Here is a 71710-nt window from a genome sequence, read left to right as displayed (position 1 = left end):
CTATTCACGCGGCGCCACTGTTCATGAGGCGGCCAACTTCTCCGATGGTCACCAAATTTTGGCAGCAGCTTCATCTCAACCTTCCTAGCATTTTTCTCAACTACACCAAGCTCAGAAAACAACTAGAACTACCTCAACAATTAAGAAAACAGTAAACCCCAAATTGTGAATAGTGCCGGATTTGCAATCTCTAAAATCCTCCAATATATATGGAAAATTATACTCAAAAGAAAGATCATGAGGTAAAGAAAAACTTTATACCTTGAGGTTTCTCCAAAATGTCGACGGTTTGGACGGATCTCCCTTTCTTTCTTTCCTTCTTTCTTTATCTCTCTTCCTTCCTTCTCTCTCTCTCTTTTTTTCTTTCTGGTTTCTGTCGTAAAGGACGGGGGAAATGGGGCTGATCAGCCCCTTATAATTAATGTGTGCTGAAATGACCAAAATACCCCTCACACGAAAATACTCATAACTTTGGCATACGAACTCCGATTTTTACGTACCACATATGCACGCGCTCGATTTAACGTCTCCTACAACTTTCATGAAGGAAATTTTCTCAAATTTTGACCCGAACAAAAAATCAACTTTTAGGGCCACTAAAAGTATCGAAACCATAGTAAAAGTGAAAATAGTTGTCGTTTACCGTCCAAATGACTAGTAAACGGATAAATTAAGATACGGGACGTTACATGTAAAGTCCTCATTCTCATGTGAGATTCACTTTTTAACACTTGTGTGGACAATTTATATTGGGTAATGTTGGGCCTGTGTGGCCTCGTTTTGGTTGTGAAGCCCAAATCTCTTTAAACACAATTGCAAGGTTCTCATTTTCTTCTGCGAGATTCAAATTCTCAACATGCATGAACAACTTATATATGGTAACATAGAGCCCATGTGACAGCAAGACGTTCACACGTGGGTTAACCCGCTATGAAATCATGATAAAGTAATCAGGACTTCACAATCAAAACCAAATAGCAATGGTAGGACATGCCCAAATCCTTATGAACACAATTGCAAAATCCTCATTTTCTCATGTGGCGGGAAAAGAAGAAGATTTGAGGCAGATGATCCTACATTTCCTAAACAATTACATGTATGCATCCTTCAACCACTTAGTGTATTGCATGTTTTGGTGGTGTTTGATAAGCTCATAAATGTGTATGATTTTGTATTGATTTCTTCATGTTTTCTTAGCTAGTTTTCTATCTATTTGAGTCATTTACTTTATTTTTATGTTTTGTAGGTGCTATGGAGCAAAGTAAAAGAAAGGAAGCTAAATCAGTAAATTTGTTTGTGCAGATCAATCAACTTTGACATGAAGCTGAGAGCAACTCAGCATGAACCAGACAGTACATGCTTGGAAAACCTTGGATGTCTAGTTTCTTGGACTTTTAACGGTTTGTTCATATCATTTTTCTAAAAGAAGTTATGACCAATTTAGTACAGCAGGTTGGGCAGTCCGAGAATCTGACACTTTGACGGAAATCCATGATTTGAGGCCTGAATTCCTTTTAGAAGCCCAACGACGAGTATTAACTGAATATCTCTATTTATTAGAGATATATGACATATTTTTATGGGTGAAAATTATTAGGAATCTTAGAGGAGAAGCTACTTGATTCCTAAAAGGAAAAGAAGTGAAAATCTCCTAACCTAAGCAATAAAAGAGGGACGTTAGTTTAGACGTAGGAGAGCCGCAGAAGAGAAGATGTTGTTCTTTCTTTTTGCCATCATCTAGCCATGATCTCACCTCCTTTCATCTCTATTTTTCTTTTCAATTCTCTTGATGTATGCTTTCAGTGAATTCATGACTATGACTAGCTATATATATATATATATATATATATATATATATATATATAGACACACACACACACACACTCTTGTAGCTAGGGGCGATTTCAAAGCCCCAAACATGTTCCATTCATATTGATGACAATTCAGTTTTTGGTTTAATATAGTATCAATTAAGTGTTTGTTTCACCGTGTCTACAAGATGAATCTTTACTTGTTTGGTTAGGTGCGAAACTAAATGAATAGGTTAGGGTTCTAATGCTAGGAGTAACACTAGATTCGTATATGTCACGTGTTCATTCCAATTGAGTAGCAAAATATTTTCTTGAATTACATGCGACTCAAACCCTAGGTTTAGCAAGACTACAATGTACTTGTGACCTTAGATTTATCCAAACCCTTTTATTGCTTAATGATTTTGATATGTTAAACTTAGCGAGCTTGTGTCTAGGTTGCAAAATCGGAAATAGATTAAGTGTTGAGCTTGTATTCACTTAACGAGGAACTGAGAAAGGGTAATAGGTTAATTCGAGCTTGTGAGTTAACTTCGGGTAAATTCAATTGAGAATTGGATTTCATAACTGAGCTTTGATATGATTGAGTGTCGTTGGTGGTGGAGAATGAGAAGGAGCTTTGTTTCTATCAATAGTTTTAAAGTTATAAAATCTGTTTCTGCTTTGTTAACTTTCTGTGTTCATTATTTCGTGAATTATTTCATATAACAAATAAACTCCGATTCCTATGAAATTTTGTGTAAATGTTAGTAAATGTGTCTTTTATGCTCTGTAAACGTTTCAGAAAATTCCATCATCGAGTCTAGGTTAGTTAATTAATTTATTTTCTTTAACTGTTCAGTAACATAGTTTTGAGTAGTTTGTGACATTTGATTAGTAGTTTAGGAACAATCTTCAGTAGGTAATGACTCTTGCTTGATCACTATATTACCAATGATGATATTTGAGTGCAAGGTTTAAGTTGTGCATCTTTAGACGCACCAGTGTTCACATTAAGTTTTCCTGTTAGCAGCCATAGCCGGCTAATCATAGCTCCAGCTATGATCAAGATCTCCTTCTTAGCAACTGTAATCATTCATTTAATTAATTGATATATTTAAGTTTCTTTTAAGAAAAAAAAACAAAAAAAAAATCATTGATATGAGACTCATAATTTATTTTTTGTTTTAGAGGAATGGGGATTGAGAGAAAATCATTGTGTATTCTCATTGATAATAGGGGTCTCTTTATATAGAGGATTACAATGCATAGAATCCGAATCATACAAGGAAAGGTAATCATACATTGAATAGGAATATCTAGATCCTTCTAATTAAACCCTATTACCACTAGGTCAAGTAACCTAAGGTTTGGGCCAGACACACAAATAAGGATTTACTTAAACATTCCCCCTTGTGTCGCCTAAACGCGGTGCTTCTCTCGTTGCCTCGCTAAAAACCTTGCCAAGTAACAAAAATCCAGTAGGACAAAAATAACCTCGGTCGAAGGGGAAAACACTACTACAAAAACTGCATCACACAACGGTGGAAATCTGTTGTGTGATGTGGACCATGTTTGTCGTCTATCTCGATGTTGTGTGATGAGCACACTCACACAACGGTGAAACACCGTTATCTGAATATCATAGACACAACGCATTGCTTATAACCGTTGCACCAATTCTGCACATGCCAATGCCAGAAATTGGATGCGGTGCATTTTCGATGGTGATCAGACAACAGAAGTAAGCACATGCTGTTGTTGGTTAACTTCTCACACAACAGAAAAATAACACTCAGACAACAGAAGTAAGTACACGCTGTTGTTGGTTAACTTATCATACAACAGAAATATATGGCGACTGTTGTTGGTTGTTCCTTCACACAACAGGTATCATAAGTAACTGTTGTATGTGTGAGGCTCAGTGTTGAATTCTTCACAAGTCATACAACACATTGTTTCTATACCGTTGTGTGATTTAACATTGGACAACTGATACCCATTTATTCTGTTGTGTGAGTACTAATGTGACGACATAATTTTATAGATACTATTGTGTGATTATAAGTGGTTTGTTGTGTGACTGACGACATGCGTATTCATACAACGTAATTTAATTTACTATTGTTCGTTCATTATCGATTATTTACCTAGAATATTTGCACAAAAATAATGCTCTATATATTAAGTACTGAAGTACTCTAATTCAAGCATGTACCAAAAGAGCTACTATTTATCAATCATCCATACATTCATCTAAGTTAGTATACTGTGAATGTTGCTTTCAAGTTTGGAGAAACAGAAAACCATATTTATAGATACAAAACACCCAATACTCTGTCAAGAATTTGCAACAACAGAAAAACCAATATGTATAATTTAACAATAGCCATCCAACTGCTTCTATTCTAGGTACAAACAGAGAATCAAGCTTGTTGTCCATATTATCCTCACCAGTTGTGAGTTCGCTTTGTAACGCCAAGAGTGATAGCTAGCACTGCAATAATTGACTGAAAATGAAGTATATAGTTCCATGTTAGGGCACAAAATGTATAAAAACCTCACTTTAGAGAAACCAAGAAAGATGAATACACTCAACTTTCACAAACGAAAACATTTAAGTACTGGATAAGGGATGAATACAGGATAAGCTAAAGAAAAACGGGTTGCATGCCTCCAACCGCATTTTCTACTTTCACAAACAGACATGAGGAGAACAGGAAACCTCAGACATGCACCTAGAATTACCCTTACGACTAACAAGGCTCATAAGTAGCAAGATGTGCACATTGCGTGATAGGTTTAAACCGTCCTATTATATGAATATGGTGCCATGAACTAATTAAACAAATCCCTAAAATGGTATGTAGCTTCAAACAAGCAGAACAAATACAGCTGCAATATATATTGCAAGCACACAAATTTTAAAGGACTACCAGAAGTTCAGGCAAATTGCACGCTACAACAAACTTGACTGGAACACAAACTTTCCAAACAATCATAATCAACACTATGTTCTAATCCAAAATGCCAGTTTCTATAATATATGCAAAATTCCCTTATATCATTAAGCTTATCCTGAGTTTCAATAGAATATCAACAAAAACTAGATACGCATACAACCACTCTGTAACCTTGGTGGCAAAATTCAAGAACGTGAAGATCAAAGCTATTTGCCAATTCATGAACATGGAACTGTACTTATGAGGAAACGCAAACAACAAAGAAAACTGCTTCTGGAAATCCATCATTACAAAATAATCACAGTTATAAATATACAGGGATATATTTGATTAGAAAACATTACTTAGCAGTTAGCACGTAAAATGAAATGAAGGAAAACTTACTGCTAATGTGCATGCAACATATCCAGGTTTTTCTCTGTAGTCCACCCTCACACAAAGTAAAATAAAAGTTCCAATATACCAAGGGATGCCACCAAGAAAGAACCCCATTATAAACCTTTAGAGACAGTGAAATTGTATTCTGTCAGTTACAGAACCAAATACCTTGTGAGCCCACGAATATCAGTTTAATTCCTATCTTCTTCGTCTGTTCTTTATGGTATCAGAGCTGTGCATCCATCTAAGGTAAGAAGCTTGATTTACATAATATTGGAATTGAAAGACAACATACTAATTACAATAAATGGATGAAAGTAATGAATCAATCCTCTTAACTTTGTGATCAGATAATGATATGCAGATTAATTGATTAGTCGACTTTCACAGTATGAAATATGAAAAAAAGAACCTGAGTTAGTGTTCCTTGTTAAGAGTAGGATCACTTTGCGTTCTCCATTGCATATAAAATAGGCAGTAGTTTCCAAGTTTCCTCACTCACAAACAGAACCATGCACCTTGTGAAACCTTGTTTACCTGCAAAAGGCCTAGGCATCTTCTCACACAGTTCCAGCCAAAACCTCTCAACTAACCAACAAAGTTAAGATGGCAGATGAGGAATACAGTACTGCAGAAAAATAAAAAGAATTGTATGCTTTTGATGACCTGAAAATTGGTGTCAAAGGGCTTTCAGACTCTGAGGTATCCAAGATTCCCAGAATTTTCATCCACCCACCAGAGACTGTAAAGAACAAAGCACCAGAAAATGGTGTCAAACTTCAAATCCCAGTTATTGATCTAAAGACATCGGGAATGAACACAGTCGAGAGGAAACGGTCAATGCAATTAAAGATGCATGTGAAACATGGAGGGATTCATAAGTACGCAGCTCCGAAATATATAGTGGCAAAAAGTAAGATAGTTCTTGTCAAACTAGATACCATTACTAAAACTTCTAACCAAGTTTCAAAATCTGAAAAGCAATAAAAGAACTCCATGACTTCGAATTGCTCAAGTAAGGAAACAAAAGATATTCACATCGTATATACAAAGAAAGTTACTGCCACTTCAAAGATGAGGTAAATAGAAAAATGATATTGGAATCATGGACCAGCAGAAATAGCTCTTACCACTCGAGAATTTTCTCCCCAATGATTGCTTGTCTGAGTTGAGAGAATATCAAACATGGAAGCAAAAGCGAAATAACAAGCTGCAAGAAACAAATAGGTAAGCAACCTTTGGCACACCATAATACCAGAACGCAATTTTAAACACAAAACAGAAGTGTAATTTTGCCTTACCCCATTCAAGAGCTTCCTTCCATATGCCAGTGAAGCCATAAGAAGACCCAAAGAACGTACTGTAAAAACTTTTTCTATGAGCAGTATTGCAATCTTGATGGTACTGAGATGACAAAGATCGATGATAAAGAAGCTAGCATACCTTCGTTGAACAGAAAATGAGATGATGAGCAGCCAAGACGAATGCCTAAAAGCAACAAGCATTACCAAAACGCAGTGCCAAGATGAACAACCACAAACACTGATTCACAAAATCCAAAGATTGAAGAAGCCCTAAAATTCAAGAATCAATAAATCCCTAAATTCCAATGCTTCAAAGAAGTAATTAAACCCAATTTAGAAAAGACCCACACCAAATTCATGAAGAAACGAAAGAATCTGAGGTCTACCTCATTGATGGACTCGGCGCCGGTGAAAAGAAAGAATCTGAGGTCTACCTCATTGATGGACTCCACGTCCTCCTTCCCCACAACGTCGACAACCTCGTCGTCCCTCACCGTCGCCGCCACGTCCCGGCCTTTATCCGCCATGAACTCCTCAATCTTCCCCAAATCGGAGCTCCAAGGCAAAACCATGTCCTTACAGCTAACCATGTAATCGTAAATCTTGACCTCCTTGTTCGCCAGCTTCACCCAATCACGGCTCGCCATGTAGCCCAAAAGCTTGGAGCTGGGGGCGCCGGACTCGGTGATGAGGACGTAGGGATTGGCGCCGTGGTCGAAAACGTCGTTGTTGTGGATGCGGTCTCCGCGGGACATGAAGACGGGGGCGGAGAGGAGGGGGACGCGGCGGGCCTTGACGGATCTGACCATGGCGGCCTGGTCGGAGGAGGCGGCGTTGGAGTGGAGGATGACGATGCCGCCGAGGGCGGCCATGGAGACTGCCATGTGGGACTCGGTGACTGTGTCCATGGGGGAGGAGACGCAGGGGATGGAGAGGCTATTATGAGGGTTGATAGTTTGTATGTCGAGAGAGGGGGTCGAGAGAGGGTTGATAGTTTGTATTTTGAGGCTATTCTGAGATTTTGTTTTGTTTTCTTCTTTCTTTTGGACACGATGCGGCATGACAATTAAACTTAAAAAAAATCTCAAAGTCACTCCCACAACAGAAAGCTCACCATCCGTTGTATGAGTGCTGTACATAAAATCAAAATTTGGAAACACGGAGGGAAACATGCCGCCTACAACATTTTGGCTCAAAATGTTACCGCCTATGTTCCTTCTTCACACAACAGAATGGCTTAAATCTGTTGTCTAATTTCTACAGCTTGCGACATTCAAGTAAGCTTCCTCAAAATTTGGCACCTGGTTTTCAATCACACAACGAAAATCTTAAGCACCGTTGTGCCTAGTAGCCCAAATTTCAGATTTCAAGAGGCAACCAAGACTCCAGAGTGGAGGGAAATCTGCCGCTAAATTTTCTAAGACTCAGACAACGGAAAATACTTAATTCCGTTGTGCAATGTAGTTATGATAAAAAAGTTATCATTTTGTTGACATTCACACAACATAACATCACTAATACCGTTGTACAATAGACTTTACTTAAACACACAACAGATGATTTCTGTTCCGTTGTGTGATTGGTGTTGTGTGATGCAGTTTTTGTAGTAGTGAAAAGAGCACAACACACCATTCACAATTCGAGACCATACATGTAGACACCTCCCCCTGATGTCTGCATCTCCCCTTGATGACTACAGTCATTGGAGTTCGGATAACTTCCTCAAATGATGCTACCAACATGTTTCTCGAAAATGGAATTTAGGGAATGACTTAGTGAGCAAGTCTTCCATACTGTCCTCAGATTGAACCTAGTTTACTTTGATCTTGAGGAGAGTCTGTTGTCGCTTTTGATGTAGCCTTGCTTCATTTGTTTAAAATGAAAAGCATTATCCTAAATGCTCGTAGGCTCATCTGTGGTAGACTTCAAACCACAATTGTTTGAACATGAGTAATTATAGATCCAATCCATAAACATTCAAGAACCATTTTGTGAAGAGCAATAATCTCTGCATGGTTCGAAGATATAGCGACTAAGGTCTGTTCTGTAGACCTCCAAGATATCACGGTCTTTTCCTATGGTGAACACTTAACCAGTTTGGGAATGACCTTTGTATGGGTCAGAGAGATACCCAATATCAGCAAAACCTTCCAAAACACATGTAGTTTTGGGATAAGGATATTGGACGCAAGCCAGTGTTGGCGGTGATTCTGGTGTGTGATGGGTCTGAATCCATCATATCTCTATAGGAATAGAACAAGCTCATATCAATCGTACATCTCAAGTACCGAAGGATATCTTTTACACTAATCTAATGACGTCGCTTTAGCGCAGAGCTATATCTAGCTAACAAGTTCACAACATATGAGATGTCTGGTCTTGTGCATTGGAGTAAGTACAATAATGCGTCTATTGTACTCATGTAAGACATTTCTGCCTCTAGTACATCTTCGTCATCATCCTTCAGACGAAGATGATCATTTTCAGGATCAAGACTACGAACGATCATGGGGGTGCTTGAAGGCTTGACCTTGTCAAAATTCCTAAGCATTTATCAACACGATGCTCAAGTTCCAAACTGAGATATAATCGTGTTCTTCCAAAATCCTTCATCTCAAACTCAGATTTCAAGTGTTCAGCGGTTTTTCTTAACTCTGTAAGGGCTTCCAATGAAGATGTCCAACATGAACCGCGATAAAATCCGAAACTTGTTATAGAAACACATGGGCACATCCCTTCCCAATCAAGTAGTCACTTTAGTGAGCATTTCAACCTCTTTGTAAATGCGCTCCGTGGTCTAGAGCCACTTGACTTGGGTAAATGAAGTTCACCATCTTCATGTATATTCTGTATCTAGATCCCTATAGAGATACGTAGTGACCATATTTGTAAGCTGCATAGTTAGTTATTCAGAAACTACCAAATTGACAGGGTAGTGGAGTGCAATGACATACGAGAGAATATGTCTCATCGTAGTCGATTCCAGGGCGTTTTTGAGAAGCTTTGCACCATAAGGCGAGATTGCCATCTCTTTTTCCCACTACGCTTTCTAACGAAGACCCATTAGTCAATAGGTTTTATGTTTGGAGGTGTTGGCATCACTGGCTCAAAAACTTCCTCTTCGTTAGAGAATCCAACTTAAATTGGATCGCATCTTTCCATTTAGGCCAAATTTCTCTACGTTTGGCATTCATTCATCAACGGAGCGTGGTTTGATATCATGTGACTCAACAAACTCATGCGCAACGAAATGCTCAACTACATCATCAATTATGATGGAGTTTTTATCCCACGTCTCATGTATACTAGTGTAATTTTCATAGAGCTCTATATTCTCAGGAATAGGTTCTGACGTTGAGGCGTCCCCCAACGATAACCATAATCCAGAAGATACTCATGAGATGGATTTTGAGTCTTGATGCCAAAGGATTGGAATGTGCCTAAGTATCATTCGAACCCACGAGCCTCCCATGCATCTTAGCTAGGGCCATGGCCTGTAACGCTAGAGTGCCACTCTCTTTGGAGTTGGTGCCATGCCTACCTCCGTGTAGGGTGGCGCTACGTCTTCTCGTAGGGACGTCCTTCCTTGCAGGCATGTTTGCAGCATATTTGTGTGATCTAGTCACTGTAGCAGGGATCGAAATGAGACATAATGGGGACAGACCACGACAAGTCCTGTCGTTCCTGCTGAACATCTGTTTTCTTATCTCCCCCTAACGACTGGAAAACTGTCTCATCAAAGTGACAACTTGCAAATCTAGCGGTAAAGAGATCGCCTAACAAGGGTATTAAGTGGCAGACGATTGTTGGAATCTCAAATCCAACATAGTTGCCCATTCGTCTGTAAGGACCCATCATAGAGCGTTGTGGCGGCGCAATTGGCACATAAATGGCATACTCAAAGATGCGTAAGTACAATACTTGTAGCCAGTCACTAGCTGTAACGCAGGGGTAGATTGAGTAGCGGTTGGTCGTAGACGAATTAGCATGGCTGCATGCGATATTGCATCACCCTAAGCGGATATAAGGAGATTGGTGTGCATTACCAATGTCCTGACTACCATTGTAGTCGTTTCCATGAGACCATTTAGGTGTGTACATGGGAATATGATGTCCAACATCAGTCCCAATGCAATAACCATCGAAACTCTTCGATGTAAACTCTCTAGCAATGTCAAATCCAATTGACTGAATAGGATGATCTGGGGAGTGAGCCCATTGTTATATGGTATGTGCTAGGAGTGTAGTATAAGCAGTTTTTACAAGTGGACAATGACACAACACGTGACCAGCGTATTTGTGTGTCAATCAACACCATGAGATATTTAAACTTCTACAGGTTGGTTGAAACAGTCCACAGAATCCCCATAGATTCTATGTAAGAACAGAATGATTATTTTCATATCCTTTGCATAGGACGATCTCAGTCCTAATTTCCCTAAGGAACAGGCTTTGTAAAACAAGCGAGAGGCTTTAGAAGCAACCAATGAGGATTTTGGTTAGGCCTGAGCGTCTGAAACGCTATTTGAAGCAAGTTGGTGATTACAGCATCACCCGGGGCGCCATCACCATGATGGACGCCATCCCTGGCATCAGGGATAGGGACTGTGCCAGCCCTAGGCTGGTGGTGGATGACGGTGGGTGCCCTAGGCAGCGATGGTCATACTCAGTCTAGGAATCAGCCTTTGATTCGTGCTTCGTTTCACTTGAAAGAATGGATGCCCGTGTGAAGTATTTAGTAGATGGATCATCATGAATAGGATGACTTATCCTGTCATGACAGAGCCATTATGTGTCTAAATCCAATAGATCTTCTCTCATAACTTTTATTGGATTTAATAGCTCGAATAGTGATATAGAGTCTACTAGAGAGACACATAAACTTCTCCAAGAGGTATTGGATTAGATCAAAACAATGACGTAAGTGGTCGATCATAAATTCTCTACAAACTCTAAGTTTGGAGATCTCAACAAGCTCCAAGCTTAGAGTGAGCACGAACCCCCATAGTTCGGCTTTTGGTCTCCCCTATGAACAAGAAAGGGGGGTAGAAGAAGGGATGTTGCAAGTCCCCGAGAAAAAGAAGAGAAATTGAATAAAAACTAAAAAAATGGGAACTTTTAATAAAAAATACCTCGAAATAGGTTGCAGGAAAATTTAGTCGCCGGAGGTGGCTGGAAATTGTTGCTGGAAGTGGTTAACTAGAAATCGTTGCTGAAAGTGGTCACCGGAAAAGCTTGGCTTGGTGGGCTGCCCTTTCCTCTTTTTCTTCTTCCCCTTTTTTTTCTTTCTTTCTTTCTTTTGGTTTGGCCCTGGCCTGCCTTTCCCCTTTTTTTTTCTTTTCTTTTCTGACTCTGCCCAAGCCCACACCTCCACTCCTTTTTTTTCTAGCACGTGGGCCGCAGGCCCTGGGCTGCCCTTTTTGGTTTTTTTTTTAAATTCTTTTCCTTATTTATTTCTTTTCTTCTCTACCTTCTGGGCACGCCTCCTATCTTTTTTTTTTTTTCTTTTTTTTTGTGCCGCGTCGATTCTGGCACTGGGCTTGTCTGGACGAGGTTTGTGCCGAACTGATGCTCGCAGGCTGGAATAGAGGATAGCAGCTTCGGCAGTTCAAGGAGGGCCGACAATTCTGCAGGCTGGTCCGGCCACTTTTCGGCTGGTTCTGGAAGTGTCCTTTCCGGTGGAGGATTCTGAAGTCAGGGAGCCGATGCCGGCAAAATATGAAGGTCGAAGGTGGTCTGGAAGAATACGAACCGGGAAGAGGTTGTTGTTATCTTTTGGAGGCCGGTTCAGCACTTTTTCGGCCGGTTCTGATAATGCTGCCAGTGGTTATGAGCTCCTGGGATCGAGAACTTCAAGATGTGCTGCGGGGACCAAAAGAGTTTCAAGGTTTTGTATTCGGATTTAGAGTTTTAGCTATTTGTTTCAGGGTTAGGGTTTCGTGCTGATAACGTGTTTTAGAGAAACGGGGATTGAGAGAAAATCACTGTGTATTCTCATTGATAATAGGGGCATCTTTATATAGAGGATTACAATGCATAGAATCAGAATCATACAAGGAAAGGTAATCATACATTGAATAGGAATATCTAGATCCTTCTAATTAAACCCTATTACCACTAGGTCAAGTACCCTAGGGTTTGGGCCAGACACACAAATAAGGATTTACTTGAACATTTTTTTTCTTTTTCAAATTTAGGCCAAGCTACCATTCTACCTTCTACCTGAGTCTTGACTCTATGCCAGGAATTCAGTCATTGACCAAATCAAATCTTGACATTGGTTAGTGGCCATGAAATACGCCATTACTCTGTCAATGCCAAAATGGCGAAACCTCGTCAACTACCTTAAGAAAATTATTTAGCCAATGGCCTAGAAAAGAATAGGGCAATTAGGCCGGCCAAAACCTAGCTAGCCGATCATGATCTGCCTCAAATCTTCTTCTTCTTTTGGTCGAATCGAGTGTACAATTTGTGGTATGGTCTTGATTCTTGACCTTTAATTGGCACCTTTACATACCAAATCCACAGGAGTACTCTTACTTTTGAACAGTAAATGTTGGAGAAGAACCAAAAGATTTCGATATAAAACTAAGTAATGTTAAAACAAAGGGGAAATCTTTGTGAGGAACAGTTTATAATTTCGTAAGACTTTGTACACTACAATATAAAATAAAAATACAAAACGACATCAACAAATCATAAAGGATGAGTACGTGACCGTGTATACAAAGCTCAACTCGGAAAGTGCCGTTAAATTAAAGTCTTAACCTTCCGCCATTAAAATATTATTGTCTACATAGACAAGTTATGATACTGTGATGTTTATCATACACTAATTTTACATCTATTTGAAAAAAAAATACAATTTATATGAATCAAAATCACAATATTGAGAGCAAGATTACCACATTTGTTTGCCCTATTTACATGTAGTTAAACTAAAATTACAACATCGACAACAAAATTGTTCAAAAATTCGTAACAAAGTCGTAGGTTGTGTAACTACCATTAATAAAACTAAGATTAAACAAAATAGGACTTACGTTACCACAATGACAAACAAATTTGTTGTCACATATCATTTGTAATTGTGAGTATAACATACTGATATATACTAGGGTAAAGCTATGATATGTTAACATTTCTCATACATCAACTATTTTTACCCCTCTAAGGACTCATGTTATCATTTTGAGGACTAATATTACTATTTTCAGGACTCATATGGTAAACTAAGAAAATTTACCACTTTAAGGACTTATGTAGTTACCACTTTGAGGACAAATATTACTATTTTGAGCACTCATATGGTAACTAAGAAAATTTCCCACTTTAAGGACTCTACACAAACAAGAACCTGATTACAAGTGTTTGACACAAAAATCCTGTGTGGTACAAACTGTCTCTTTTGAATACACGAGAGTGCCAGCACCATGGGGTGCAGTTGTCGGGGCGTCCCTTGACTTGACTTCTTAATCAAGCGTTGTGGACGAGGAGAGCACCAACCTCGTCACAAGGCTCTTTTCTTGCCTTCCGAGAAAGGACTTCTTGCCTTACGGGTAAGGGCTTTGGTTGTGATCACTTCGCATCACCGAATCAATACTCAACATTGTAGGTTGAGCAGAGCAATCACTGGGAAGTTCTGAGAAAGCATAGGGTTTGCTAAAGCGTATCTTTAGCTTCGCGGGGTTGCGAGGGCGTTACCCTTGCTTCACTAGTAGTATCGGTGGCAGTAGCACTAATAGTTGGCTCTTGGAGAGATTAGGACTGGAAGTACGGTTGCCGGGTTTCAACGAGGTTGAAGGTTTGCTCCGGGGAGGCTTGATAATCCGAGGGATTGGTTGATTTGAGAGTTCTTCTTTACTTGTCCTTGAAACCTGGTATTTATACCTAGGGTTTCGACCGTTCCTTACCATAGGAGGATTATTGATTGTAGTTTCCTATTCAACCTCTGCTACCTGACTCCAATAATGGCTCGTTTTCCTTATGGGTTTCGGAATGGGCGAAGCTGTAACCCAATTCCAAGTAGACTTATTTTTGGGCCGCAGGTATTGGCCTGCTACGCTAAATCCACTAAAAAATCTTGCCAAAATTACTTTTGGGCTCAAACATTGCCCCCCAGGCCCCGAAATCAGGCTCATGAGAATGTAACTGATTGAAGGGGACTAAAACGACACGTCTAATGACTGAAACGATACCATTAATGAGGCGTCTATTCGCTTGGCAAAACGTCTTTTCGTCGCATCGTTTCCTTCACAAAATCTTTTATTTAAATCCCGCAGCCACTCCAAACCTGTCACATCAAAAACTCTTCAGTCTCTTAAAACCCAGAACCTCTTCTGCCCCAAACATCCTACAGAAACCGAGAAATGACTCATTCAAAGAAAATAGTTATAGATCAGCAGGAAGAACTCAACGAAAAAGCTGCTCGCACTTGGGGAACCAGAATCGGTGCCCGTTGTCATCTCCACGCCAATATCCAAAGACCACTGCTTCTCAGGCTCCCAAATCACCACGTCGGACTAGGCCCGGCACCGCGAGATTCCATCCCAGACGACGCTCTCGCCCTCTGCGGCCTACCCATCTGTCGACCCATTCCTGTCCTCTGAAGGACCTCTGGAGATTTCAGCAGTTGGGGTGCGCAAAAACATCCAGCGAAAATAGGGTACTGGCCATCCTTGATCAGCGCGGCAGAGCTTTCTTGGTATCACGAAGAGCGAGTGCGAGATCTGTCTCACTGGAATCCAGCAGGTATCACCCAAACCATTTATTTATGTTTCCGCCTTCCTCGCGGTGGCAATCGCTCGCCACTCGCTGCCTTCCTTTGCTTTTGGAATACTGCCACCAACACCTTTGACTTCCGTTTTGGCCAAATGAGTATTACATTATTGGATATCCTTACCATTACTGGATTGCCCATTAATGGTGAGCCCTATCTGCACGGCGAATTCGATTCTGACAATTTCTCATCGACCATGGCCCAAACTGGTCGCAGCGTTCATAGCAGCTCTTATCCGCGGTGGCTGGCCTATTACCACAAAGAACATAACGCGACTGGTGGCATTACTTTTCTGGAGTATTGGCTCTGCAAGTTAATCTTCTATATCTCCGCCAATAAGCCCATTGGTCCTTGGACTTTTTTTGGCCACAGCCCTCTATAACGGCCGCCGCGTTAGGTTAGGACAACCGGTGTTGGGCGCCCTTTACCGCACTTTATATCAGGCCACCATGCATCCGTTCGAGACTAGCATCTCTGGCCCTTTTTGGATCCTTGATTTCTGGATTCAAACTTACTTTCCATTCTTCCGCCTCGACGGCATTTCGCTGCTACCACCGGCTGACGCCCTTCTTGGTCAATGACTTTGTCGTGAAGAAAGGTACATATCCCCACCCTATTCTGAATGCTTCTCATATCTGTACCTTCTGCATGAGATGCCCTACTGCGATTTAGTACTCAATAGGAGATTCCCCGCTCCTCTTGAAAATGGGTTCCTTCCTGGGGCTCTTGATTATAGTGATCGCGCGTGCCTGGTTTTTCGCCGCGCGATCTCTTGCTTCGACATTAGGCTTGCATCTGATGACCTCAGTTATGAGCTTTACGCTCCCAACCACTTTGCTCACCAGTTTGGTCTTATCCAACTAGTGTCGTTCCCCCTCTATGATGCTTGGAACTACAACACCTCTTGGCGAAGAATTGGCCCCTTGACTGGGCCTCCGCCAGCACAGAGCATGCTCGTACTGGTTGATCTTCCTGACTGGGCGAATAACATCGACCCCGTGGACGGGACTGCTGAAGATTATGATCAATGGTGGTCAGAAGTTTCCGTCAACTGCTGGGGACAGAGGGATGACGAACTCTTCGCGACCATTTTTGAAGAGTTGAGATGTCCTTATGATGCTGATACCGAACTACTTGCTCGCTTTCCTGAAGCTGAGGCGCGACCTCCTCTACCTAAACTGGCTCCGTGACCCGCACAAGCCCCTCTCCCGGTCCAAGCCGGGATTGTTATTCGTGAGCCTCCTCAAGAGGTAATTGATATATATATATATATATATATATACTTTTATTATCTTCTGTCTACTTTTCCCCTTTTACTCACGCTTTGTTGCATTAGGGAAGTGTGCCACCTTCTGGCGGTCGTGTAGTTGGCACTTCTCCGGCCACTGGTCAGGCCGCGAAGAAGAAAGCTATAGTGACAGAGCCTGAAGTTGAAAACTCTTCCTCTGACGATGATGACCCGCAAACAGTAATACTCTTGTCTTAGAATCTCATAATCATGTCACCTTCTTTGAAGCTTATTTTGAAGCTACTTTTAATCCTGACAGATTGCTGCCGGTTTAGCCAGCAAGCGCAGTCGCGCTGATCCCTGGACTGATCCATGGGCAGAAGATGAACCCATCGCTGACCGACTGGTAATACTCTTCTAAAATGAGCCATGACGTTATGTTTTGTTATGTATGATTCTATAACGCTCTTCATCTGTAGGTTCGTCGTAGGTCATCAAGGCAAGTTGGAGAAGGATCCTCTGCTGCTGGCGAAGGTGTGTCTGGTTTGCAAATCCAAGAGGCAAATGGTTCTAACAATCCTCCCTCTCCAGTTAATGCTGCCAACAATATGCAGTTGGTTCTGGTCCCCATACAGGTTATAGATGACAGCTCGCCTGAGGTTGAAGAAAGAATGCCGCTCCCAGACACCTCCCATGAGCAACCAACTGTATCCCTCCTTTTGGGACAAGCAGCGCCTGATTCAATTCCAGTGTCCGTGAGGTTGCCCAAGAACTTGTGCTTACAGCAACTCTTCGCGAACCACCTGCTGAAGAGGTACTTCTCTTAACAAAATGTTTTATCATTACCCCTGGCTTGGTTATTCTGACAATGTCCCCTTCTAGGACCCAAATGCCCTTCCAATCGAGGAAGCGGCTGTCATAGCCGGAGAGATAGTGGCCGAGAATCCTGCTGAACTTGTCCTTGATGTAGTTGGTCATGAGCCTACCCCCCAGGCCCCTCAAGCCATTGAAGCCAGGGAGGTAGGAGAAAACCCTGAACCATTGCCAGAGGAAGTACCCATTGCAGAGCCTCTCGAGGCCCATCCCGTCGCTGAGCAACCACCTCCGTCCACTTTAGAACGGCTAGCTCTTGTGCTCGAAGTGACCCCTCCTGGGGTCGTAGATGATGCCCAAGAAGGTCTTCGTCGCCTCCTGGGTCCTGATATTATGATTCCTGGCGCGCCCGCAAGAGTTTGGGAGTATCTGAGGGTACTTCTTCGCGAGGGGGCTATCACTGAAGACCAATTTCAAGAGGTTGACCAACTGTTGCAGGATCTTCCCTAAGGGTTCAATGAAAGGGCGGTCGCGACTGCCCAGGCCAAGCAGACCGAAACACACTACCAGACTCTTGCTCAACAGACGGATGCTGCGCGTGATTTCTTGGGTGATCGGGCTAGTCTCATTAGGGATCTAACTCTCTGCGGACCCAGATCCAAGATCTTCAAGCCCGATTAACTGATGTGACGGCTAGGCTTGCCCAAGCAGAACCTCAATTGGAACAGCCCCTTACCGCTTTCAAGATGTTGACCCATGACCTGGCCCAAGCTCGTGCAGCAGCCCAGCAGGCCGCACAAGCTGCTGCTAATGCTAGCTTTCGCCTGGATGAACTTTTCCTCCGCTTAGCTCATGCAGGCCGGGGATTTTTAGGCCTCTGATATTAGGCCCATTAACTTGTATGAACAATATTACTACCAATTAATTATTTAGCCCACTTTGTTGGCCCAAATTTCTTTTATCTCGTAAGTAATTGTTTTATTCAACGCTTTAACTGCACGAAAACAGTTTCAAAAGACAATCTTGAAAAGGAACGGTTACCTCCTTGGAGACCGCTCTCTCGTCCACGCGTATTCAATTCCGTTTAGTTTCGAGATCTCAGCATTGAATTGTATTGATATTCCCATTAATGGCGTTGAAATGTCTTCAACTGCCCATATCCAAAGGTTGAGGCCACTAAGGCAGGCCTCTATAAACATCAATACCCTGGATAGATGAAAACTTACACCAACATGGCTCACCCAGAAATGACCTTGCAAGCCCTTCTCCTCTTCCTTCTATCTCTCAAATCTTCTCTATACGATCTCACCCTTAATGTGAGCCCCCGAAAAATTTTGTTTAATTTTTAGAAGGTAATTTTCGCCAATAAGATTTTTGCAAGGTGTTTTACGTGAAGAAATCGATTTCGGATATTGTTTTGGTGTCGAGCCTCCCATTGGGCCTTATAATTTAAGGTTGGGCCAAGATTCTTTCATTTGGGCCTAGAAGGTTACTAATGTTCATTGAAACAAAAAGATCGTCGAAGCAAATTTGAAAGGAAGACAAATTGAGTTGTAGACTTGTAGTGACGATTTTAATTTTTAATTTTTACGAAATCGAGTTTTTGGCCTAGGACGAAGCCGAGAAAATAATTTAGGAAGTTTCCGATGAAGAACGAATGAAAGAAAAAGCTACGAGCCCCAAAACCCGGAAGTGATCAACTTGGAGAATTCCGTAATTTGTTGCAGGGGTAAAATCGTCGTTTCACACTCTTTAGTATAAATACAAAAGGGGAACCATTGAGAAAACCCTAAACTCTCTCTTCTCTCCCTCTCGGCCGCATCCCTTCTCTCTCCACGATCTCTCTCTCTCTCTCGTCCTCCCACTGACAACCCCGGAAAACCCCCATCTCCGGCCACCACCTCGCAAAACTGCCACCACCCATCAATGCTGCACCAAGCTGCGACCCAAACCCACGGTAAATCGAAACCATGCATTGACCCCGACCTCTCTCTTCCGCTTTCCTTCTCTTTGCCACCACCAGAGACTTCAGCTCCGGCCACCATCTCCTCACACCGCCTCCACCAGTTGACGCAACACCCAAACCCGAGCCTTACCATCCACATGCATCGCCTCCAGCCTCTGCACAGTTTACTCAAAGCTGCAACGCCACTGCTCGTTGGCTTTCCTTGGTTTCCGGCCATCAGCTCGCCACATCGCCATCACTTCTCGACTCAGAACTCGCCAGACGTCTAAACCTTGAATCCCTGTTGACTGCGGATGCCGGAAAGCGTCGTACACGTCTTGTGCCGGAGTCTTAGCTTTTGCTAAGATCGATTTGTCTCCTCCAATCAAAATTGAGCTACGACGCCTCCAAGGATGGAATCAAGGCTTCACGATCTATCAAAGCCCTAGGACCCCGACCTCTAGTTCCGACTAGAGCCACCGCACGTGCTTCAAGCGCCGCCGCAGGTGCGTGGGCCACCGTAGCTAGACCACTCACGGTCGCCGGATCTTCAGGACTTCTTATTTAGGTAATTTCATGATTCTCTTTAGCTGCAGCTTCTAGTTTCAGTAGGGTGAGCCCTAATAACCTATTTTTTGATTTTGGGGTATGAGGTTAGTGGAATCTGCGTTTTGGAGTTTCAGAGAAGGAGGAGAATGCTGGGTCTGTTTCAATTGAAACTGGAAGAGGTAAGGACCATGTGCAGATTCTGTGTGGGATGAGAAATTGGTTGAAGATTAATTTTGATCCTATTTTGTGTACTAGGGAATCTGGAGGATTAGTGGAGGTAAGGTGCAGCTTCGACAATTTGGCTTCTAAGTTGGAAAAGAATGATGGTAAGGGTCTTGGGTATCTTGAACATATATTGTCATGATCTGATTGTATATGTTGAAGTTGTGGTTTCATTGAATACACGAACTGAACTTTGGTTTGCAATGCTGGAATGATTAGTGTTTCTGAGAGTTGTTAGTTTTGTTGGGAAGTTGACATAGTAATGATTTGAGTATGAAATTGCTTGTGTATTGAGAAGCTTGGCTGTATTAATTAAAGTGGTGAATCTGTTATCTGGAAATATCATATTGTAAGGTGGGCATAGGATGATTGATTTGGTTTAGTTATGTAGAGAAGTTGATAATTGAAATAAGTCAAAATCTCGGTTAACGTACTCTAAAGCTATCATATCCCGAAATGAAATTAAGAAACGAAATTGTTCGGGAATGATAACCACTATTTGTTTGCTTAAGTTTTAAAGATTAAGTAAAAATGTCAACTCGGTTGACCCGAATTACATTAAGGAAAGAAGTACGGTCACCATATCCCGAATGAGCTTACTATGTTAAGTGAATTGTTTGGGAATGGAAATTGTGATTTGTTTTTCTAAAGTAAAAGGGTAAAGAAGTGAAGTCAATGTGCTAAGTATAGTCACCGTATCCCAAATGGTTCAAATGCAATACCATTCGGATTATTTGGGAATGGATAGTAGATTTTTATATTAAAAGATAATTCAATGGACTTTAAGGAAATTAAGTGAATGCCTTGGTGCTCGATTGATTAAGTGAATAACGTCAAGTTACTTATTGGTTTAATTTTATTATAAAGGACTCGAGCGTGTACACATGTAATTGGAAGAAGTATCGAGGGTCGGAAGCGAAGCTAAGTTTGGGTGAGCACTCCAATTCCAGGTAGGGTGAGCTGTCCCTTCCTTGTTAGAGGCTTTTCAATATATGTGGAATGCTATACTAAGATAGTATGTTGCCTGCAAGTACGATTTTGGCTGTTCATTAGTCGATGCCTTGTGATACATGTGTTTTCAGAACTGATAATTGCTAATTGCGAAAACCGAGGCTAGACTTGCATGTTGAGATACTGTACCTTTGTATGTTTGTACTTGTGACCTAAAAGTGAATGAGACCTAGACGTGTAGATTCCTAGGGATCCCACGGTGTTGATAACCGTGAACCTCCAGAGGGGGCTCCTATGTATGTCGAGGAAGAGTGAGTACAGACAGTGAACCAGTCATAGGAGACTCAGGGCCAGGAAATGGACACTTTCGCTACTTGTAGTTACAAGGACTACAGAGTAGTTGGCCGGTTCTTGAAGAATGACGAACCAGGTCGGTTACCGATTTATTTGAATTTAGCCGGAAGGTAAGTATCTCTGAGCTCCAAATTGTGTGAAGCATACTGCATATGCTTTATAAAAGAAATAAATGTTTGTGGTTGCCTCTTTATAAAGTATTTTCGATAAACGTGCAAAATATTATGTAGTAAATATTTTCGATTATTATTATTATTTTTCAAACCTAGCATGGTTGGGTCGGCCCCTACTGGGCATGCGAGGACGAAAGCTCACCCCTACAACAGTGTGCAGGTTTCGAGGATGTGGTCGGGGAGCATATAGAGGAGGCACATGCCTGGCTTGGCATATTCTTCTTGGACTTTATCCAGAAATGGTTTTGGTCATTTATTGGATTTTGAAGTAACTTGTTTATTTACCTTCTCACTAATTTATTTGTTTATTTATTTCCTACTCGTTTACAAAAATTTCGGGAGACCTGTAACCCTGGGGTGCGTCTCTCATGCTTGTAGTTACTTAGTATTTTGTTTTATTTTCCAAATTGGGCTCCGATTGCAAGCCCAAAACTCATAACCCATTTCAAATTCCGCTTTTGAAAATGTATTATTTGGTTGCTAGAACGACTTGTCCAAGAAAGTGTTTTGTAAACCAACAGTCTGAACCCAAAAGGCCTTGCGATTTCGGTTTGATGAGTTATCGGGATGTCATTCGTGACATGTCGGTTTCTCATTGGCTCAGGTTGCGGCGCTGTGGGACCCCTCTCTCGGGTCACCACACTTAGCCTCTAGATCTTAGGCTTTATGGCTTAATCTCACTGCCTGTGTAGGCCTTATGGCCTAATCTTAGGCAACTTCGTGTCTTTGGTCTATGAAAGCCTGGATGGAACATCCTAGGTTTTGGATAGGTTGAAGAACACGAAGAGCTCCTAACGCAAGGCACCATAATCTGGGTAGTCCCTCTCCTCAGATTTCCTTGCGCGGAGCAAAGCGAAGAAGGGCGGAAGGCCACTTTGAGGTCAACTGTTCTTCTTCCGCGGCCTACCTCCGGGGTCTGATGAGCCAACTTCTGTTTTCCTTTGGAGGTAGGTGAGGCAACTGGGTCGCACTCCAGCGCTGATTCTATCTCCATCCCTAAGGATAACTAACTGGAAGGGTTGCGATGGATTATTTCCTCCCCTCTCCTTCCAGTACAAATCATAGCAGCTGCGACTCAGATCAGAGGAGGGTGAAGAGAGGAAGAGTAAGAGTGAATATCTCATCAACCCTTCCTGCCGCAAGATCCGGAAGCCCATAGAAGACATGAATCCTTATTAGTTGTTTCAGCCACTTTCTGGCTTTGCATATTGTTATTGTAACTTCCTGAATACATTGTCTTGCTTTTGGCCGCAAAGCCACTTATGAATGAAAGATTCGAAATTTTCTTATTTGCTGAAGACAATAATGATATGATAATAAGGCCTCTGGTATAGGCCCATACACACATTCCTGACACATATTGTCAAGGATATTGATCGAAAATGTACAAAATTTACAAAAGTTTTGCCAGAAATGGCTAATGCAAAAAACAACATAATGGCCACTATAAAGGCTTGTATGCATAGAGTGAAAAAACAACATAATGCCCACTATAAAGGCCTGTATGCATAGAGTGTTGCCCCCCTAGTGCTCGTAGGTTGAGCGAAGACAGGTGAACGAGGCCACAATGAAAAGGCCTAAGTACAAGGAGTGAAGCGAGCCAATGGACACTATGTTTGCCCCCCTGTCTTTGCCACGGAATCAGTCTTCAAATTCCCAAACGCTGGGGTATATTTCTTTAAGAACTGGTCGTTGATAGGGTTGCAGTGGAGGTCTCCATCCAAATCTCTGAGGTGAAAAGCCCCACGTTCCAGAATCCTATGAATCACAAAGGGCCCTTCCCAGTGTGGGGTCCATTTACCACGACCGGTCAACTTCTCACCAAATGGAAGGATTGCCTTCCAAACGAGCTCGCCCTCTCTGTAATTGCGGCCGCGAGTTCTTTTATCATAGGTGCGAGCGATATGTTGCTTCTCAATTACTAAGTTGTCCAGAGCCTCTAAGCGTTGTCCGCTAAGGTCTTCGTGCTCCTACCACATGGCCTGGACGTAGTCATCACCAATCAAATGATGTTGATCTTGGACGCGTAGGGAGTGAACATTGATCTTCAAAGGCAAAACCGCGTTGTGACCAAACATGAGTGCATAGGGCGTGGTGGCGGTAGGAGTCCGCTTTGAAGTGCGATAGGCCCTCAACGTTTCATACAATGTCTCGTGTCAACAAGCATCTTTTTCAGTAGGGTAATTATAATCTTGCTACTGGCCTCTGCTTAACCATTAGACTGAGCGTAATATTGTGTGCTGTGAAGAAATTGGATGTCGAAGTCGTTAACGAGCTGCTCCACATCACCACCCATAAATGCTGCCCCCTGTCTGATACTAACACCTCTGGAACGCCGAACCTGCATATAATATTTGGAAGATGAATCGGCGAATGGTCGCTCCAGAGGCTTCCTTCAAAGGTTCAGCTTCGACCCATTTAGTGAAGAAATCTGTAGCGACGATGATGAACTTGTGTTGGAGTGACCAATGGGGATGAATCATGCCAATCAAGTCCAATGCCCAGTCTCGCGCAGGCCAAGGTTTAATAATAGGCTGCATGGGAATATTGGGAATATGCTGAACTGGTCCATGAGCCTGGCAATCCTGGCAACCTTTCGCGAATGTGATGCAGTCTTTCAAAATGCTGGGCCAGTAATACCCATGTCGCCGGATGAGCCATCGCATCTTTGGACCCGCTTGATGGGCTCCACATATGCCAGCATGTGCTTTTCTCATTAAACGTTTCGCATCGCGGCCAAACACACATCGAAAGTCTATGCCATCTTCGCCGTGTCGCCGTAACTCATCACCTCTGAGGAAGTAATTTAAGGCAAGAAAACGAGTCTTCCTATCTGCAGTGGGGCCTGGTTGCTTTAGGTAAGCAATCAAAGGGATGCGCTAATCTATAGGTTCGAGGACTACGATGACTGGATCGTCTGGTGGGTCAGGTCGCGCGAGCCAAGAAGGTAGCGTGCGTCGAAGCCCATATTTCAAAGTACTGCATGTAGACAGTTGAGCAAGTTTGTTGGCCGCAAAGTTGCGTTTGCGAGGAATATATTCCAAATCCACGTCAGTGAATTGATCCAGAAGTTCAATGGCGCGGTTCAAATATGGTACGAGCAAGCAGCTCACACATCTGTACTTCGCTTGAAGTCGATTGATGACAAGCAAAGAATCACCACGTACTTGGACATCTCTTACCCCGAGCTCCAGTAACACTCCTAGGCGAATAATGAGGGCCTCATATTCTGCTTGATTATTGGTGCACTTAAACTCCAATTAGAAGGAATAAGAAAAACGATCGCCCGTTGGGTTTTCCAGAACAATCCCCGCCCCTGCTAGTGTTTATGTTCTTGAACCATCAAAAATAATATCCAGGGGTGAAGGGAGATTGTGGCCTGATGCCAAATAGCATATTCTGGAACGCGCGCCAAATCTGGCTGAGTTGTTGTCGTGGTCGCTATCTCTAACTCTTTCACTGTGGGGACATCCAACATAGGGTGATGTGCTAGAAAGTCTACGATGGCTTATCCCTTCACCGCTTTCTGTGAAACACATTGTAGCGAGAATTCGGATAATGCCAGTACCCATTTACCAATACGACCTCGCAGAATAGGTCGCAACAGTGTGTACTTAACCAAGTCGGTTTGAGCTATAATGCAAGTGGTGAAGGATAACATGTAGTGTCGCAACTTGCATGCGGAAAAGTACAACGTAGGACACAATTTTTCCATGGCAGTATACCTGGTTTCACAATCCGTCAGCGTCCTACTGAGGTAGAAAATGGCATGCTCGATACTTTCCTCATCATCCTGGGTGAGTACGCTGCCAATGGATGCCTCGGCTGCCGAAATATATAGCTTTAATGGAGACCCAGCTCTAGGTGGAACGAGTACTGGTGGGCTCGCCAGGTAGGCCTTAATTTTGTCAAAAGCCTATTGGTGTTGAGATTCCCACACAAACTCGTTCTGTCCTTGTAATCTCAATATTGGGGAAAAAGGCTGGATTTTACCTACAGAGTTAGAGATGAAATGTCTCAGGAAGTTGATCTTACCCAGTAATCGTTGCAACTCTTTCTTTATGCATGGGTAAGAGGCGTTGATGACTGCACTTGCCATATCCTCAGGGACCTCGATACCCCTTTGATGGACAATGAAGCCCAGAAAATCTTCTGCTTGAACTCTGAAAAAGCATTTGGCGGGGTTCATCTTGAGCTAGTGCAGCCGCATTCGCTCGAAGACTCTCCTGAAATCTGTGATGTGATCCCCGCGCTGCTTGGACTTGACAACCACGTCATCAATGTAAACCTCTAAAATTTTCCCTAGGATGTCGTGGAAAATCAGGTTCATGGCTCTCTGATACGTCGCCCCCGCATTCTTCAGTCCGAAAGGCATAACCACATATTCAAACATGCTTGCGAACCCTGGGCAACGGAACGCGGTTTTGTGCCTGTCTTCCTCCACAACCGGAATCTGGTGATACCCCGCATTTCCATCCATGAAGGATAACAATTCATGTCCTGCCACTGCATCTACCAACATATCAGCGACCGGCATGGGGTAGACATCTTTAGGCATAGCGACATTAAATTCTCTGTAGTCCATGCAGACCCTGATCTTACCATTCTTCTTACGGACTGGCACGATATTGGACAGCCACTGATTGTATTTGGCCACTCGAATGATGCCTGATCTATGCATCTTTTCAACTTCTTCTTTGACCAGAACCTGGGTTTTGGAGTTCATTCTTCGCGGCTCTTGCTTCACAGGCCTCTTGTCAGGGAGTATTGGTAGTTGACGGCAAACCAAGTCCGGTGACAGGCCGGGCATGTCTTCATATTTCTCCGCGAAGCAGTCTTTGAACTCTAGTAATAACTCAATGAGCCTATGTTTCTCGCTAGGCTCTAAGTAAGTGCTGATAGCCACTTCCATAGGTTCAGCTGCTGTTCCGAGATTGACTTTCTCTGTAGGATCTCTGACCTTCGGAGGGGTGTCATCCAGCGCAGCTGAATTTCTTCTGCGTCTTCTGTTTCTTGGTCAGAGAGCTCCTTGTTGACAATTTCCAAGGTCGCGACATGATCGTAGGCCTCTTTTTACACCAAGTACGAGGATAGTCTTTCGTACAAAAAGTGGAAGGCCTCTATCCCTTCCTCTGGAAGGTCGTAATCCATTAATCGTTTAAGGGTTTGGGCACAGCATGGCCAGGCCTTTCCAAGCCCTCTTTTGTGAGCGTAAGCCCCCACTGTGCCAATTCAGAGGCCGTCACCCCTGTGGGGCGGCCTTTGTCATCGATGTCACTGACCTGCAATGGTGTAATTGGCTCCAAGTAGTACATGGCATCTACATAGTTTGCGGAAACTGGTTATGGGCGAGGATCTGCTTTAATCACCTCCGCTTGATCTGTTACCCTATTCCACATTACCAGCTCCTAATGGAGAGTTCAAGGAACACAATAGCTCCGGTGAATCCAATCGCGCCCCAGGATGGCGCTATAGGTTGCGTAACAATCTGTCACGAAGAGAGCGTAGACCCCCTCTGCTGGTCCTACCTTGATACGTAGAAACAATAAGCCCAAAGTCTTTGTAACTATCCGTGCGAAGTTCTTCAACGTGAGGACGTAGACTGGATTTTCTCTTTCTTGATCCCAAGTAAGTGCATGGTTCTTGTGGTGGTAACGTTGACAACGGCCCCTGTGTCGACCATGACCTTGCTGACTTTGGTACCAGCAATCTCCACTGTTATATATAAAGGTCGCATGTGTTGAACCATCGCGGGTGTTGGTCTTGTGAAGCTCATAAAGAAACGATTACCCTCGGCGTCTTCAGTTTCTTGAACCACTGCCTCTGCCAAAGGTGTTGTTGCAGCCGACGTGATTTGCAGAGGCTGATTGGTACCTTCTTCATTCTCCACACACTCCTGCGTGGCAATTGGCAAAGCATATCTCACGGGAAGTAAGTAGACCATATTGCAGGAAGTATCAATCGCCTCAGTTTCGTCTATGTTGTCCTCCAGGTTGACCTTTAGTTCTCCAGCCAGGATGTCAGTGTTGAACTGCTTCGCCAGCCGATCTACCAATGACTCTTCTGTAAGGCACTTTACCTCGCACTGTTCCTATTCCCGCAGCTCGGCCATGAACAATGGCGAGTTTGATTTCTGTTCCCCTACAAGTATCTCCTTTGGGGGTGCGACCACCAAACTTTGGACTTTTTTAGGTCTCCACTATAAAGCTTCTGCAGTACTGCTGCTCTTGCTCTCCAATCTTTCAAAAACCGAGGGTTTGACTTCTGGTTCCTCTCGAAACAACCTGCGCCTAACATGTGGTCGCCTAGTTGGCGAGTTGTCTTTCCTAGCTAGGGGAGGTGTCCTCTCTGTCGTGATCCTGCAGAAAACACTAGGCTTAAAGGCTTCTGATTTCAAGCACGTCTGTTTTTGAAAGCTGCGGGGAGCCACCAATGACTTAGCAGTTAACGCCTCCATCTCCTTCTGATATTGCTCAGGAGATTTAACCAGTTGCGAAGGCTTGATCAGGCCCTGATCCAGAGCCTCCAAGGCAAGCTTAGCTTCTCCGAACCTGTGCTGCACTTTCCTTTTTCTGGAAGGGCTGATCTCCACTGCTTTCCCCTTCTCTCTAGTATACCATTTGCCTTCTTTGATGGTGGACGTCGAAGCAGGAGGAATGTAAGGTTTGGTCACGACATCTTTGTGCTCATGCCCAGCCCGTCCGTCTTGCTTCTGATCGTTTGCGACCGCTTTCAATTTCTTGAACAAGTTGGAATCCTTTGGGGATGGAGGTGACCTTACCTCATCTCTCGCCTTTGGGCTAGAAGGCTGGTAATTTCATAATGGTGAAGCCCATTTGATTGGTGGGAGGGAACCAAAACTGAAAGTCTGCTCGACTTCTGCGTGCGACACTTGGATGCTGCATTCTTCTTTACATCGCGAGCAAAGGACTACTGGTGAGGCTTCGCTGATGGGCGTAGTTTTCTTCTTCACAGGGGTTTCCTCTCCTTCCTCCCCCTCTTCTTTCCCTTTTGTAGTCAAATCCAGGGTTGGTTTCCTTTAGTTCTTCTTGGGCCAGTTCACATCCACCATACCAACTCTGGTATCCGGGAAAAGGTTCAAGTCTACTAGTGCTACCGCGGCCGCCAAAGCTTCTACCTGCAAACTGCCGTTATTGAGCCATACCTAAATTTGGTCCTTTAGCTTCACACAATCAGTTGTGTTATGGTTCCACAAGTTGTGGAATTTGCAGTACTTTTTTCCTTTCAGCTGATCAGGTCGAGGGAAAGGACCAAAGTCTGTTTTCACCATCTTCGCGGCAATCATCTCATCCAGAATTTCATGTGCCTTATTGGCATCATATGTATATGTCGCAAACTCAGGCTTGGTAAAAGCCATAGACTTGAGCTTGATAGGCTCCTTAGATATCTTTAACTGCTTGAGGGTTGAATTCTTCCTACCTGTCAACTCTAGTGCGGAGACATCGTTCTCCTCTTCTTCAACTTCATCTTCACTCTGGAAAACCTCTTCCCCTTGATGGTGATAGTAAGGATCATAGGTTGGCTGTAGGTATCCAAGAGCGGCCATTGTGCTATGTTTCCCGGGCACATATGTTCCTTTGGACGCATTTTTCCTAGCGTCAGTCTCTCTGAGGATATGCTCGAAGCTACCTACCTCTGTGATCAGTTCTCCCATTGACTGGATCATGCTGCCATGTTGCTTCTTTCGTTGGCGTGGTTCCAAACCCTTGATCGCTAGCTTGACCAATTCTTTTTCAAGGAGGATCACACTCAGTTTGGCTTTCTGGATCTGAAAGCATTGAAGATAGGCAACAGCAGATTCGGTGGGTTGTTGGGACATCTGAGTAAGAGAGGCCAAATCGACCACGGGCTCAATGGCTCCAAAAGTTTCTCGGAAGAGCTTTTCCATCACGAGCCAATCTGCCACTGTTCCTCGTCGGAGTTTGGAAAACCATCGTAATGCGGCTCCAGAAAGAGAAGTGCCGAAGATCCTGCACTTGAGGATGTCATCATTCTGGTATTGACCGCATTGCACCCTGAACCTGGCCAAATACGTTACCGCGTTCTCAGTGTCCTCTCCTAAAAAAGTAGAAAATATGATATTCTTATAACCTCTTGGAAAGGGTGCGAGCATTATCTGTGGTGGGAAAGGTCCCTCATAGACCCCATCCATGTGGGCCCTAGGGTTGGCCAACCTGATCATCTCCTCTACCTCTTCACGTCTCACATACTCTGGACCAGGAGGAGGAGGGTTCGCCATAGTCTGGCGAGTAAACTGCAAGGGTACGGTTTGGCCGACAGTCGCTGTTCTTTCCCTTATGCGAATAGTCTGGGGATTAGCAGACTGTTGAAGAGTTACCGCTGGTACGGGCGCATCTTTGACCAATGCTGTTATCTTGATGGGGTTGCCTGCCTGGTCAATGCCATAGTAATTATCTGGGAGTTCACCGTCGCTGTCGTACTGAGTAAACCTTACGGGATCAGCTGGAGTACCTTCAACGGTCTTCTGGGTCTTATCCTTTTGTGTGGCTGATGGCATGTTCTTGCCACCGCCAATCACCAAGGCTCTTTCCTTGGTTTTTGTTGATGTGGCAGTAGCCGTTGCAAGAGGTGTGGTCATACTGCTGCTAGCCTTCTCTCGAGCATTTGGTGGTATATACTTACCAGAACCAGAGGGCTGACCAAGGGAGCCGAGGATGGCATTAGGATCACCTAGTGCTTTGTTCAATACTTCTTTAGCCTGGTTCAACTCGGCTCTATGCATGGCGACCTCTGTTGCCAGATTAGAACCATCCTTGCGAAGACTCTCCAAATCTGACGCAGTTTGCTTAGTTTGGCTCGCGATGGCTTTCATAACTTCTTTTTGATGTTGACTCTGCTCATCAGCGATACCTCTGGCATGGGCCCTTACCGCATTCTCCGATCATGCGATTTGTTGCTTAGTATCCTCAGCAAGTTGGGCAATGCGCTGGTCTAGTTCGCGTATAAGCTAATCCGTTTTCGCAGTTTCCCTGTCAAAGTCAGCAGCTACCTTCACAAGATGGTTCTCAATATTTTCCATGATGATCGCGAGTTTTTCCTTGAAGGTCGCTTCCTCTGGAATAGGCTTGGGAACGAAGACCTCTCTTTCTACACTTTCCGCGGCATCAGAAACCACGGTAGTGTTGATAGGCTTACTTGCCTGGTGAGTAGTGACACTTTGACCCTCAGTAGCGGTCGAGTGATTCTCTCCCTATCCAGTTGACATATTGGTTAATTGGGGATAACGAGAAAATCTTTTAGTCACTTGTTCTTCTGAAAGACCACGACAGTCTGCGTGAATGTGCGGTCTGTAACTGGAGGTCTTATGCTTTGAGCAGTTAGCGTAAACCTTTTGATAAGGGTTTTCGCTTGACTTCCCAATGGTTACGTTCGCGAAAATCTAAAAGTCCCACTGGGCGTGCCAAAATGTTTGACACAAAAATCATGTGTGGTACAAACTGTCTCTTTTGAATACGCGATCGTGCCAGCACCGTGGGGTGCAGTCGTCGGGGCATCCCTTGATCAGACTTCTTAATCAAGCATTATGGACGAGGAGAGCACCAACCTCGTCACAAGGCTCTTTTTTTGCCTTCCGAGAAAGGACTTATTGCCTTACGGGTAAGGGCTTTGGTTGTGATCTCTTAGTGTCACCAAATAGATACTCAACGTTGTAGGTTGAGCAAAGCAACCACTGGGAAGTTCTGAGCAAGCACAGGGTTTGCTAAAGCGTATGTTTAGATTTGCGGGGTTGCGAGGGCGTTACCCTTGCTTCGCTGGTAGTATCAGTGGCAGTAGCACTAACAATCGGCTCTTGGAGAGACTAGGACTGGAAGTACGGTCGCCGGGTTTCAACGAGGTTGAAGGTTTGCTCCGGGGAGGCTTGATAATCCGAGGGATTGATTGATTTGAGAGTTCTTCTTTACTCGTCCTTGAAACCTGGTATTTATACCTAGGGTTTCGACAGTTCCTTGCCATAGAAGGATTATTGATTGCAGTTTCCTATTCAACCTCCGCTACCTAACTCCAATAAGGGCTCTTTTTCCTTATGGGTTTCGGAATGGGCGAAGCTGTAACCCAATTCCAAGTAGACTTATTTTTGGGCCGCAGGTATCGGCCTGCTACGCTAAATCCACTAAAGGATCTTGCCAAAATTACTTTTGGGCTCAAACAACAAGAATACGGACTTAAGAAATTTTAGGTCTAATATAATCATTTACCAGATCAACAATACATTTGTTGTCACGTAGGTAAAATGAAAGTTTTTTTGGTAAATGGAATCATATTTCAAGTAAGTATCATAAATACGACCATAATTACTACTTTACACTTTATTGGTTGTAATTTATAGTAAAATGTATTGTCGAATGAGTAATTATCTCATGGATGATGAGATTTATACGAGAAAAGTATTAGTTACAAAATAGAGAACTTTAATACACAACTAAGGATTCGAGCCTCAATGCAAAAAAAAAATTTCCTTTGCCAAGTCCGCCTAGGCGGTCGCCTGGAGACCTAACGCCTAATGACTTCGCTCAGACCAAAATCGGAACGGTACACTGATGCCCAACTCCTAGGATGCCGCCAGGGCCCCTTTTTTTTTCGTTTTTTTTTTATAACATTGAGATTAGTAGTTACAATATAGACAACCTCATTACACTATAATTGACTCCTGCCAATTTATTATTATTATTATTTTTTTTTTTGAAACGCCGCCTATATATAAGGTTTTGCCAATATAAAAACACATTCGTTGTTTTATTGGCAAAGCGGTTCTAACAACTTGTAATAGTAAATTTTAACAATTATAACAACTAAATTACCATCTTTTATGACAACTCGTTGTTTTATTGGTAAAATGGTTCTCAAACTTGTAATAATGAAGTGTTAACACTAATAATAATTTGATTACCACTTTTTACCATAATTCACGATCTTATGGTTTAGACTTGAAATATTGAAACATTTTCACAAATATAACCTCGGGTTTATTTTTTACCTCAATTATCGTAAAATAAAGATAGAATGTCGCTAAATAAGTAATTAACTCATGACCACAATAGTTACAAAATAGAGAACCTTATTACACCATTAAGGACTTGCCCACAATTTTTAGTACACATTTCAATTGTGCGTACCATTTTGGGGTCTTGACCATTTATCTAATTTGAGCCCAACAAATGCCCACTTACTCCACTAAGAGATCCCACTTACCCCGTTTAAATGTAAAAAGACAAGTATGCTCTCCAAATAATTAAAAAGTCATTAGAAACTTTGCCGGAATCAGGTCACCGGTCACCGGATGTTAGCCAAATAGTCACCCTCAAGTATGAGGGGTACGAGTAATACTATAAGGACTTAAAAAAAAAGTTGTCAAACCCACAAGGATTGGATTCTTTTCACTAGCTAAGGTGTTAACCTAAGGAGAGCTAGAATATGTAAATGTATAATCACAAACCTAAATTCATAAGGAAATCTATGGTCATGGTGAGTATGTGCATTGTGGTAGTAGTGAAATTGTTTGTTGGATAGAGTGGTGAATCAAATTAAAATAAATGCTCAAATATAAACAAAACTATCTAAACTAAGCTAGTAATATAATTGATGAAGTTAGGGGTTGGATTGCCTACCACTAACCTCCCTTGCAAGTATTGAAGTTCAAATACAAGTGATGCTATTCTAATTTTTCAATTACCCTCTTTGCATCCAGAAAAGACTACAAAGGCTTAAACTCCTTTAATGTTATCAATTCCAACTAGATAAATTTAGAATTAACCACCTAAGAACACAGCTTATTACCAATTAAGTCTCAATTCATTGTTCCTAGATCATAAAGCTTTGAGTTTAGATAATCATGCAAGCAAACCAATCCTAGATCTAGGTGATTTTAACTCACAACCTTCACATGCACATAGAGGATGCTATCATGCTATCAATGCTCAAGGTTAACTACTTTCTAAATATTTTTTCATGAGATGACAAACACAACACATTCAAAGTAGTTAAATTACCATATGAAGATGAAAATCACAAATAACATCAAATGTAAATTAAAACTTCATACAAGTCTGGCTAAAGCATTCAACCCTAGCCCAACAAAGTAAGTACGCACTCATAATCACAAATTAGCATCAAATCTAAAAAGTACATCAAGATAAATTTAAAGAGTTACGGAAAGAATGCACTAGTTGAAACTTGACAAATGAATGGGTAGCTTCTCCTCCGTTTTCCTCCTTCAATGCTCCTTGAATCCTCCTTGATGGTGAAATGGATGGATGATGAATTTCTTGATGGTGGTGGATAAACGGAATAGTGATAAAGATATGATGCTCTTCTTTGGCTAACTTTGAGTGGTAGTGATGGAGTTTATGGTGGTGGAAGATGGTAATTGTGGTGATGATGATGGAGGAGATGGAGTAGTAAAGGGAGTAAGGGTTTGGATTTTGGGAGGTGAAGATGAAAGTTTTGTGGTGGAGATAGAGAGAAAGAAGATGTAATGGGGTGATATGGGTGATTTCTTTAAGAGTGTAATGAAGGGATGCTTATATAGTGAAGAGAGAGAGATGAGTAAAATGATGAATCGAAGTAAAAAAGAGCAGCTCATGCATTGTAAAAAGCATGGATGTAAGTATAAGAGCGGTAATAGATCCTAAAAATAAGGGAAAATTGTATGGAAGAGATGGAGTAAAAAGAGGGAAGTAATGATGAGGTATGAGAGTGTAGAGTAGAAAAGATGACTTAGGAGAAGTGAGGAGCAGCTGCTCTCTTTATTGTGCATGAGAAACATGAAAATGAAGAGTGTTGGGTAACCAAAGTCAATGTGGCAACTAAAGGAGAGAATGTGCATAGAGATGCCTGCTATTATCCAAAGAATAATATGATGGACTAATCTTGCCATAATCTTGTAGGATTCTTCTAGGGAATTCCTTGATAACTTCAGCATCATAGACTTTCCAAAAATGCACAAGAAATCCTCCCAAAGAAGGTTCTAGGCCAAACCGCCATGTTTTAACTAGGATACGTTTTCTTTCTCTAAAGCTTTCTTCAGTTGAATCTCCACCGAGACTTCAGAATTGGCTATTGACTTCTTCATACCAAATGTTCCTCAATAAGTGTAGACAATCTTGGTAAAATTTAACAGCTTATTTTACAGTGTTTTGGCTGGAAATTCTGCCGGAATTCTTACAGGTCTTGTTTTACTGTTTTCATCTTTTAGTTAGACAAACTACCTCTTGCACTATTCACAAGAAATGATACTTAGGATGTCTAGAATGGATCTAAAAAGTTTAAACTCATTTGGAGTTCGTTTGATCAGGCTTCCGCCCTCCTTCCTTGTCTAACTCGCTTTCTCCCAGCCGGAGTAGGAAAATATGCTGAGGTTGACTTGTTAGTGTATTTCCATGCTTCTATGCTTTTCCATCATTTCCTAGCATGATAAGGAAAATATATATAAATAAAAAAAAAGGTTAAACAAAAGTACAAGATTAGGGGAATAATATAATGAATTAGTCAACATTAAATTGGACTTTAGGACAAGTAATTTCCATGTTTTAGGACACAAATATGGATATGAATTAAGATCTAACATTGGACACCGGTCACTGGCCGGAGATTCCCAAAGAGGTCGCCGGAGATTTTCACTACCTCCCCCAAAAAAAATAAAACCCAATAAATTTTTATTGAGGGCAATAAAGTTTATTGAGAGGCAATAAAAAGTTTATTGGAGGGCAGTAAAAAGTTTATTGGGTATTATTGGGTAAGGGCAATCACTACAACAAAAATGCTTTTTCATAGCATTTAAAGATAGCATTTTTTCACGAAGTGCTATTAATTCAACATATAATAACTATTTCACTTATGAACGCTATGACAGAAATAAAAAATAAGTCAATAACGGAAGAGCGGGCTTCTAAAATAAGGAGTGCGCTTTTAAAAAGGGAAAGTGGGCAAGTGCACTGTGTCACCTTAGGGCTTACAACATAACCGAAAAGAGATGAGTTCAACAACAACAATAAAACAAAGGCTGAGGCGCGCTCTCAGGTAGGTGGACCTCACAGAGTTCAACATGGAAAGAAAAGCGAGTAAATCAACAGAGTACCAAAAGGGAAGAACTTCAAGCGACAAGGACAGCAACACACCGACTCAGCCAATGACCCACTTCTAGTTCAGATCTTCCGGAGTGACCGCGTTGTAACCTGAAATGTAGGGGTGAGCATTTCGTCTTCGCTAAACCAATAGGGGCTGACCCAACCTTAGTTAGGTTTGAAAAATAATAGGTAAAACATAGCTACTAGAATATAGATTGCGTGAATTTGTAAAGTCGAGTAAAACAAATGCAAACAAAAACAATCATAGTTGTCCTTTTTCAGGAAATCATATGCAGCATGCTTCACACAACTTGGAGCTCCGAGATATTTACCTGCTGGCTAAACTAAAACAAATCGATGACCGACCCAGTTCGTCATCCTTTGAGAACCGGCTAACTACTCTGTAGTCTTTGTGACTACAAGTAGCGAAAGTGTCCATTTCCTGGCCCTGAGTCTCCTATGACTGGTTCACTGTCGGTACTCACCCTTGCTCGACAAACATAGGAGCACAACCCCCCTCCGGAGGTTCACGGTTATCGACATCGTGGGATCCTTAGGAATCAACGCATCCAGGTCCCATTCACTTTCAGGTCACAATTACAAACATACAATGGGTACAGTATCTCAACATGCAAGTCTAGCCTCGGTTTTCGCAATCAGCAATTATCAATTGTGAAAACACAGGTGTCACGAGGCATCGACTAATGAACAACCAAAAACGTACTTGCAGGCAACATACTATTATACTATAGCATTCCACGTATATCGAAAAACCTCTAACAAGGAAAGGACAACTCACCCTACCTGGAAATGCAAGCGTATTCCACACTCTGGTGCTTTCCGCTTAAGCTTCCTTAACGATCGTGTTTCCTGAACCATTACTTAGTTTGTAAGTAATTATCCAGGTAAACATCATGATCAACTCTAAGTAATCGCGCATGCTAAATCTTTTTTATTTCAATGAGACCATTTATTACTTCTTTCAACTTTTACCAATTTGAGAAACTAACTTCTTGCTTAAAAAGAAAGAACATCCTTATCGCTCCACTAAACTATCGCCAACCCGAGCGACCAAAGTCAAGTCGATCCTCTCGTTTTGCTAGGTCGGTCAACCTTGGTCAACTCTTGGAGTTGACTTCTGACCTTCGACTTTGATTTCTGACCAAATATTCCTTTATTTACCATTATTTCTTATTTATTAAAAAAAAATAAGTATTATAAATAAAATGTTACTTGTACTTTTACCCATTATTCCTCCTTTTTCACCTTTTTACTTTTACCGTAATTTTCACCTCCACACTTTCACTTTTACCTTTTTACCTCTTTTTTTACTGAATTTACTTTTACTTTCACCTTCTTCACTTTTTACCACTTTACCACGGTAAAAGCTCATTTAACTCAACTTTTACACATTTTCTTTATTTTCTTTTTCTTCCAAAAACGAAGACATTTCTTTTCTTCTTCCTTTTCTTTTTCTTTTGGCCAAAACTACTCAACAACCATCACCAAACTCCTCAACACAAAATTTCAACACTTTGAAAACTAGGCTAGTAAAATCCTACTAATTAAACCCTCCTCAAATATCTAATTTTCACAATTTTTCCAACAACAACAATAGCTCAACAAAATCAAAATCAACCAAACAAATTCCAAAAATTCTAGGCTTTGTCCAAAACTCATTCCTTACCCTTTCGTCTTCAAAACTCACGGCCTATTCCTCCTCCTTGGCCTTCTTCACCTACAAATCCGTCCAACATCAATATCACAACCAAAAACTCGAAACAAGGTTGCATGGATAGATCCTTACCACAAATCCTTGCCAAACCCGTAGCCTAGCCTCTTGATTTAGGGAAAATTGGGTTCATGCACCAAAATCACAAATCAAAATCAAAAACTCAGATTTAGGAAGAAATAGGTATAGATCGGATGACCAGAGGCTAGATTAGGAGGAAGATTACCTTGATTTGAACTTGGAATGAAGAAATCACAAAAACACCCAAATTGGCTTCGGGTTCTAGGGTTTTTGGAGGATTGAATGGCCAGATTTTATGATTTTGCTTGGAGAAATGGGAAGAGGGAATGAAGAGGAGAAAATCTAGAAATTTTGGTGAAGATTGGGGTTTCGACGACGGCGGCTGCCGGCGGTGTCCGGAGAGAGAGGGAGTAGGATGAGAAAGAGGGAAAGCTGAAGAGAGAGATTGAGGAAAGTGAGAAAATGATGTTTGAGGCTAGGGGTTGAGAGAGTGTGTTGCTTAAATATCTCTCCCCTTTAATGAGTGCGAAAAGTCTAATCTGCCCCTCCTTTTGGGCCAAATGGGCTTGAGCTGCTCTAATTTGCTTTTTCTCTTAATTTCCCTCAAGTCCACTCCGAAAATACATCTTCAAACATCTTTTTTTCTCCGACACTTCACCGAATCCTTTCGAGAAAATTTTCCAAGCTTGTCCTAAGCCTCAATACTTTAAAAATAGTATTCTAGATCCAAATTAGATTTTCTCTGAATTCTTAATCCTTTAAAATGGCCTCAAAGTCTTAACCTAAGCCCGAATACTTTTGTACCTTACGAATACGTAGTTTCACAATTTATAATAAACAAGAAAAAGTACGGGGGTCTACATATTTATAGTGATCAATGTTGGTTTTCATAGTATAATGCCTTTATTAAATTATTTTCCACCCTTTTTGTTTCCTATTCTAATTGGCCCCTTTGGATTTCTTGAAATGTTTACACCTCCAAAGAGCACCAGTTTATTGTCAATAGAAGAGAAGAACTTATTGCGAAAATAAGACTTTATTAATAATTTTTGTATTGTACAGTTTTGTTCATATTGGTTGATCATTAGATTGCTGGAAAATTTAAGGACAATTACAATTTGGAGCTCTGATTTTGCCTTCATTTGATAGTTGGTAACATTTTCATTCCCTTCAACATGTGTAGTCTTGTTTTTACTCTTTAGATATCTTAAGTGTTGTATATATTATATGGGTGTTGTTTACTTTTTGAGATTGGAAAAGTTAACGCAACTTTCTTTCTTATTCACTACGCATTATGAGTCACCATTTGATAATCATGATACAATCAACTTCAATTATGATGTCTAACACTTGATTAAAATTTTGTCCTACTTTCAAATCTGGAATACTATTCTTTGAGTTGCTAGAGAGGAAAGAGAAACTACACTATCGCTGGACTCTCATGTTCTGCATCTATTGTTTAGCTTAATCTTATCTGGCAATGTGTTGCTTGTGCTTCTTTTCTTTGGTTTAATTTCTTTGAGCTTTGTTTGTTTTCTTCTCTTGCATTGTGCTTGTTGCCTATTGGCTTTAATGAAGTTTATTCATTAATCCCGGAAAAAAAAAATACACTATTGCTAATGAGGAACCATTTGCTAGCTCCAAAGTTATCTGCACTTGACAAGAAAAAGGGACTTCATGTTTTCAATGCTGCATCTGCAACCATGTCTACATGCTCATGTTCTTGGTCATTCTCACAAAAACATGCTACTGTTAGTAACCAAAGCTACAAACATAGGCAGCTTTGTGAAGAAAGTATTTCATATTCGCTTTCGTTTTTCTGTGCTATTGCTTTTACCAAATTTTACAATAATAAAGACTTATTTTCTTATGCACATTTTTCGGTATTGGTGATTAATGAGTTAAATGACATGCCAGAATAAGAGGTAGAGCTAACTTCTATAACGATGTATGCATTTTCTATCTCATACACCTTGGCATACCCCATTTCTTTATTCACAAATGGCAGGTAATATGTCACACATACATTTAAAATCTGCATGTCATAATTCCCATTGATTATGTATTCCCTTTGCCATGGCTTTGGAAGGATCATACATTTTGCAGCATTTTGTTCGCCGGACAATAAAATAACTTGTTTGTAAGCTTGCCATGATAAACTTTTCTCTTGCAGGATAAACAGACTTAATACTTAATAGGACATGCTAAGTTGGAAGATATAGACAAGCTCTTGAAGTACACTAGCATAGCTGTGGTTTGCAAATGAGTCAAGAGACTTATGAATGAGAAAATTTATCTCCTTCAAATTGTGACTAAAATATGTAAGTTTCATCAACTTGTGCTCCTGTAGACTGCTTGAGCTTTGAAATGGTTGTTCAGAGATAATGCAAGTGTTGATGCTGCTTTGGAGGAGTAATAGATATAGTTTCTGGATGTTTCGGAGAAGTAATAGGTTTGTAGGGTTTGTATTACTAGTACGCAAGTACATAACCTTGTTAGTTGAGACAATGTATTACTTGTGCAATTTTGCAATATATTACAAACATTACTTGTATTTATGCTTTAATTGTCTTGTTCTTGTACTACTTTTGCGAGCAGTTAAAAGATGAAGGAACGTTACATTCCTGAAATGCTGTAAGAAAATGTATACTAGCAGTATGAAATGCTATTAAATGGTATATAACAACATTCAAGAAATGCTATATTCTATAGAATCAGCAATTTATAAACGCTACTAAATGAGTAAAGACAGCATTTCATATATGCTATTGAAGCATAAACAATAGCATTTTGTAAATGCTATTGAATCATAGACGATAGCGCTTCATAAATGCTATGGATGTGATTTTTTAACAGCGTTTTCTAAAGTGCTATGAAAAGCCCTGAACCTATTATAGCTGGGGCAGACATAACGTTTACTAAAACACTATGATATCCTATCATAGCGTTTTTTGAATGCTATGAATGAAAGTTTATGGTGTAGTGAATAAAAAGTTTATTAGGTATTATTGTGGGGTAATAAAACCGGACGCCAAAATCCGGCGCCGGTCACTGAATTCCTGCAGCCGATGACCGGATTCCAGCGACCATGAAGTCTCTTTCTCTAAGTGACAAATGGAGAGAGGGAAAAATTGTCCAAAAAATAAATATAAAAATATAAAAAAATAACTTAATTGGGTATTAGGACAAAAAATATGTAATTTGTTGGATAAGTGGGTAATCCTATAGGATGTTTGGGTAAACGGGGTTAGTATAGCTTAAATTTGGAATAATGGACATTTTCCCTACAATTTTTAAAAATCCTTCACAAAAACAGAAGAAAAAGAAGCCTTGACTAAAAATAAAATAAAATAAAATAAAAAGTCACTCGGGTCATCCTCTGGATCGGCTCCTAGGTCATCATATGCCTCGGCTATACCAACCATGCCACCGGCTCTACTCAGCTACCGACGTCAGGCTCTGGCTCATCCATTAACCCAATAAATCTCTCGTTGTTTCTTGGGTTACTGAGGAGGAATCGCAATCGCCTCTCCAATCGTCATCTACAGGTTTTGGGTAATATAGCTCTGTCTTCTTCTCCCATTTACTTTGTTTCTCTTAAATTTGTTGATTTCTATCATAGTATTAAGAGCTACGTTTGACCGAAAATCAATATCGGAGCCATAGCTGCTTTTGTTTCATGAAGCCTCTCTATCTCCTTACTTTTTTTTTTCATATCAGAGTTTGAACAATCCCGATTACCATCTCCTATCATTCTTTGAACAATTCTCCTTTTATCCCTCTAACAAGACCTTTGAGTTCATCAATCTTTTCCTTTACATATGTAATGACACTCTTCATAAATTCAACATCAGTTCGGAGAGCAATAACGTCTTCTATTCATATTCCTATCCACTTAAATTATAAATTTTGGAAACCAAAATGTTTTGACTTTCATAACCCCCTTTCCGCGAATTCCATTTAATTAATTTTGTTCACTGTTCCTCCTCCCAAGCAGCGGCAATTGTAGGCTTTGAACAATCAGCAAGTGACCTTCTATAGCCCAAAATTTTCTCAAACCCTAAATTTTTCAAAATTTTCCAGTTAATTGTGTTGACCAAACTTATTAATAATCTGCATTAAATTTTCCTAAACCATAAACCCTAACCCCTAAAATTTAATTTTATATATTTTTTACCAAGATTCTCCTCGACGAGATAATCCCACCTAGACAAGATATATGCTTCCCGACAAGATATCTCCTCTCTGATGATATATCTCCTCCTTTGATAAGATATCTACTTCTCGACAAGATACTTCTTCCTTGACAAGATATTTGCTCATCGACAAGATCCTCAACAAAAAAAAAAGGATCATTCACTAGAATGACCTTTTTTTTTTTTTTTTTTTTTTGCCATTTTCAGAGATAGCTCATTAGACCACACTTTCTGATCACATATTCACATCTCAACCGTTCAGTTTATAGGTATATATGAGTAGATCATCTACAAAAGATTTCAGCCAAATTAATAATCATTAAGGCATTCATAACTACAATTTATAATTATGACCACTAATAGTTCAGGTTAGACAGATTAGGTTCGTCCATTGATTTAATCTATTTCGATACCTTAACAATCATCAATTAGCTGAAAATTTGAAGAAATGATCTACTCATATATACCTAAAAACTGAACAGTCAAGATGCCGAAATGTGATAGAAAAGAAAAAATAATAATAGTAATGATCCCTTAGTGGGAGAGCCCTATACACACACACACACAAAAACACATATAAGTATATCATTTTTGCAAATTTTCAGCCAAATTGATGATCGTTAACACATTCATAACTGTGATTTGCAATTACAAGCATAAATGGTTCATGTTCGTCATATTTGATGCGTTCATTGATTTAATTTAGTTTGATACCTTAACGGTTATCAATTTAGCTTAAAATTTGCAAAAGTGATATACTCATATAGACCTAAGAACTGGACAGTCAGAGATCCTAATATATGATCAAAAAGTTGACCTAATAAGTGATCCGTTAAAATGGCAAAAAAGAAAAATATCCCTCACTAAAAGGGACCATTTATGGGATCAACTAAGAGAATCTTTTTTTATTATTTTAAGGGACCATTTATGGGATCAACTTTTGGATCACATATCATCATCTTGACCGTTCACTTCTTAGAACTCCATAAATAAATTATTTTTTGCAAATTTTCAGCCAAATGGTGACCGTTAAGGTATCGAAGTAGAATAAATCAATGGACGAAACAAATCTATCAAACGTGAACGTTCATGTTTATAATTGTAAATCACAGTTTTGAATGCCTTAACGATTATTAATTTGGTTGAAAATTTTCAGAATTGATTTACTCATATAGACCTAATAACTGAACGGTGGAGATGTTGATAAGTGATCGAAAAGTTGATGAAAAATCAATCTCATAAAATGACAACAAAAAAAAAAATCTCCCACTAGAAAGACCCTATATATGCATATATTCGTTAGGTGCTTTTTTTTAGGTGTTAGTTAGCTGGGACATGCGCACATGCATGGTTGTATTTGGTTGATGACTTGATGTGTGGACGTGTGGTACTATAGTTGATAGTTAATCTAAGTTGTGCTTGTCATTAATTGCAGAAGGAAAAATGAGTACGCTGCATCTGCAAATGAAAGTGGCCGCATCAAGTAGTGTGGACGGAGGCCGTCAACATATGGCCTTTGACGATAGATGCCTGAACAATCCTAATTGTTTTGAATTTTAAATGAGGGTTGCCATTGTTACACATGTGAAAACTTGTAACTTGTCTCAGTAAATTATATTACAAGAGATTTACAACCAACCTAATTAACCTAGCTCATATTGATTTACGGTGAGCTGGAAGAAACTCATGACTGATGTTTCCTTTTCATTGAATGGGGGATAAATATGCCCAGTAAATCTTATTTATGCCATACTAAATTACTAATAGGCCACACAATTTAGATAATTAACTAATGAGTTGCGCAAGTGTAATCTCTGGTTGTCCTGAGGAACTTGCAGGGTGGGATGACAGGACCTGAGAAACCCTGTGCATTGTTGGCCTGGATTGTGGATGGAGATGTTTGCATGCCATTGCTAGGCTTGCAATGGTTACCAATTCATCCTGAACATGAGGTGTGGGAGCGGGGAGGCGTTGGTCCAATACATCCTTCAGCAATTTGCCTCCATTGGCGGATGAAGAGGAAAAAGAGGATATGACTTCACCCAGCTGCTTCCCCATTATCACTTCCAGTGCTAGCATCCCAAAGCTATAAACGTCGCATTTCTCAGTTACCCTCATTGTGTAGGCCAACTCTGCCAAATACATAATGTACGTCCATATATAAGTATGTATATATAGGCTAAAGTATAAAATTTAGGAAACATGTGTTACTTGGTTTACGGTGTTTACCTGGTGCTATATATCCATATGTGCCTGCACAGGCAGTCCAATTCGATGAGTCTGCATTTAGAAGCTTAGCAGTGCCAAAGTCTGAAACACAAGGCTCATATTCGTAATTGAGCAAAATGTTGTTGCTTGATATGTCTCGATGCACTATAGGTGGTGAGCAATCATGATGCATATAAGACAGGGCATGAGCTACACCTTTCACAATCCTCACCCTTGTGCTCCAATCCAGTTTGTTAGCTTCGTATTCTTTGCTCAAGATTGAAGCCAAGCTACCTTTTTCTATGTAGTCATAGACCAAAAACGAGTGATGGGCGTGTGAACAGAAACCACGAAGTTTCACAATGTTCCGGTGCCGTATTTCTATCAGTGCCCTTATTTCGTTAAGAAATTCCTTCCGAGACGACTCCTCACCATCAATTATTGGGTGGAGCTTCTTCACTGCAAATATGCTACCTGATAGCAGCTCTGCCTTGTAGACACTTCCGGATCCTCCCTTTCCAACGCAATATAGAGCATCAAAATCATTGGTTGCCTTGATGATTTCCTCATAAAGTCTTCTTCCATCAAATTCAGATATGGAAAAGAAATTTCTGTGCACCTCATTGCTCTGCTCTGTATCCTGCTCTTTAATTCTTCTTTTTCTAACCAAGGCAATTCCAAGGAAGGCAAGGAAAAGTAAAAGTGTCCCCAAGACAGGGAAAACAATTATAAACACGAGTCTTCGATCTTTTTTTGAGGCATGCTTATTTTCCATGGAGGGAATACTGCAGGGTTGAAGTCCTGCAATGTTACCACACAATCCGTCATTGCCTTCCAAAGGAGCATCTTGAAATGCTTTGTTGTTGGGGACGGGACCCTGCAACTGGTTGTAGGATATGTCGATTAGAACCGAGGTATGCAATTGTTTGAAATTTATGGGTATGGAACCAGAAAGATTATTGTGGGAAAGATTCAGAATCAGCAAGCTTTGCATTTGGCTTATTTCTGATGGTATTTGATGCTCTAGTGAATTATGACTCAAGTCTAGTTGGGACAAGTGGACTAAATTCCCCAATTGAAATGGAATTTTTTTGCTGAACTGGTTGTTGCTCAAATTCAAGTCGTGTAAATTGGAGAAGTCACCTAAAGTGCTTGGAATTGACCCATTGAATTTGTTGGTTGACAAGTCAAGATATTCAAGAGCCTTCAATGATTCAAATTCTGAAGGTATGTGACCCCAAAGTTGATTACCATTCAAAATCAGACTCAGCAAAGAAGTCAATCTCCCAATCGCATTTGGAATCACCCCAACTAAGCCATTTGAAGAAAGATCCAGTACATGAATTTGGGCTGCATTGCCAATCTCAGGTGGGATGCTGCCAGTCAGGTTGTTTCCGGCGACTCGGAGAGTTCCTAAGCTTGAACATTCCCCCCAAACAGGTGAGATTTCACCGTAGAAGTTGTTGTGGCTTAGGTCTATATATTGAAGATTTGGATAGGCACCAAAATCTTCAGATATATTTCCCGTCAGATGGTTCCCATGAAGAAGGAGTCTAACTAAGCTCTTGCAAGTTTTCAAGCTTTGGGGGAGTGGACCTATCAAATGGTTGGTGTATACTGTAAAGTTTTCCAGTAATCCACCTCGGCAAATATTTCGTGGCAAATAACCAGTAAATTGGTTAGTATCCAATTCCAGTATAGTCAACTTCATGAGATTCCCTATCTGTTCAGGGATGGATCCGGAAAGTTGGTTTTCACGAAGGAATAAGGCTTCTAAGTCTCTCAAGTCACCAAATGATGGTGGAATGGAGCCACTGAGTTGATTTCTGCTCAACTCTAAATCTACCATAGACTTCAGGTTACCTATCTCTTTTGGAATGGCACCAGAAAATTGATTTCCATAGAGATAGAGAGAGGTAAGGTTTGTTAGATCACCTAAAGATGTTGGTATTGAACCAGAAAGATTATTATTGTTAAAGTGCAACAGAGTTAGGCTTTTTAAGCTTCCAAAATTTGGAGGCATTGGACCTGTAAAATGGTTTTTAGCCAAGTCCATTTCAACCAAATTTGAAAGGTTTCCTATCTCTAGAGGAATGGAACCAGAAAGTTGATTGTCATAGAGAACCAAATATGCCAGGTTTTTTAAGCTTCCAAAATTTGGAGGGATCAGACCTGTTAAATGGTTTCTAGCCAATTCTATTTCAACCAAATTTGAAAGGTTTCCTACCTCTGGAGGAATGGAACCAGAAAGCTCATTGTCATAGAGAGACAAATTTGCTAGGTTTTTTAAGCTTCCAAGATTTTGTGGGATTGGACCTGTTAAATGGTTATTACCCATTTCCATTTCGACCAAATTTGAAAGGTTTCCTATCTCTGAAGGAATGGAACCAGAAAGTTGATTCCCACTGAGAGCCAAATAAGTGAGGTTGATCAAATTACCCAGAGAAGCAGGAATTGGACCTTCTAGATGGTTAAGGTCAAGAGCAAGCTCATAAAGAAACTTAAGCTGACCTATCTCTGGAGGAATCCTCCCAGAAAGGAAATTTACATGGAGATACAAAATAATCAGGTTGCACAGGCTACCCAGAGAAGCTGGAATTGGACCTTCTAGATAGTTGTCGTAAAGAGCAAGCTCGGAAAGAAACTTAAGCTGACCCATCTCTTGAGGAATTGAGCCATTTAAGTGGTTTTCATTTAGGTGCAAGACCTGAAGATTTGTGAGACGACCAATTTCTGGTGGGATTTTTCCAAACAACAGATTACCAGATAGATCAAGATAGGTGAGTTTGGAGAGGGAACTAATCTGAGGTGGGATGGCATCAAGGAGTTTGTTGTAGCTAAGGTCAAGATATTCAAGATTAGGGAAGGACAAGAATGATAATTCATGAAGTGTACCTTGAATACCAGAATTGGTGAGGTTTATCTTGTTGACATTTCCAGCAGTGTTGCATGAAATACCAGTCCAAACGTTGCATGGACTTGCATTTGCTTTTGGATTGGTGGAACTACTAGGAGAGTAAGTCCATGAGGTCAGATTATTCTGGGTTTGGTTTTGGAAACTGGCTTTCCATTCTAAAAGAGCCTCTGCTTCACTGGAACTAGAACTAGAGCTAGCAGAAGCAAAAGCATTGTTTGGTAATGAAACAAGTAGAGCATACAAGATAACGCAAGCTAGAAAGCAAGCTTCACCATAAAAAGTTGATGTGCTCATGTTTTTGTGTGTTGGCTGTATGAAACGTTTTAGTACTCGAGGGCTTTATTTATAGTGCTCTGCATGCATTTGTGGCATTAGCTAGTGTTCTACGTGTGCCTTGGTTCAGAATTGAAAAGTCTGGTTTTTCTTAATTTGGGGAGACTTGGGAGCTTTTGTTTACCTATCCAACTCTCTGTCTGTTACCCTGAAGTCAAAATGAAAGTGACAGAAGTGAGAATAGCCAAAGAAAATTTATTCATTTTTTTATTTTTAATCCTGGCGTAGAAGTTACACCAAAGTCTCTGTGTTGAAATTGGAACTTTATATCTTGTCTTTGATTTCAAAATGGAAGTGATACAAGTAAGAAAGGCCAAAAGGAAAATATTCATTTTTTATTTATTTAATTTTTTTTTAAGTCCTGGAGTAGAATTTGCATGGTGAACGGATATTTCCTATCGTTTTGCCGCTGACAGCGGCCCGCTGCACCTACAGTACGGTTGTTATTTCCTAAATTATGTTTATTTCCAATTTCCAAAGCAGTGTAATTTCATGAAGTAACAAGCTGGGAAAGTAAGTCCATGAGGTCAGATTATTATCTTGGGTTTGGTTTAGAAAGCTGGCTTTCCATTTGAGAAGAGCCTCTGCTTCAATAGAACTAGAACTAGAACTAGCAGAAGCAAAAGCATTGTTTGGTGATGAAACCAGCTTAAAATACAAGATAACGCAAGCTAGAAAGCAAGCTTTACTGTAAAAAGCTGATATTTTCATGATTCCCATGGTTTTGTATGTGTTTGCTGTATAAAACGTTCTAGCTAGTACTTCATGACTTATAAAATAAGTATTCTACAATGGTTGCAGTAGCAATTGTTCTGGAATGTTCAGAGTTAAAAGTTCTGTATAAATTTGCTTTCATAAGTCATAACTATGATGGTTTTGGTCGATCTGGGGAGACTCTGGAGTGTTTCATTTACTTGAATCCAAGTGTGTGTGTGTCATCTTTGAAGTTAAAATTGGAAAGTTTGCATCTTGCTTGCATACCTAATGAAATTGACAGAAGTCGGTCTTTATTGGTGTTTAATGGTTTCCTTCGTATGAGAAAGGCTAAGATTAAGTCTTGGTGTAGAACTTCCATAATCAACTGTGTTCACTATTGCATGAGACGAAGACGATCTGGGATGGGTTTTCACTTTGCTTAAGGCGGGACTTAAAATGAGCTTGCCAATTGGGGGAGACCTGGGAGCTTTGGTTCACTTGAGCCAAGTTTTGTCTGTTATCTCCTGAAGCTGGAATTGGAAACTTGGCATCTTTGTCTTTGAATTCAAAAGAACAATTTTTTAGAGGTGAACGAGCATATCCCCCTCCCCTATTGTCGATTAACATACTTTTACTTAATAAATCCATATTTTAAATAAACCTTTAAAGATCATCTCTGTAAAAAATCAATCGAATCAGAAATTGCAATTAATTGGGTTAGAATTATGGAATTCAATTCTCAATCCTTTTTCCCCCCTCTTTTATTGAAAATGATATTCATGAAAGTCAGTCAATTAAGGAAGCTCAACTCTATGTTTATATTATAACAAATTAATTTTCTATTTATATTATTGATATTATTATTAGGGAAAATGTCCTTTTACTCTAATTGTAGGGAAGTTTTTGGTCTTTACACCACTCACTTAGTTTATTTTTTATTTTTTCAATTACTCATAATAATTCTTATAACTGTTCCCTAATACCTAGGGCTGTCAATTCTGACACGACCCGATAACACGACTCGAAACCCGCACGAAATAAAGCGGGTTGAACCCGCACGATTAAAAAGCGGGTCGGCGGTGGGTCAACCCACCATGACCCATTTAATAAATAGGTCGGCCACGGGTCAACCCGCCAACACGAAGTGAACCCGTATAACCCAATTATGTTGTACTTCTTCTTGAAATTTTGGACGTTTGGAGTATTTGATCATAGGATTAAACAATTTGAAATATTTTGCTTTATTATTATTAGATTTAATTATTTATGAATTATATATAATTATTTATATTATTTGTCTTGTGGAGTTTTTAGCGAATTTAATCAATTTATGCATTTTATTAGTTAAATGGGTCGTATTGTTAACATTTAAATGGGTCATTTTGTCTAACACTACACGACCTATTTATTAAATGGGTTAAGCGGGTTGGAAACGGGTAACCCGTTTAATAAATAGGTTGGGTTTGGGTTTAAATTTTTGACACGATTATTAAATGGGTTGGGTTTGGGTTTGTCTCTTGAGACACGACAAATACCTTGACCCGACACGAACCCAACCCGACACGACCCATTGACAGCCCTACTAATACCCAATCAAGTGTTTTTTTTTTCTGCTTTTTGTTTTTTTGTTTTTTTTTTTTGTAAGACTATTTTACCCTCACACCTCATGTGGAAGAGAGAGAAGCTATGAGAGACTTCCCGGAGATTTTCGGATATCGCCGAAGGTACGCTAGTCTTTACCAGAGGTCCTTAAATAAGTAAACATAACCAAAATTTTTGATGTCTTAGGTGGTTTCCAAAAAGGACTGTTGTTTCTATATATACATTAGGTGCTACAAGCCCTAATGATTATTCACCAAATTTTTCTTTAATATTGAACACATTCAAGATGAGAGCTATAAAGGAGGGGCTTTGTGACAATGATGATGAAGAAGATGATGTAGCTGCCCTAGAAAGAAAGATGCAAAGTGCAAGAATGCCTTCTAATATCTAGAATCATGCACATAGGGAGTTAAGTTACGTGTTTGACACAAAGTTTTTCGAAGAAAATAACGATAAGACTATTATTTGCATAAATTTGTTATGTAACTTATGTTTACATGTTGCCAATGTTGGTGTGCTAAGATTTTCCTAAATTTATTGTTCTTAATGTACATTGCCCTTTGCTGATTTTTTTTTTTTTTTTTTGATCATATCAATAACTAATCTTTTTGTGAGTCAAACTCACAACCTCCCACTGATAAAGAGGAGATTTATGCCATTAGACCAAATGGTACTGGGTCCTTTGCTGATTTTGAATCCAAATAATATGAGATTGAGGAATATATATATATATTGTGCCCTTTTAGCAATTTGATGACAAATTAAGTGGTTAAGAGTTGTGCCTTTTCTGGAATTTTACAATTCATTTTATTTCTTTATCAAAAGCAACCAAAGTTCTATACATTACAGCAGTTAAATTAAGCAATCATAAATGCTGCAGCAAAACGCTGATACTATCTAGCAAAGGCGATCGGACTATCATGCCAATCGCCAAATCGTAAGACCCTCGGCAACGCGAGGGCATGCTATCTAGTTTACAACTAATGGTTCTACTCCTTCAAGATCCAATTTAATAAAGTAATAACCAAACTTTCTACGTTCAATCAATTCTTCTTCAAATATACACGTCTAATTCTTCTATTTCTGCAAAATTCCATCAATTCTTCTATCAAACAGTGAATAATTAAAGAGATATGAGCCAAAAAAGTACATCTTGGATCTTTATAACCTTTGCGATATTAGAATTATAACGTACTAATATGTCACAGCACACTGGCTTAATGTAGCTTAATCTATAATCATCTATGAGGAAGAGTCAATGAATTCGGTATGAAGATGATGAATTCACAGAGAAAAGTATGAGTTCTGCAATTGTAGAGAATTGGTTACAAAGAAAAATGAAGCAGATGGATAACTGGTATTTTTCAGACTACCTGAATTACACATAAGAAATATACTTTCATAGTACTAGTTTGATATAGTCACACAATCGGATAGGAAGCATACATAGCAAGGCCACAAAGACCTGCACCGTTAGTTTCAGTTCTAAGAATTCTCATGTAGCCCTTTTCACCCCACTTGTCCCCCCATGAATTCTTAATTAGCCAGTAGTTGGTGCCGTTGTCTGTCCCGTACCCAATAATTGTGACAGCATGGTTCAGTGTCTGACCGCAAGGACCTTTAAACACTCCACCTCCGTATGACCGAAATTCCATTCCATGACTGTCGATGGCAGTCGCGACTGGTTGCATGGAAACAGCCTTGAGTAGAGCATTTTGATTGTTGGGTGTTACATTTTCATAACCAGTTATCCGGGCAGCTTGCATAGTTTCCTTTCGAGTGTCGCATTCTTGGACCGTTAACATGTCAGGAGTGCTCAGGTATGGGTACTTTTCTTCACTAGCAATTCCTCCATTTGTCTTTATGTATTCAAAAGCTGATCGGATGTCACCGCTATCGCAGCCGATGTTACGGTCACACTCCAAAAGTTGTTGCTCAGACAGCGAGACCAATTGGCCGGTTTTGATTTTCGTAATCCCTTCCACGGCTGCCGCCGCAGCAAATGCCCAGCAAACATCTACACATACCATACCAAAAATTAATGGAGGAATTTTCTCAATTAAGCAAGAATGAGTGGATACAGGAAATAAATAATACAAGGAAGGTTTGAGAGATATATGGTGATAGCTTCTCAATAACTTACTACATGAACCTTGATCCTTAATAGAGGTGACGGCTCCTTGTTCGCTCCAGTCAAGGCTAGCTGGAATATCATCAATGGACAGGCTTCGGTATATAAAGGACTTATCTTCGGATGAGGATGTTAAACTGGTGCCGGCAGGCGTTTTGTATCCAGTATGATGTCTGAGGAATTCTTCATTGGTCATATCAGAGAACTGATTGACGCTTAACTTGTACGTCTTTTCCCTGTCATTGTTGAATTTCTCCACAAACTCTACATTCTTCTTGAATATGGTAAAACGTCTTTCCTTCTCTGTGCTGTCCGGGTAGACACGCCCATACTCGGCCATCCATTGCTCATGTTTCTCAGCAATGGAAGCTTTGTACAATGCGCGAGATGTGGCTTGGGATGCCAAGGTCCCCAAGATGGTGAATATGGCAATCATCACAAGGATTTTTTCAAAAGCCATTTTTTGACAAACTACTTGGTACTGATAGTTACCAGAGGGATAGCTGTGTACCAATGGGTTTGGAACTAAAATAGTGATTGCCAAGTCAGCTGTGTAAAGCCAGGCATACTATGATTACCAGCTTGGGTTCATGATTATATAGACGATGATCAAGCATCACAGCCTTTGCTTGGTCAATTAATGCACATAATTTCTTGAGAGAGACAATTTTTTTAATTAGCCCTTATTTCTGACCTTACAATATAGACCACGTGCATGTTTTTACAACATTCAACATTTGTGTCATTTCTATTATTTCGACCATCAGCGAATAGTACGTCAAATAACTTTTTGTGCTTCATAAATTCAAGTTTTGATCATTTTCAATCTGAATGTTAGTCGACGGATAGTTTGAGTTGGAGAGGGAACGAAACTAAGTAACTAACCTTATACATGAGAATTATGTCCACACATCGATGTCAATATAACAAAAATATGACATAGACTGCAAATATTGTTGATTTATGAACCAAAATTGCAAAATTCAAAATACATGGATCCAAATTATAATTTGATTCTATGTGCAATTATCCTTTCTTTGTAATTTGAGAAGAAATTCGAATTTCCACACATTTTCCACAAGTAGATATGTAGAGTAAATATCTAAAGAGTGTTGTTGATATCTTGTGGAAAAATACATGAACAAATCCACTTCTATGTACAGCCAAGTCCTACTGACTCGTTTTCTTGAACAGGCATATACGCAACCAAGTTCGAGTAACTTGCATGGTCTTAGTTCTGAGATTCTGATGAGTTCTTCCAAGTCTCCAAATATTCCAAGAAGGTCTAATATAATCATCTTCATGGTGTGGCTGAGTTCATGTCTACTATAGCCACACATTTCATTCAATTTCTCCAAGTTGGTTGCATGCATGTTCCAAGCAGTCGGCAATAGGATGTCTCAGCTTGTGTCACGGCGAAAAGTTAAAATAACTTTTCGTGCTTCACATATTCATGTTTGATTATTTGAATTTAAAGGTTAGACGGAGAGTTTGGGTTGGAGAGAATAACGAAACTAACCTTTGAATAAAGGGCCGGTGCGGCTACCCTCAAGTCTTGATTAAAGAAACCGTCGAATACAAGGGGGAACATTAAGCCTAAACCCCTGAAGGCCCTGATTACATTTTGAAACCGTCGAATACAAGGGAGAACATTTTGAAATACTATCATGAGTCTCTACTAAACAATTGTATTCAACAAAGCACCAGCTAGCAAAGAGCGCTCTATTGGCGACTCTATTTGCTTTGACACAACGGAAAGATAACTCGATTACAGTATACATGAGAAGTATGTCCACACATTGATGTCAATATAACAAAAAATGACATAGTTTGATGATTTATGAACCAAAACTGCAAAATCAAAATACATGGATCTAAATTATATTGATTCTACGTGTAATCATTCCCTTCTTTGTAATTTGAGAAGAAAGTCGAATTTCCACACACTTTCCATGATTGGATAAGTAGAGTGAATCTCTACAAGGTGTTGTTGATTTCGAACCTGGCTTCCATTTGAGAAGAGCCACTATTTCAATGGAGCCAGTAGAAGCAAAAGCATTGTTTGGTGAGGAAAGCAGATGGAGCATACAAGATAACGCGAGCTAGAAAAGAATCTTTAACATTAAGGCCTCGTTTGTTTGCTGGAAAGGAAATTGGTTTCTTGGTCTTTCCCATGAGTATAGGCAAGTAAATTTCTCACTAGTTTCCTTACCAGTGTTTGGAAATACCAGGAAGTAATCGCAAAATGTATTTTACTTTTCTTTCTAATGTTTGGTTTGTGCATGAATAAGAAAGTAGGTAACATTAATTTTTCAATAATCTTCTTATTATCAAAACATAAACAATTCAAGATTCAAAAATTTCTTGGATAATTTGGTAATTACAATCATTAAAATAATCTTTAGAGTAGGTAATTAATGTGCAATTAATGTAAGGAAAATATGAGAGAAAATGAATCTTATGGGGTGTGGGAGGATCCATTTTCCCCCCACATTTTCCCTTCATGAATGGAAGTTGTTCATTTCCTTGGATGTGCCAGACAGGTAGACACAGAAAATGATTAACTTTTCTTTTCCAACTTTTCCATTCCGCGAACTAAACGAGGCCTAAAAATTGTTGGTTTCAGCAAATTTCAGGGAGACTTCGAAGCTTTTCCTTCACTTGATCGAGTCAAGTCTTTGTCTGTTATCTTTGAAGCTGGAGTTGAAAATTTTGCATCTTTGGCTTTGAATTCAAAATGAATTGATAGAATGGTCAAGATCATTTTCAAGTCCTGGCGTAAAAGTAAAAAGTTACATACTCAACACATTGTTGCATGACTGAACAGATAGAAGAAAGACGAATCGGGACCTGCTTTCACATGGTTTCTTGTTAATTAGGAGTTTGAGTGGGCCTTAATTAAAGTCAGCGTGTTTGCCAAGGTTCACGGTCATGGACTTGCAAAACACTCCTGGCCCAGTGCATTGACTCTAGTAGACCTAAGCAAGTCATGGTCTTGGACGTGGTCTTTCACATGGTTTCTTGTTAATTAAAGAGCTTGAGTGGGCCTTAAAATCAGCGTGTTACTCATGGTCATAGATTTGCAAAACACTCCCGGCCCAGTGCATTATTCTATTATACTTATGCAACTCATGGTCTTGGACGTGCAACACACTAGTAGACTTATTAGAGTTTGGAGCCTCTATCTTCAACTATACAACTGCATGTGTCGGGAGAAAATCAGAAAATGCAACTTGCATCGTGAACTGCATGTGTGGAGAAAATGCAACTGGCATCGTGAACCGCAACTTCTTTTTTGTTTTTTTTTTTTTATGAGAGGAGGTTAGCGTTGGTAAGTTAGCAACACATACCCTTCGTGGGTACCCCAACAGAGTCAGACTAATCCCTTCCGAACGCCAGGGGGCATTAAACACCCACTGGCTGACCCCAAGGCCTCATGGGGATTCGAAAGCCAGACCTGGGAATTCCAGACTAAGACCTTCTACCACCCCACTATTTCTAGTGGGTAACCACAACTTCTTTTGACATGACATTTCAAAGGGCATACCTGTCGTGTTTTGTGCATTAAATACTAATCTTAGTTTTATATATAATCAACTAATGTACGTGACTCAGACAGCTGAGGTGGAATCAAAATTTAAAATTAAATAGTCGAGATATAAAATATGAGAGTATAGAGAACAATAATGTTAAATTTAACAATTCCAACTCACGTTATTAAGTATCTTCATAATAAAATAATTGAATAAGCTAGACATCAATGACAATTAATTGCAATATGTTATAAACTTAATCAACATTTTCATGTTTTTTTATAAATTGGGTAATTAATACATAATACTTAATGATTTTTAATTATTTTCTTTATCATTTTCAATATATATATATATATATATATCTTTTTGTTATTTGTTTAGTGCTTTTGGTTTTTTTTTTTTTGGGGGGGGGGGGGGGGGGGGGGGGAGGAGGGGGGGTGTTGGCCTGAGCATGACCTATTTATTGGCCCAGTATGATATGGGCTCTGGCCATGGCCAGGTCGGCTTAACATTCAAGTAAATGGGCTGGCAGGAATTCGAACATGATAATAAAAATATCGGCCCAAACACAGCATGAAGCACTAATAGGCCCGCTTAAAAGGCGGCAATAGCTTCACCCTTTTAATTTATTAATTTTTTCTTTATAGATAATTTTTTTTTTTTTTATACTTTTAATCAATTTCTTTCCCAACCAAAAAATATAGTGTGTTCTTTTTTTCTTTTTTCTTTTGTTAAGTTGTATGAAGATCAACAATTCATATCACATGCTCGGCGTTTGAAGTTAAGTAGAATATAGTGCCTACGAGGCGAGGTGTTTTTATTAGCATAGACTACTCCGCGCTATTATTGTCCAAACAGAGTAGTTCATTCTTTGTACCATTCTAATCTATGAACTAGGGTCATACAATTGGTATGAACTCTTTAATTTCAAAAAACAAAAAAATTCAGATAATATCATATATTAGATCTAAGTGAGTACTTTTAATGGGACCACTAAAATGAGGACTAGTTGATGACTTTTTTTTTTAGACCAACTTTTCAATCATATTTCCGTAAATTAACTGTTAGCTGTTTAGATATTTATGTGTAGATCATTTATGCAATTTTTTGACCAAATAAAAATCGTTAAGAAATTCATAATCGTGAATTATCAATTATGAACATGAACGGCTCATATTTGATAAATTTAGTTCATCCATTGATTTGATCTACTTTGGTACCTTAATGATTAACAATTTAGAAGAAAATTTTCATAAGTGATCTACTCATGCATACATAAACATCTAGCTAACGGTTAATTTGACGTAATATAATCGAAAAGTTAGTCTCCCAAACCGTTGATTAAAAAGTCCTCAACTAGTCCTCTTTCCCTACAATGGTTAACAAGAATTCGCAATCATAAATTTATAGAGATTGGGTGGGGACTTGAGTTTTTCGTTTCTTTTGTTTTTGTCTCAAAGTTGGAAGAAGGGGAAATAGCCAATTAAACTTTTACAAAGAAAAATGGGTTACATATTAAGTAGAAAGAGAAATATAAAATTACCGTAACATATTTTATATATATATATATATATATATATAATGATTAGATTTAGGCTATGTTTGGGGGGGCTTTTTTGCTCCCCCGCTTATAAGCAAAAGAGCAATAAGCGTTTGGTAACGCAGCTTATCCTCAGCTTATTTCAAAAGCTGCCCCAGCTTCTATCGAAAAGGAGAAGCTGTCTCCCCCTGCTTTTAGAAGCCAGAAGCTGGTCGAGCACTGTAGCGGTCTTTACTGTTCATTAATGAATTTTTTGAAATCCCGGTTACTACCCTCCGTTGGTTGAATCAATTACACTCATCTGCCATGAAACTCTCGATTGATCAGCCTCTCAACGCTGGGCCGCATCTCTCTCGATCCTCCATCAGTCTCTCGCTCCTCCTCTGACCACAAATCGCTGCATCAGTCAATCCTCCTCTTATCACAGTGCCGCATCGTCTCTCGATCCTCCTTTGGCTGCATCAGTCGCCTCAGAACACCTCATCAGTCGTCGCTGGTAACTCCGCAGATCGCCGCATCAGTCGCCGCATCTAACACCGCATTAGTCGCTGCATCTGGAAGGAGGAGCAAGTCAGTCTCTCTCCCTCTGCTTCGTTCTTATCTTTAATCAAATGGGTGTTATATTTGTTTTGATTTTCATAGTGATGGGAATGTTTAGCAAAATGGTTAAGTGAATTTGTATGGGCTGTGATGAACTATCAGTAATTTCAATTGGGTTTCATGAGTTGGGATGAATACAGAAGAATGAACAGGAGGAGCATCAAATTTGATGACTCCATAAGCATGATCAATGCTATTGCAGCAATCAATGGGTTCTCTGAAAAATTGTTAAATTTTTTGTTTCTGTTGTATGTGGTTTCTTGTTTGAGATTTCTTAACCGAAGTAGAAGAGTGCATTTGGGTACAGAAATTAAACGTTTGGTACCTGATCTGATGGGAGCTCAGCTCAATTCAGATATTTGAGACTTTGTTATCCTGGTGTTCAGTGTTTGGATATGATTGAGCGATTTTTGGCTGTTCAAAAGCATGTGCCCGATGGTTTGGAGTTTTTTCCTAATTAGTTTGCATGCTGATATAAATCATGGTTTGCATGTTAATGTTCAAATTTAGTTTATTTTTCTTGAAGCTTGTTTTTACTCAAACAAAATTTAGTTTCGGTAAAATAAAATTTAACAGATTTTCTCTTATTTGAACTCTTCCTTCCTCTTTGAATTTTAGGCTTCCTACTCATTTGACCCTTTTCTTTACTTTCTCTTGTTTTTTGTATGCACAGTGAGACTGTAAAATTTGGCCACGTTACTTTCTTCTGGAATGGGAATCGCTATGGATGCTTTAACCCTGAAATGGAGGAATATGTGGAAATTCCAAATGATAGTGGAATCTCATTCAACGTCCAGCCAAAGATGAAGGCATTGGAGATTGCTGAACAGGCAAGGGATGCTATTCTGAGCAAGTTTAAACATTGCTATTGGAGGCCACGGACTGGCACCTGGTTTTCGGTTCCGCAAGGATCTTCCGAGTGGTGGTCTTGCCAATGTTGCTGCAACTATGATCATCTGCATGGATTTGAGGCCCCTTCCCAAGAGAACATAGGGAAAAGAATTCTCACTCTATTATTTCCTAAATTTTGATGTTAGGTTACAGATGCCCATTCAAAGAGGCATTGACTTCCCTTATTTTTGTTAAATAAGTTTGAAAAACTATGTTTGCTCACAGCTGCTGTGAGAGTACTGGGATTTGGAGATGACACAACAGTTGAGATGAAAATGGATTTTTGCTATTTTCTGCTTTCCAAATAGCATTTCTTGCCCTAAACATGAATATCCAAGTTTGTTACAAACTAATGTCTTTTTAGATTGAAGCTGTGTAAATATTGCTTTGCTTTTTAGTTTTTTCTTTTCTTGAGACATCATCTTTCCCTTGAATTTGATGGTCTATTTCTTATTTATCCATGATACAAAACTACACCAAAAAAATTTCAAAATTCCCTTGAATTTGAAATCATTTTTCACTGAAATTAAAAAATTTCTTATTCATAAAATTGTCTAATATTAATCATATGGTCACTATGATTTATAAAAATTGAAAGTTGACAAAAATTAATAAGGACATAATAAAGATTAAAAATAATAACGTTGTATTACCAAACAATCAAGGCAAAATAATCTCTCATGTCTAATTTGGTCATTCCACAAACAAAAAGCACAAGCCAGTTTGAGTTTACCAAACACTTTGTCACTGCTTTTGCCACTGACAGCTCTTATAAAAAGCCAGTTTACCAAACACTCAGCTACTTTGCTTTTCAGCCACTTATTCTCATAAATAAGCAAAAGCCAGCTTTTCTGAAAAGCCCAGCCATACCAAACATAGCCTTAAATAGTAGACCTCTTTATTAAATAACCCATATCCATATAAAAGTAAAGATAACCAAAATTTTGGATGTAAATCGAGATATTAAAATATATTAGGAGGGGTAATAATATCAAATCTAAAACGCGATATTTTCTGAACGCTAGCTCTGCTAGGGTTTTATGAGCCGCCTTCTGCAGCTCCTACACCTTCTCCATCTTCATGGACAAAATTGCAGGTTTTGGATTGCTGCTTTTCCTTTTCTTCTTGTTCGCTGGTATTAGGGTTTTGGATTGCTGCTTTTCCTTTTCTTCTTGTTCGCTGGTATTAGGGTTTCAGTGAACCCAAGGATGACTTTTGCTGGTGGTTGGGAGCGAGATGAGTGGTTTGTGTTGTTGGGGAGTGGCAGCAGTGTCTTTGACCGGCCACCGCATCAGAGATATCAAAAGCTAGGGATTGGGGACATGCAGATTTCCGATCACGTTACTCAAGGTTGGGCTACCAGTGATGGAGAAACTGAGGAACTGTACTGGATCTCGAAGGTTGATGCTCGATGGGGGTCTAGTGTCTCTAATTGGGTTTGACTTGTAGATTTGGTATGGAGCCTGGTTGGTAAGAGCGTTTCTCCTTGGAGGTTTGATCGCAGGCCAACCTTACTTTTGGCTGCGATGAGTGATGGTGGACAGGTGGAGTGGGAGATGGCTTCTGTTGTCCCTTTGCAGATGCTCAAGGCTTGGGCGTGGCCTCTGGTGTTGAGGATAGATGGGGCAATGGAGGCGGCACTGTCGTTGGTCGTGGCAGGGATGATAGCGGCGCTGGCAGTGGTGGTGGTGTTTGGTGCAGTGACTGGGCCTTGAATTGGGTTGTGAGCCTTCCCTTTGGGCCCATCAGTTTGACTACCCCTTTGATGTGGGGTTGGATGAGCTCGGTCTCTATGGTCCATGGTAGTATTTAATTTTTGTTAGGTCGCAAAAACCAGTTGTTCTTAGGATCATTTTACTCTATTAGCTTCGGAGGTTCTTGGGTTTTGTTTGGAATAATGGTACGTGGACTTTCTAAAAGGTGGGTGTACTGGAGGTTTCCTGGGTCTTGTTCTTGTTTCAGAATAGGTTTTAGGGTTCTCTAAGGAACGATTCTTTCTGTCGACCCCATAGGGTGTTTCTTTTTTGTACTGCTTACTGAATCTATATATTGAGCTGACATTTTTTTATCAAAAAAAATCAAATCTAAACCAGTAAAAAAAAAATGAAAAATATATTATTAAAAAAAATCACAAACTATTTTACAACGAGACCCATTTTTTATGACCACTCGATCACTCACCCACACTCATTAGGCGTATATATAAAACTTACAAATATTAAGCGATCTTCCAATTTTAAATGTAAACTGCTTCTAATTAACAGTATAAAAATTATTAAGTAAAAAATTTGGCGGTAAAAGATAAACATTATTAACAACAACAGGTATTACACACTCAGGGATGGCCACCAGTACAACAAGAGTAGAAAAGAAAAATATAAACGGGCCCCAACAAACAACAAAGCCCAAAGAAGACCACCGCAAATGGAGGCCGCCGATTTGGGGAAAAAGGTTGGGTAAAGCGGAGAGAGGAAAATTAGAGGAACAACAAATAAAACTGCCACCGCCGGGGAAGAGAACTACCATGAAGAATTAAATAAAATTTCACCAAACATATTCGTCACTTGGGAGCCTAGACAATATTTTGTTTCTCGTGAACACACAAATATGAAATCTATGGAAGATCCCATATTTATGACTTCTACATTTTGAAAACGTGGCTCATGGAACATTTGGCGGTTTATGCCCGTCGCCACCCTGATTATCTTTTCCCGATCGCGGACTTCGCGGTCCTGAGCTAACGCTAACGCTACATTTAGCTCTTTTAGGACAGGACGCGGAAACGGAAGTACCATGTGATATGGATGCTTTCTTTGCCGCAATGATCTCTTCTACTGCATTGATATTAGGAAAGGTGAGTAATAAAACTAACCAGGGCATGTTAACAACATGTTAAGAATTAATGTGTGGGAAAGAGACTAACTGCTTTTTGAAGACTTGGAAGCTCTAGCAAATGCTACTTGGGATGAGCTCAAGAACAGCATTAGGAATATGAAGGGAATCAAGTAGACAGTGCAGCGAGCTTTCTCGTGAACCATTGTATCGTATACCGTCTATGAGTAATAGGTATAAATTTTCTTCTTCCTCTCCTCTCTTTTATGGTAACATATAATATTTTTTATTTTATTATTATTATTATTATTTATCAGAATGGTAACATATAATTGCACATGATAGAACACGGCAATTACGGTAAACTCGACTTTTAGTCGCCTTTTATTATTGTAATGAGAGATGATAATGGTCAAGGTCTTTGCTTAATGATGGCTACATCTCTATTAATATTTAATAAAGCGAGCAGCTGTTTACTGATGATCTTGGGGAAATTTTCAAACTTTTGAAATTGCATGCCCATAGTTAGCAAAACACAGGGAGAAAATGAGGGATTCAAATTTACTAATCACTACTCTTTAAGTGGTGATATCATCACTCAATAAGAAATTGTCATGTCTGATAAATCATACTCATAACTAACCATAGTTAATTTAATTATCAGAAAAAATAATAATAAAATAAAATTCTTGTTTAATACTTTAATTATTCACTAAATTAATTAATAATAAAAGATAGTAATTAAAAAAAGATATTAAATTCTCTCATCTTCTTCATCGACACTAGCCCAGCAAAGGCAAAACCTACAATGATTTCTTTCAACGAATCCTACATACCTAGAAAACTCAAATGAACATAAACTCTTCTTTGGCTTTTGTCTGCCACATGAACGAATAAAAAGCGATGCGAAAACGAAGGAGAGCAGTGATGGGTTTGTCAGGGCATATTAGATACAAAGCCAGATCTCTTCCCTCCCAATTCTCAGAAACACACCAACAAACCCAGATCTCTTCCCTCCAGCACTTTACATCTTCCTCCCAACACACTAGTCCAGCACGAGGCAACTCACCAAATAATCCCAACAAACTCAATTGCAGACCATCCTACCATCGATCCTCTTCCTAACTTATTTTTACTTTTGGGCTTAATTTTCCATGAAGTTCAAAGCAATTTGAGAAATTGAAGCTCTATGAATTGTGGGCAACCAATTTCAGTTTGGGTTTTCGAGGTGAAATTTTTGTTGGAAAAGGCTGGGTATTATAGTATTAACTTTTTCTGTCACTTGGAGAAATTGATAATGAAAAAGTTTGCAGAACTCAAATCAAATTCCAAACCTGGGTTTTCTGGTCTGAAAGAGAGAGTATTTCGTGTTTCTCTCTCTTTGTTAACATTAATTCAAAGTTGTGGTGCTATTTTTGCTATCGCATGTTACTCGGTTTTGCTGGGTTTGAAGGGGAAGAGAGAGAGAGAGACGGGTCTGCCGGGTTTGAACTTTGAAGGGGAAGAGAGAGACAGTATTGTTTTTATTTTATTTCTCTCTCTTAATTAACCATTAATCTATACTATTATTAAGAGAATAGGTTTTGTTAGCCAAAATCAAAAATATTGACAGAAATGATCTTAAGAGATTAAAATACTTTGAGAATTAATTAAATCACAAGGGCTATTACGACAATTACAAATTATATTTTTCTTCATAAAAATAAACAAAATAAATCCCACAACCCACTTTTCTCTCCCACTAACTTTTCTCTACAATAACCGTTTTCTTCCATTATCTTTTCTTTTTTATTTTCTGAAAAAAAAAAATTACTTGCACATGCAGAGCATGTGTGAAGGAAGGCTAGTATTTATTAATTTATTAATACTAATTCTAAAAACTTAACTTTTGAGACACGTGGCAACTTATCAAAATTCCAGGATATGTGACAGAGGTAAGTTCCGCAACGTCGAAGAGAAAGGTGCAATTTTACATTGAAGCTGCTTAGATTAGATCGCATCAATTCTTTTTGTTCTTCAAACTCATTTTCAATCTTTGCATGTTGTGGTTGGGTCATGCAGGAGTTGTTGAGATTGTTAATCATTTTGAAGCTTGTGGATTTTCAAGGAGGATGAGCGCAATATGGACATTCAATAGTTCTCCTTAATCTGTTTCAGTTTTGTTAAATTCTGGAATCTCTAAAATTGTTTCTGAATTCTAACTCACTCAATTTAATACCGTTCATGTTATGCTTTAGGTTATGATTTGTGTAGTTGTTGTTTTTAGTTTGTTCTAATCGATTGAAATTTAAACTAAATATAGTGATCTGGATCAGAATTGAAACCCTTGCTGCACTGTGCTGGAATAACTGTTTAGTCTGTCTACCCTTTTTATCTTCTCCCCTTGAAAGTTAACATTTTCATCTAATTGTAGATTTATTACATGTGTTGTGGTCATGAAACATAGTGCAAGTAATTGTAAGGCTCCCAGTTCACAAAGCTAATACCTTACTAAGAAAAATATGATTTTAGAGGCTTTTAGAGATTAATCTTAGCTTAGAAACCTGCAAATGGGGTTATTTGGATGAAAGTGTTCAACCGGGGAAGAAGCATTATGAGAGCTCAGTGCTGTGGGACAGAAGGCTAGGAACTCCAAAGCAGATCTTTCCATAGTTTTGATATTGGAATCTTTTTTTTCTTTTTTTTCTCAGATGCTTAAATTTTTGTATCAATGATTTTCATGTCCCTAAAAAAATCAAGCGGCGGGAAGTATAATGTTCAGTGGTGCACTTGCTCTCCCTGTGTATTTCTGCAGTTATTCTCTTACTAAAACATCTTATAGTTCATTTTTTTTTGAATTGGGATTGTATTCTGCTTCATAGGCAGCTGGAGCATGACATGGAAACTGTGTGACAGTGCCGCAACCTGCTCCATTGGGAATTGTAGAACACAAATAATTTGACAGTGGATTGTGCATTTTATTCGCATCAAATTATTCCTATCCGATCTTTGATTCTCTCATTCACTAGATAAAATTTTCTGAATGTGAAGTTGGTATCTTTTAAAACATGGCTGATGTTATATTTGGAGTAAATGCACTGCAAGGTCGAAGTTGGTATTTTTTAAAACAGGGCTGATGTTATATTTGGACTAAATGCACTGCAAGGCAGGACCGTAGATTCCCATGGTGCTGGGGAACTTGGATCTAGGCCAGATGCTTTCTACACTTCTGAGGCTATAAGGTAAGAGCACACTTGATTAAATTTAAAGTTACTTTTAGGATATGTTGTGTCATTAATGAAAGGAAGTAGAATTCATTAGTTCAACACTCTAGGACTAACTCCTTTACATCGTAACTCATCTAAGACACTTAAAAAAACAAAAACAAAAAAACATGAGAAGTGAGTTGTTTAACCAAAACAGTTTTTACTTGACAATTTCAAATACTGCAGTTTTCTGACCCAGTCACCTTTTAAGTTAAAAACTGTACAAATCTGTTTAGAATATGATTCCATGGCCATCTAAAGAATTGTATCAGACATCCTAAAGAAACTCTCCGAGTTGGAATCACCTGAAAACAAATTTTCGACAATTAGTTATGAATTCTTAAAGTTCAATTACAGTTCCAGGTTTTTCTGTAAAACTGCAGCTATGTGCTTATTTCTTATTCTTTAATGCAACTTTCTAAAGCTCTAATTTGTGCAAAACTTCCAGGTACTGAAAATAGACATTTAAAGAAAAGAAACCACACCTTAATCAAAGCTTTAAAGCATGAGTTAAGGCTCTGTAAATTTAACTTTTAAAAACTGCATATTTTTCCTGCCTGATACTCAACTCTTCTTAATGATCAGAACATCAAAATTGAAAGATCGAAATAAATTATTCCATAGTGAAAGGCTGCAATTATATATATGCAAGTGTACACAGCAAGGTCTTCATCATCCAAGCTGCAATATTGATGTGAGCTTCATCACTTCCACCATAGAAAAAAGAAAAAGAAGAAGAAGAGGGTAAAAGGCGTTAGCTGTTTATAATCTTACCTTTGCTTGTACCACAATAGTCAGTGCAGCTGACAATCTGCCTTCTGGAAATATCTTGACTTCATATACTGTTTTTCTATATCTAATGGAAAGTAGGTCATTGTGTGAAGAATCTGCTTCTGTCCTAGATTTGGAGAGTGGGTTTGATTCTCTGAAAGTGATTGAAGGAAACAGAGATCTGAAAAATCATCAGCTATATATATTAGATTTGCATTTTGGTAATCAGATTTTAATTGGTAGCGATACTGTTTGTGTTTGATATTCAGGGATTGGACTTGCTAGCCTGTGTGAGACTGAATTGTCAATTTCTTTGCTTTTGTAAGCGGGACTTGGTAAATGTGTAGCTGTTTGAGGCGAAAAGTTTAAAGCTCTCTGTTTTGGTAGCTAAGAAATTAAGAGATAGTTTGAGGTTGAATGTTGAGATTTTGAATTGGCAACGGGACTTTGTATGTATAGTCGTAAAGAGGTGGCTAAGTTGTAAAGAACGTCATATTCAAATGAGAATAGATAATGGGGCGACTTCTTAAGCCTTTGAATTGATAGTAGGATTCGATGCATGTGTAGTGAAGCAGGGTGTAAATATTTGCAGAAAAAAGTACCATGCTTTCTGTTTTGGTTGCTTAGAAATTGAGGTAATTTGAGGTTGAATGTTATGGCAAAATGCTGTTGTTTTTTTTTGGTTGATGAGAATCAGCATTCAATTACAAATTGGTTGACTTTGCTATGGTTTTGTGCATTCACTGTGGGGCAAACTGATTAGTATCAACTATTGATATATTGTTTCAAAGCAAATCACAGAAGCAAACATGAACAATATGAAATAATCATGACAAATAAAACAAGAATTAATTGCACACGTGAGCACCGCACTTGCCCGTGCAGGAAGGCTAGTAAATTTTATCCCAACGATATTTCTCATAATACGTCATCATATTGGGCATAGCATATGCAAATAAGTCATTAGATGGTTGTGTGATGCACTGTATTATTGGTTTTTTTTTTGGGTCATAATTATAATGTTTTTTTCATTATTGGTTTTTTTTTGGGTCATAATTATAATGTTTTTTTTCAATCACATACTATATTATTGGTTAAGGATTCTTCCGTCCTTTAGGTAGTGTTTGGGTAGGGGATTTGAAGGTTCTAAGAAACTTCAAGGTGATGGGATTTTAAGGTGAAAGGATTATGAGGTGATGGGAAATTGAAATGAAGGGACGTAAGTGGTGGAATATACAAATGACTAGTTTGGGTAATTTTTTTGAGTGAAGAGATTTAATAACCGGATTTTGTAAAAAAAAAATTTTGACAAAATTAACCTCCTTTTCTATTTTGCTATGGAATTACTGCAGTGAAGTGTATTGTCCCTTGTTTTTACTAAATTAATTAAAAATAAAAAATTTTGTAGCTCACAAATTAATGATTAAGGGGAGCAGTGAAACAAACCAGCCATGTGATTAAAGGACTTTTTGTTGGTTTTTTCACTGAACTGTTCACAACTGGGGGTTGTAATCATCAGGATGTTATTCTTGAAAAGGTGCAGTGTCGGGTGAGTAATACCATGAATGACAAACTATTGGCTCCCTTTCAGAAGCAGGATATTGAGTTTGCTCTTCGTCATATGGCGGGTTCAAAGTCACCGGGGTTTGATGGCCTCCCTGCTCTCTTCTACAAGCAGTACTAGGATATTGTGGGTGAAGAGGTTAGTAATTTTTATTTGGGCGTTTTGAATGATGGGAATGATTTGGGAGAAGCAAACCACACTTTGATCACTCTTATTCCAAAAATTCCGGAGCCTCTTAGAACCTCTGACTTTCGACCCATCAGTTTATGTACTGTCCTTTATAAGTTGATCTCGAAAACTATAGTTAACAGAATGAAGAGTATCTTGGACAGTGTTATTTCTCCCACACAGAGTGCTTTCGTACCGGGTCGACATATCCATGATAATGTTATTGCAGCTTTTGAGACTATTCACTCTATTCGAAGAAATGCAGGGAGTGGGGATTCTAATTTGGTTTTGAAGCTGGACATTTGTAAAGCCTATGATAGGGTGGAGTGGGTGTTCCTTGAGAATATGATGTCAAAGCTTGGTTTTGCAGAAAGGTGGGTGGATTTGATTATGAGGTGTGTTCGTTCTACGTCTTTCTCGGTACTTTGGGAAGGACAACCTACTGGTTTTTTCCGACCGACACGAGGTTTGAGACAAGGGGATCCCCTATCTCCATACCTCTTTCTTTTGTGCTCTGAAGGGTCATCGAGCTTATTCTCCCATGCAGATATGATGGGATTCATCCATGGAGTACAGGCCAGTAGCAGCGCACCCTCTATATCACACTTACTTTTTGCAGATGATAGCCTTGTTTTTGCAAAAGCAGAGGTGCAGGAGGTGGTTAATTTGAAACAGATACTTCTCCTTTATGAATCGGCGGCTGGGCAAAAAATTAATTTTGAGAAATTAGCAGTGGCATTTGGCCGGGGTGTAAGAAATAGTGTGAAATTGGAAGTGCAGCAGATTTTGGGGGTACAAATTGTTCCTTTCCATGAACGTCACCTTGGACTACCTACAGTTGCTAGAAGAAACAAGAAGGAGATGTATAAGAAATTACATGAAAGGCTTGATCATCATTTGGTAGGGTGGCAAAGTAAATTCTTATCAAAGGCTGGCAAGATGATTTTAGTTAAGGCAGTGGCACAGGCAATTCCTACTTATACGATGAGTATTTTCAGGTTACCAAAAGGTGTGCAAACAGTCTATCAGTCAAAAATTACAAAATTTTGGTGGGGGAAAGGCGGAGGTAAGAAGGGGATGCACTGGTGTAAATGGGAGAAGCTTTGTCGAAGTAAATGGGAAGGAGGTTTGGGGTTTAGGGATTTGGAGGTGTTCAATCAAGCCTTACTGGCGAAAACCTTTTGGCGCATCATGCAGACGCCCCACTCTCTGATTGGCAGACTTCTTAGAGCTAAATACTTTCCAAATGAAGAATGGTTGACTGCAAGGCTGGGTAGGGGTGCGTCGCTAATTTGGAGGAGCTTGGTTTGGGGAAAGGAAGTGTTGGAGTTGGGCATGAGGTGGAGAGTGGGGAATGGGGAACTTATCAATGTAAAATCTGATAAGTGGCTCCCTAGGCCTTCTACGTTCAAGGTAATATCACCTAACTTGGCTCTATTGAATTTAAAAGTGTCAGATCTTATTAATTCTAATCATGAGTGGAGGGTGGAGTTTATTTATAGCCATTTTCTTGAGGTTGATGCACGAACCATCCTATCTATTCCTTTGCCTAGAAATGGTGGGTCGGATAAATTGGTGTGGCACTACAATAAAAATGGGAGGTTTTCTGTGAGGTCAGGGTATTGGGTAGCAGCACAGGAGAAGCTGAGAAGAGATAATTTGCATGCCTCGGGAAGTGGTGTGGGTGGTTGTTGTGGGTCCCAAAAGGGATGGAAGCTTTTGTGGGGATTAAGACTTCCTAATAAGATAAAAGTTTTTTTATGGAGAGCATGCAATAACTTTATTCCATGTGCAGCAGAATTAAAAAGAAGGAAAGTTAGTGGGGATGGTAGGTGTTTGGGGTGTGGATGGGGTGATGAAACGGTGTTACATGCTTTGTGGGAATGTCCCTTGACCCGTAAAGCATGGCAGCACACTTTTCTTGGGGAAGTATGTAAAGTTTGGAAAGAAAGAAGTTTTCTTGATTTGTTTTTGCATGTATCCATGGTAGCATGTGGCAAGGATTTAGAGTGGTTTGGGGTGGTGGTTTGGCAGGTTTGGCATGAAAGGAATAGTAGGTTACATGGGCAGATTGCAATGATGGCTGAATCCTTAATCACCAAGGCTGCTGCTTGGTGGGAGGTGTACGAACAATGGGGAGATCATGGCAGTAATGTGCAGCAAGGTGCTTGCATTGGGCAGTTGGGTGGGGTAAGGTGTGATGTACAGTCAAATGTTCCTAGCGGGCAAGGAAGTAGGCGCTCTGGTAGTAGACAAGAGAGATGGGAGAAGCCTAGGATGGGCTCAGTAAAACTAAATATTGATGGTGCCTTGAACGTGAGCCAGGGTGTGTATGGTACAGGGGCAGTGGTTAGAGATGACAGAGGAGCCTGCCTTGGGGTGTTGGCAGTACCAAGTGTGGGGTTTATTAACCCACAGACATGTGAGGTTCTAGCATTAGTGAATGGCTCGCATTTTTGCTATCAAGCAGGCTAAGCAGGCTTCACTAATTTGGAGATCGAAGGAGATGCACAGAATGTGTTTGTGGCATTAAATTCCAACCTTGAAGACCTCAGTCCAGATGGAGCTCTAATTGATGAAGCTAAGGTACTTTTGAGTTTGTTTCAGTCTTGTAGTTGGGGTTATATCCCTAGAAAGTGTAATAAAGTTGCCCATAGTGTAGCAAGGGCAGCTCTTTCCATTCCGTTTCCTACATATTGGTGGTAAATGGCTCCAGAGTGGCTTTTACCAATCCTAGTTGATGAAGTATAGTACTTGAGATTTAGTTGGAGTGTGGTACTCTTCCCAACCGGTTTGTGGTGGGTTTAATGAGGCCACTATATACTCCTTGATGTAATATGTTTTTTTATGGATGAATTCTTTTGATCAAAAAAAAAAAAAGGGGAGCAATGAATGAAATATTAATATGAAAACTTCCATTAAATGGAAAATAATGAAAAACACTAGAAATTTGGAAAAAAAAAATATACATTTAAGACAAAATTAATGAAATTTTCACGACAGACAAAATTAATTAATATGTCACAACTAGATCTTTTGTTGGCGATCTAACATGCAAAATTCTCAATTTGTCTCCATTTCGAGCTTGAAGAGTATGTCGGATACCCGTCCTGCAATCATTAATCCTTAGATCTTTTGAACCGTGATTGAGGTCCTCACCTCGCTTCTTTTTTTTATTTCTTCTAGGGTGTTTGATTTGGGGCAATGATTTACAAGGTGATTCCTTTCTATGGAAGTTGAGAAATCTAGCATCTAACAGAAACACAAGGAGAACAATGAAAAGCAATGGGCTGAAAACAAAAACGTTTTATACTTGAGCAAACCAATGTTCTTTGGTTCTCTGACCACATTAAGATGGTATGAAGGCTGCACAGAATTTAGATTTTTGGTCAAAGTTTCTTCCAGCAGATTCTGATACTTGGACAATGCGAAGAAGAAATTATCCTCTTTCCGTGCAACACGTACATGGCTTTAGATGCGTGAGGCAACAGCTTCTCTCAAGCAATTCTTTCTCATCCTGCAGATTATATAGAGCTAATGATCAGAGACCAGTTTCTAGGTAGCCATTATAACTCAACTTCTACATCTTTAATTTGTGAAACGATAATATAAATAGTGAAACTGTTGTTGGAAATCTGAGAAATCCCAGAAACCAGGAAGTCCCAACTCCCAATGACTATGAACATCCAGGCAATCGACAGTTCGACATCATACACAATAAAAGGATCAAGTCTGACAAACCTGCTGCGCATACAGATCGAGATCTGCTGGACATGGATGAATTTCTACACAGTTAATGACTGGTCTGATTCTAGCACCAATTTATTGACACTACCATAGCACCAATTTACATACAAATTTCAATTAAGCTCGATAGCACCAATTTATACCAATAGCATCCCACTGTCAAGAATCTACTTGGCATTATTCCAATAGCTGCTAGCCAGTCGGTCAGTTTACCATGATTTGAATCTGAAATCTTGAACCCCTGCATGGTACGATATGTAAGCCTTAGGCCTTTCAGAAGCTAAAGAATAAATAGATTAAAAAATAAGCCGAAGGTCAATGAATATGTCGATATGAACAACAGAGACAGAGCTCAAAGGAAGAACAGCAGAGGCTTGACAATTCCAATTCATAAAATTTTACAACCATGAACTGGAAGCAGAGAGCTTGCAAATAATAAACATCAGCAAACATAGAACAACAAAAATCGATCATGCTGAATTTACAAGTCGACATTCAGGTACCTTTTTATGCAACATTGATGTTCCTTTGAAGGTAATCATTTGGTAGCAAGTCCGTCTGTAGTTTTTTAAACTCCTTCGACGCATGTGAAATGCTCCAACTGTGCATTGCAGCATAGTGTCTGGCCACTTTGACAGCTTCGAGGTTCGAACCTAGGTTGGGGAGCACACCCAACTAGGCAAGAACCACTAGGTCACTTGCAGTGGTTCCGTCTGTATTTAATAAGCTGAAGGCAAGGGATACACCAAAATGTTAGCCAATCAAAAAGCACAAGTAGAATTATATGTGAATCGGCTCAACAGAAGTCAAGCATAACTGGTCTGGATCTGTCTTTGTAAAACCAAATTTTTCTGTCCATATGGATTCTGCTTCTGGGGCAGCTGGGAGCACAAGGTTCTTCACACTCAAGACAATCAAATTATATGTGAATCGGCCCAACACAAGTCAAGCATAACTGGTCTGGATCTGTCTTTGTAAAACCAAATTTTTCTGTCCATAGGGATTCTGCTTCTGGGGCAGCTGGGAGCACAAGGTTCTTCACACTCAAGGTTCTTCACTTGTTCAGGTAACAGAAGAAACCCATCTAAACCCAAGAAAGATTCAATAAAAATAGTGGAGAATCTGGGCAAGAAAAAGTCATTACAGATTCCCAGTTCATCAAAAAAAAAAAATCCAACAACTATATAAAGCCAAATTTATAAACACAAATTAACATTCAACCAAAAGAACTCCTTCACAGCTAAAGAACATGCAAACAATCCATCAAATGAAAGATATGTAAGAAAATTTAATGAACCCGACATTGTGTAGAACCTAAGTATATATTCATATATGATTTAGTTTTGAATTCAAATGTCAAGTATAAGTTAAGAACTTAAGAAAATCATTTTGGTCCAACTTATCACATCTGTTAGAATTTGAAATT

General features: G+C 39.7%; 3 protein-coding genes and 3 long non-coding RNA genes across 8 annotated transcripts; all 6 read right to left on the bottom strand.

The window, feature by feature from the left end:
* Positions 1-4079: 4079 nt before the first annotated feature.
* LOC112201779 lies at positions 4080-5252 on the bottom strand. The gene is made up of 2 exons (XR_002936904.1): positions 5138-5252; positions 4080-4300 (listed from the first exon to the last, which is right to left on the bottom strand). It is a non-coding gene; the product is annotated as an uncharacterized LOC112201779 (long non-coding RNA).
* Positions 5253-6588: 1336 nt separating this feature from the next.
* LOC112168116 (inosine-5'-monophosphate dehydrogenase-like) lies at positions 6589-7375 on the bottom strand. Of its 2 annotated transcripts, none has more exons than XM_024305236.2 (2): positions 6870-7375; positions 6589-6673 (listed from the first exon to the last, which is right to left on the bottom strand). In XM_024305236.2, exons 1-2 carry the CDS (start codon positions 7341-7343, stop codon positions 6620-6622), a joined length of 528 nt encoding a protein of 175 aa, XP_024161004.1. In that variant the 5' UTR covers positions 7344-7375; the 3' UTR covers positions 6589-6619. The 2 variants fall into 2 exon arrangements, with proteins under 2 accessions (XP_024161004.1, XP_024161005.1); XM_024305237.2 differs by having other exon boundaries at positions 6592-6705.
* Positions 7376-36150: 28775 nt separating this feature from the next.
* LOC121049029 lies at positions 36151-37723 on the bottom strand. Its single transcript, XR_005799167.1, has 4 exons — positions 37513-37723; positions 37362-37393; positions 37242-37292; positions 36151-36424 (listed from the first exon to the last, which is right to left on the bottom strand). It is a non-coding gene; the product is annotated as an uncharacterized LOC121049029 (long non-coding RNA).
* A 5552-nt stretch (positions 37724-43275) lies between these two features.
* Positions 43276-46922, bottom strand: LOC112203308 (MDIS1-interacting receptor like kinase 2). Its single transcript, XM_024344296.2, has 4 exons — positions 46363-46922; positions 45812-46002; positions 43733-45739; positions 43276-43635 (listed from the first exon to the last, which is right to left on the bottom strand). The coding sequence occupies exons 1-4, from the start codon at positions 46920-46922 to the stop codon at positions 43289-43291; spliced, it is 3105 nt and encodes a 1034-aa protein (XP_024200064.1). The 3' UTR covers positions 43276-43288.
* Positions 46923-50637: 3715 nt separating this feature from the next.
* On the bottom strand, positions 50638-51936 carry LOC112168170 (ervatamin-B). 2 transcript variants are annotated; one of them, XM_024305291.2, is made up of 2 exons: positions 51403-51936; positions 50638-51276 (listed from the first exon to the last, which is right to left on the bottom strand). In XM_024305291.2, the coding sequence occupies exons 1-2, from the start codon at positions 51848-51850 to the stop codon at positions 50681-50683; spliced, it is 1044 nt and encodes a 347-aa protein (XP_024161059.1). In that variant the 5' UTR covers positions 51851-51936; the 3' UTR covers positions 50638-50680. The 2 variants fall into 2 exon arrangements, with proteins under 2 accessions (XP_024161059.1, XP_040362818.1); XM_040506884.1 differs by having other exon boundaries at positions 51412-51936.
* A 17627-nt stretch (positions 51937-69563) lies between these two features.
* LOC121053153 lies at positions 69564-70982 on the bottom strand. The gene is made up of 3 exons (XR_005810925.1): positions 70788-70982; positions 70279-70525; positions 69564-70054 (listed from the first exon to the last, which is right to left on the bottom strand). It is a non-coding gene; the product is annotated as an uncharacterized LOC121053153 (long non-coding RNA).
* Between the last annotated feature and the right edge of the window lie 728 nt (positions 70983-71710).

This window comes from Rosa chinensis, chromosome 5, assembly GCF_002994745.2.
Source record: "Rosa chinensis cultivar Old Blush chromosome 5, RchiOBHm-V2, whole genome shotgun sequence".
Taxonomy (NCBI): Eukaryota; Viridiplantae; Streptophyta; class Magnoliopsida; order Rosales; family Rosaceae; genus Rosa; species Rosa chinensis.
This window is presented reverse-complemented; position numbering and strand designations above follow the sequence as displayed.

Excerpts from the sequence above, each read along its gene's own strand:
- LOC112168116 (XM_024305236.2), bottom strand. The coding sequence starts at position 7,343 with ATGGACACAGTCACCGAGTCCCACATGGCAGTCTCCATGGCCGCCCTC. Across the intron at positions 6,674-6,869 it reads ACGTGGAGTCCATCAATGAG|TGTTTGTGGTTGTTCATCTT; the intron begins GTAGACCTCAGA and ends TTTGTGAATCAG.
- LOC112203308 (XM_024344296.2), bottom strand. The coding sequence starts at position 46,922 with ATGAGCACATCAACTTTTTATGGTGAAGCTTGCTTTCTAGCTTGCGTT. Across the intron at positions 46,003-46,362 it reads ATTCCTCAAGAGATGGGTCA|CTTAAAAAACCTAGCAAATT; the intron begins GCTTAAGTTTCT and ends AAATCTTGGAAG. Across the intron at positions 45,740-45,811 it reads CTATGACAATCAACTTTCTG|GTCCAATGCCTCCAAATTTT; the intron begins GTTCCATTCCTC and ends ACCATTTTACAG.
- LOC112168170 (XM_024305291.2), bottom strand. The coding sequence starts at position 51,850 with ATGGCTTTTGAAAAAATCCTTGTGATGATTGCCATATTCACCATCTTG. Across the intron at positions 51,277-51,402 it reads TAAGGATCAAGGTTCATGTA|ATGTTTGCTGGGCATTTGCT; the intron begins GTAAGTTATTGA and ends TGGTATGTGTAG.